A 72,089-nucleotide genomic window follows, 5' to 3' on the forward strand; every position below is an offset into this window, starting at 1 on the left:
AGAAAGGTTAATTCAGGGTTATACGATACTAAATAGTGCCAGATATTGAACAATTATGGGCAATAAGTAAGAGGAATACAGGAGCTGTTGAACAATTTTCGGATAGGTCAAGGATTAATTAATAGATGTACCTATTAATTAGGACAGTATGTTGTAATCAATGATATTAATTTGTAAGAAGCTGAGGAGAGGGCGCTTGATGCTGTTTTTAAGAAGATTGCATGCATAAATGTCAAGATAGGGCGTGATGGATTTATGCACAGCAGTGTGTTTAGCTATAGAGTGTGAGGAGATAGATTTGTAGACTGGAATGCATAGTAAATGGACAGTGTTTGCACCTAATATAAAATGTTTCAGGTGTGAACAAATGAGCCGTGTAAGAAAACAGTGTCACCAACCTCAAAGTGATGTGAATAAGGTAAGAGGAAGTAATAGTTTTAGAAGTAGAGCACCAGGGGAGAATAAGATGTTAGACGCCAACGGAAACTCCACGTCTCCAATGATCATTCCCAGTAACATATCAGTAAAACCGGACGCTGGAGAATCTTATGTATGGTGGTGAAATAAGAGGAATAGCAGGAGAAAAGGGTTGCAGAATATTATTGGACACAGGGGTGCATGTGTAGGCCGCCAGTATTGATCTGCTGGAACGTAAGCAATGGGACCCACCACAGTACCGCTTAGGTAGAGTGGGGAATAAATAAGTCACACCATTAAGATCAGCGAACATAGAATGTGGCCTGGAAATGGTTCAATTTAAAGAATGTGTAGAGCCTGTTCCACACTTGAGTGGGGGCTACAACATGATTCTAGCACTAGATTTATTTCATCAGGAGTGTGCCTTAATCGATCTTTGGCAACGCAGGGTGGAATATTCTAGAAAAATGTTTCAATTAGGTGAAGCTACTGCCAGTGTAGCGATGCCGCAAGGGGAATATGTCACGAAAGACGAACCGATTAAACCGTTAACATTCGCATTAGGACTTGATTTGCGCAATTGTGTGCTTGGGTCAGTGTTAAGTCTAGCTTGTGTGTGGGAGAACCGCTCTGGACGCCACTGAAGCTGCATTATGAGTTAAAGTGACGCACCTAGACAGAAGCAATGAGGGACAGACGGGAAAATTGCTTTTCAATTGAAGGATTTATTTTTCCCAAAACCGCCATTACCAGATGCGCATATTACACAGCACCACATACTAATGGGAAATGAATCAGCTGTCTACCCCAAACCATACAGAATATCTAATTACTTGCATCCAATTTGAGAGGAATTTATCGATCAACGGCTGGGAGATGGAATAATCGAAGGAAGTAATAGTCCATGGGGGGAGGGAGGGGGGGGGGGGTTGGGGCAGGAATAGTCGTCATGTTAAAAAAACCAACGGATGGAACTAAAAAATATAGCTTTTGTTGTGATTAAAGACATCCAGCTGTGAAAACAATAACAGGCTCCTACCCTTTGCCCAACATCACAGAAACCTTTGATCATTTAGACCAATGTAAATATTTTTCAACAATGTGTTTGAAGAGTGGTTATCACCAGATGTAGCACCACAGGATCGATCCAAAACAGCATGCTCAGCTCCACTGGGACACTACCAATTCAGATGAATGCCATCTGGGTTAAAAAATGCGCCCGCGGCGTTACAGAGGTTTTTGGACGGAGTAGTCAGACGTTTGAAACCATGGCAATTTTCAGTGTGTGTCGATGACATAATCGTCTATTGGAGTAATATGTAGCAGCATATGGAGAAATTAAGGGAAGTGTTCCTAAGGTTAAAACATTGAGTACAGAAAGATGTAATTTTGTGATGAAAGAGGTAGTATACTTAGGTGATATAAGTATAGATGGGGTTAAGGCAGACCCACGATTGGTAGAGCTGTAAATGAACTTCCTGTAGCAGCAAATGTAAAGTAGTTACTACCGTTCTTAGAAGCAGTGATCCATTACAGCAGGTTCGTAAAAGTATTTGTGGACATTTCCAGACCGTTGGTACAGCTGTTAAAAAAGGTACTGAATTTGTGCGGTCAGAAGAGTGCCAGCATGCTCTTAAGAAGCTAAAGGAAGCTTCAACATTGAGTCCGATATTCGTATTTCTGGATGTTAATACAGAACCGGTTTTATCATGTGATGCATCAGATCATGCACTTGGTTGTGTGTTGTCACAAGGGGTAGAAAGCGTAGAACATCTAGTACTTTACGCTTCAAGACCACTAAATTCTGTACAAAGAAATTATTCCACAATGGAGAAGGAGACGTTAAGGCTTATTTGTGCATTCACATATTCCACGTATTATCTGTGCGATAAAAAGTTTAGACTAATCACAGATGACGCAACATTAGAATGATATTTGGAGTAAGTTTATATGATGGGCAGTAAGACTAAGTGAATTTGATTTCGAAGTCATGCATAACTCTGGGAAGAAGCATGGAAATGCAGATCGCTTAAGTAGAAAAGCAGCAGTATTACGTATTTGGGGTAATGAGCATAAGGAATGGCAAACTGCATGGAGAGCGAATAACTAATGTAAGCAACATTTTAGAGATTCAGAGTTTGGTATTCAGTATGAATTGCTACACAGAGAAACCAAGTTGCGACTCTGGGTAGTGGTACCAGCGAAGCTAAGGAACAGAGTGCTACAGAGCTCGTGATTACATATTAGCGGATCATGGAGGTTGCAGATCTACCAGCAGAAGAGTAGAAGAAACGTGTTGGAGGAGGAATAAGCAGTGCGAAGTTGCATACAGTGGGCACACAGGGCGGATATGTGTCGAGCAAGAGTACCACTGTGGAGGTTACCTGAAGTATTAGCACCATTCGAATTTCTGGGAACTAGCCCAATCAATAAAATACCTGCAGGGAATAAGCACGTACATACAATTATAGATAATTTTTCAATCCGGCCGCTGTGGCCGAGCGGTTCTAGGGGCTTCATTCCGGAACCGCGCTGCTGCAACCGTCGCAGGTTCGAATCGTGCCTCGGGCATATATGTGTGTGATGTCCTTAGGTTAGTTAGTTTTAAGTAGTTCTAAGTTCTAGGGGACCGAAGACCATAGGAGTTAAGTCCCGTAGTGCTCAGAGCCATTCGAACCATTTGAAGAGCTAAAAGAGAGTAAAGTACAATCAGGAGGGTGTTTTGATACTACGTTGACTCACATCACAACAACTATAATGTTTATTTGAAGGACACCGTCTCCGCCTACAGTTCGAAACAGCATACGAACACAGAATTGTCGCCATATAAAGTCGTATATGGTCGTAAAATGCGATTGGAATTCGCCACATTGAAATAGAAGAAAGAGAAGACTTGAGAGACTGTTAAGGAATTTGCCAGAGTGAGTAGGGAAATTTAGAATAGAATACGGAGAGCAAATACAAGAGCACTGGAAAAACAGGAAGAAGCAGTGGTCCGTAAAGCAAGAATGCCAGGTTGGTCAGTGGGCGATGCTAACAACTTCGTACACTCCGAAGGGCAGAAGAAGTTTTTTGCAAAGTATCGGGGGTCATACCAAGTGGTAGCGACTACGCCACCAGTAAATGTCAAGATTCAGTTGCGGAGGAGAACAACAATTAATGGAGGGCGGATGAAACCTTTCAGGGGACGGAGGGGCGGACCAGAAACGCAGAGTGAGGGGAAAGGTATCGGAAGAAATATAAGAGGTTGCGAACGAAACGATAACGTGTATGAAATAAAGCCTAGGAGATGGTCATTTAATATTTTTTTAGGTTTAGTGTAGTTTCAGTGTAATTATTATAAGCAGCTGCCGAGCATTACTAAATTTAAGGGGGAATAAAGTAATAAATACTTCTGGGTGGCAGAGAAGGCGAGGTGATGCGGTTTGTAGCAGGACTACTGATCCTCGTCGAGGTAGAAGCGTTCGCCAGACAGGAAGACGTAGTGACCACTAGTCACCGCTGGATGACACAGGATACCCAAAGGAAGTGCAGGGATATATGAGAGAGTACATATAACAAAATAATGGAATAGATGATGATAAAATGTTAAAATGCGTGGCTTTTTGATATGTATTCAATTAATGAGATTAATTTTTTTGGTGTGAATGACAAGCAGAATAAGTTGAACTATACCTGGAAATAAGTTCGTATTAGTTCATATTATTTTGCAGGGAGAGGTAGTTTCTTTCTCCGCAGTAGATTTGCGCTTACCCTTCTTTATAATGTACGTTTGGTCGCCGTATTCACCTTCGAAGTCTTGACCGTGTTCCCATTGAGCTTGTCGGATCTTCGTAATTTTCCAAAGTACACAGGTGGGCTTCAGTTCTTGTAATTATCGTACTATTTAAAATAAAAACTCACACGACCTTTCTGTTAATAAAACAATACTGTATTTTTATAAACGGTGCACATATGAAATACGTACTCCTCACTTATTCATAGCGACCCCAAAATGGCGGTCTACAATTACTCGCTAAAAATGGCGCGCTTCTCACTCGTTCCTTCCTTCCTCCTACTGGTACCAGAAAAACTCCTCTCTTTTTTAACAACTGAAAATCAAAAATACCTGACGGTAGGCATAGGTTCTATGATGGGCTACCCCTTCACCTCTTCTCTTTGCCTTTAAAGAAGACGAAAACCTAAAAGAAATGCAAAAGGTTTTTCACAATAGAGCGCACACTAAATTAAGCAGTGAAATGACCCAGACAATGGAGCTTATTCCACACAAGCCAAGGAACAGGGATTACATCGACACAAAACAATATTTGGCACTGTTGGTGTGGAAAATTTTCGAAGGATGAACGCCACCGTGGAAGAGGTTAAGCAGTGGGCGAAAGGGAACAAAACTGTGAATGAATGCCTCACTACGCAGATTGCAAGTTTAGAGAAGGACATATTGAATAAAACATGACTACTACTACAACTGACCGGAGAAGTAATGCGGTATGCCAGAACTGCAGAATTACTTAATCAGAATATCAGAGAACTACAAACTGAAGTAGAAGTCTTAGATAGGGAAATAGTAATGACAAAATGGTTGCAGTCCATAGTTTGGGAAACACGAGAGAAAGTAACAGAACTACAGGAGGCTATGCACTACGCTGTAAGAGGTCATCTGGGGATAAACTTACTGTCACCAGAGCAGTATTTAGAGCGTCTGAGGATGGTACAGAAGGAACTACGGCCAGAGTGTAGGTTGGTTTTAGAACACGAGCACGAAAACTTACATTTTTGTTTCAAGGTAACTACAGTATCGGATCGAACTGATGGAACGAAAGTTTACCGTTCCGTTTCTGTACGAGTAGATGAGAAACAAGCATTTTACGATTGCTACATAGATCATGTGTATCCTGTCAAGTAAGAGTACAAACGCAGTGACTGTAATTAATTGCGAAAGACAAGAGAATTTATGTAAAAATTTAGGAAGCAAAGACGTAAAAATTTTACTACGGGAATATCGTAGTTTGTCCGAATATAGTAAAAAGATAGGAGCAGGATTCCTGCACAGCGAATTTGTTGTGGGACAAAAGGAGGTAAGAGAATACAATAAAGAAAAGATTGAGCCGGAGTTGTACTTTCAGCAAGTCGAGGTAAATTGGTTGTACTATAACCCTCACAAGACAGTAGCAGTGTCTAGATGTTTCCAGCGCGAGAGCTTACGTCAGCAAAGAGACAAGAATTAAATGGAAGTGGTTTCTTATTAAATGGAACAGCGAGTGAGATAATGGGCCTACTCTCCATTTACCCGGCGCGATTTCAGGGATCTCTCACATGAGTACTTCGTATCCTCGTTTGCATAGGCCAGAGGATCCCGTGGAAGTGCTACCTACTGCATATCTAACTAGCTTAAATCAAACTCTAGCGTCGGAATTAATGCAGTCTGATCTGAACCAGCAGGAGAGACGGGTATCCCTGGAAACCTCATTGCATCATGGAAAATTATATCGAGTAAATCAGACCAGAAGGGACAAGATTGACTGTGGTCATACTAACCACTGCAGTAGCCTAGTCCTTGTTTTGGTACGTAGAAAACGAAGCACAAGACTGAGTTCGAATCCAGCCACCATTCAGATTCCCAAGACTGGATACGCTGAACATAAAAGTAGCAGAAGGAGGATGAATGCACGAGGGGGCTGCATTAAGGATAATTGATTCATTTTAGCTTGTAAGTTTGGAATAGAGAGTTAGAAGTTATTGAACAAGAATCGTAGTGAGGAATTATGTTCCACGGTGTTTTCGTCGGGGAAGAGCGCAGGGGGTCCTGTGGAAACGTGTAAGACTGATAGGGTTAAGGAAACCGATTATTAGAATAATTCTTAAGAGACGATACAGGGCCAGAAGGGCCCATCGACATGAACCCTAGTGTATAGGATAATCTAGTTTGATCGACACGAGGGAACGGGTCATGATAAAAAGGAGGACGATGTAGTGTACCGACCGTATTCGATGAAAACGTATGCCTGAGTGGAAGTGAGTGCAATATAGCCAGCCGCAGGCAGCCTGTAGTGTTACACATTGCAAAGCAAAACACGGCCAACAGGTGTTGCAAAGCAGAGCCAGTTGGGTGCCGTATAGGAACAATCGAAAATGCCATACACTAGTGGAAGGACAGATGCCTTTCCTCACTTGCCACATGAAAGTGTTTAGAGCATGTGCATTAATGCCTAAATGAACATAATGGGGAGCGCATAAGTACTCAACAATTCGTGTACTAAAATTTTCTCATGTCACTATCATAGCCTACACAACGAGACTGTGACACGTGGAGCGACGTCCTGGAATACAACCTTGCGGGGTCCACTGTTCGATACGGGACACAGCAGCCTACCCTACGTCACAAAAGCAACTGCCGACGGAGCAGGGAGCCGCCCTCTGCCTGGAGGGAGGTCATGGCCACATCCGCCGTATTGTCAGTCCCTCTGCCGTGCTGTCAACACAGTCGCAGCTGAAGACGTTGGTGATAGTAGTATTCGAGTAATGCCAAGCTCGTTCCTGCTCCATGCACTGTCAGTAACGTCAGACGTCTATTGTTTTGCATCACGGGCAACTGTACACCTCCACCATGTTGTTCATGATGTACAGAGTAAAGAAGATAATTTAAAAAATCTACTGTCGACGTGGTGTCTCATTTCACTCTCTACAGGTGACGCTCCAGGGTCATCTAACACCACCTAAGCGTCCCCAAACCCAGGCGTCACTGGTCTCCCCGTGACTGCTTACAATCCCTAATCAAATGTCCTATTTGTTGGCACGGATAAGATGCCCTTTCCTGCTGGCCCTTGCAATCAGTTTTACGGGGTGACTGCAATCCACTCAAGGCCTAACGTCCGAGTACCACAAAGTTTTAACGAGCGTTAACTGCAAAATTAACATTCTCTATTATTGAAACCACAGAAAAGAGATCAGCAAAAGAGTTTGGTGTTTCACAGAGTTCTAGGCAGCTAAGATTCTGTTGGCACATTCCTTCTAAAATTGCATAAACCACATCATTTCCTGCCGTTGTGGCCGAGCGGTTCTAGGTGCTTCTGTCTGTAACCGCGCGACCGCTACGGTTGTAGGTTCGAACCCTGCCTCGGGCATGGATATGTGTGATGTCCTTAGGTTAGTTAGGTTTAAGTAGTTCTAGGGGACTGATGACCTCAGATGTCAATTCCCATAGTCTCAGAGCCATTTGTACCATTTTTGAACCACATCATCTTCCGATAAATCCAGTTCAAGGGCGTCGAAAGAAATGCGAACACTTTCAATATAAAAAATCGTCTTCACGCCCTCCTTGAACCCTGAAACAATAATCGATAACCAGTTTGTCTCTAACTAATCCCTAAGCTCTCTTTGATTACTAGTTTATGACTCTCAGAAAATGAATTTCGTTTCTGAATGGCCTCTTCTAATACCCTGTGCAACAGACCACTCGCCAGTGGAGAAATGAATTGCAACATAAATGCTTGTAGTAGGTGCAGGAGAAGAACCTGCTCTTCTAATCTCACAGTTAACCGTCATCACAGCCAGACCACTCCCTAGTGACAAAGACATATTTTCGCTTAAAGTAGCTAAGAATGGCAATGGCAATGGTAAGAAAACCGTTTCTGAAGAACAGAAATTTGTTAACATCGAGTATAGATTGAAGTGTCCGGAATCCTTTCTGAAAGTATTTTTATGGTCTGAAGCGATGTACGGAACTGAAACATAGGCGATAAACAGCTTAGACAAGAGCTTTCCAAATGTGGTTGTACAGAAAAATGCTGAAGACTTCATGGGTCGATCACGTGACTAATGAGGCGGTACTCAATAGAATTGGAGAGAAGAGAAATTTCTGGTACAACCTGACTAAAATCGGTAGGTAGGACACGTTCTGAGCCACCAACGGATTACCAATTTGATACTGGAGAGAAGCGTGGGGGTGGGGGGTAAAAATTACAGAGGGAGACCAAGACATGAATACAGTAAGTAGATTCAGAAAGATGTAGGTTGCAGTAGTTACTCGGAGATAATGAGGCTTGCACAGGATAGAGTAGCATGGAGAGCTGCATCAAACTTTGGGCTGAAGACCACAGTAACAACAGCTAACAAAGGATTCGGTAACTCAGCAAACATCTGCCAAAATCAGTTTCGATATCATCTAATCGCACACTCATATCCTCGTCCCCTTGTGAAGTCTGAGACTCACCATCAACCTCCCAACTTAAAAGGGTGACGCGCAGTTCCAAGGCACATGATGTGATTGAATTTGTAAAATCTGTGTACCATTGGCAGCTTCTGTAAATACTGAGAATAGGCCAGTATCTCTACCAAACAAATGCAGTCAGTATGCCTGCAGACGGACAAATTGCGAGCGAGCGCCACCACAACCCTGTCCCGTATCAGTAAGCAGTTCAGTACAAGAGGCGCAACCAGCCCTTACCTCGCCCGTCGTGTCCGCCGGCAGCTGTACCGGCAGACTGATCAGTCCCGCAACCATTGCACGAGGTCTACGACACTTACTTCAATCACGCGGATTTGTAACTCGTAAATTAGGGGAACTTTCTTAAAGTTGTGACTTTCATGACAGGCCTGGGTGCAGTTTTCATTTCTGTAACAAGCCTTCGCTACATACAAGTACCAATTCTTACGAATTTTATGGCCCCTAGGATTCATTTTTACTCTGTTACCAGTCACATTCCCCCCCCCCCCCCCTTCAGCCGCTATGATTACCGAGAAATACACTATAATATCCGTTAAAACTGAAAACATACGGGTAAAATTAATTAAGAACACCTTAACAGGTTAAAGATACTTGAGTAAACAAATGAAAAAAGAAAAACAAAGCGAAAGTACAAATCATGAAAATAAAGAGGTGCCAGGAGCACAACCCAGTGGCCATAATTTCAACAAATTACTATCTTTATCAAAAAGTAATAATACAATTAATAATCATTTAAAGAATTAAATTTCAAATTCAGTTTCTTATATTCTTTTTTTATAAACTGACGCAACTTGCCCCATTGCTAAAATGACGTCAACAAAGGTCGCCCCGGGGCAAAAGATGTTAAAAAGACTACACTAACCAGACGGCTGTCTAAAACAGAATTTTAACCCCCAAATAATTATAAAACACTTTCTTCGTTTTGCAGTTACATCATTTCATCTTTTTAATATAATTCTTTTTAAACGTTTAAATGTACAGTCTCTTCCCTATGCACTATGGATTAGTGAACCAGAACCAAATTTTCCTGTAATTTTGATACTACAGTGAGGTTTCTTTTATTGTGCTTACGGGCAAGCACGCTACATATGTTTCTGTTGTTGTATTTTACTGTTTTAACGCCCAGTAAACATTTTGACATATTGGTAGCCATAATAAAAAACAACAGGATGGGACAAATGTCTTAAGATTTTACGTTTGACGAATAGTCAAGAAGTGTAATTGCAAATCCAGACAAACTCTTTTGTAGACTTCGTAATTATGTCCTTCCAAACCAAAATATTTTTTCTACCAATTTTTAATGTAGTTTCTTGTACTTTGTACTACTGTGATGTGCGTTAAGTGCCTATCTGAATATCATGTACTTTTGGTTGTTATTGGTTCCTGTTTTAATTTTTAGTAAACATATTGGCATTTGCGCAGCCGCAATGCCGTAAGGTTTCGCCCTCTCGCATCCGGTGGCTTGCCAAGCAAGTGCGCGAACACTGAAGTAGCAGTTTTTCGTAGACCTTCTCATGACAATCATTCCTATTTTCCAAATTTAAATTATATGTCACAACTTTTGGTTCGTGATTGTGAGAGTAAGGAACAAGCTGTTAAAGTTATTTTGACTATTAAATGGTTTATATGGTTCTGAGAGTTCGATTTTACGCTTTCTTGTTAACATTTCGTGTTTTTAAATGTGTAAAGAATTATTTATATTGTTTGCCACCAGGAAATCTGATGATGAGCAGAGCGGAAATCATGTCATTTTTAATAAATGCACAAAAAAAAACTAGCTGTTTGTCGAGACCACTCAGCTTATACAAAATCCAGTCAATTACACTTACATCAAACCCACGACACGTGAGTGGTAACATTAAAACTTATTAAAAAAAGAAACTACAGAAACTTAATCAATTTTAAATAACCCCAGCAAGAGAGCTGGAAGATCAATCAACTCAATTAATGTTTCATGTTTTTATTGGTGCAGCAGAAATCAAATTTACGCAGTACAACAAACTGCAGATTAGTTTTACGTAACAGTAATTGATTTGAGAACTACAAAGGCTCGAAAAGTTTAAACAGTGTAAGCTCAGTGAAATCATTTCACGTTCGATATTTGTACTAACAGAACCGAAATCAGATTTGCGTAGTAAAGCAAACTGGTGATTACATTCAGGTAGCAAGTATTCACTTAACTGCTGCGAAGGCCGATGAAGCTTTAACACTAGAAGCTCAGTTAAATCACTTCGTGTTCCATGTTTATAATCGTGCAACCAAAATCAGATTTACGCAGTAGCGCATACTGGAGTTTTATTTGACTACCTGTTATCTAAATTTAAGTTATTAACTTAAAAACTGCAAAGGCTCACACTCTGCCTAAAATTTAAAAACACTTAAAAGCCTTAAAACTTCTAAATTAATACCATTAGCAGTCACCTAATATGACGACTCAAACGGGAGACACCAAAGCATTCTTGCGCCAACAAGTCTGTTGCTTGTATTCTATCAGTATGTAACGAGGGGCGATCACCATGATGAGTCATGCTGTGAAGCGTAACCTACATGACTCCATCAATCTCGTTCTTCTGAATTAGAGGTGAAATCAATACAGTGCCGTAACCTGAGCAGAGTAACAACTTTTCTGCCGCTTAACGGCAAGGCCACCCTAATTAAGCAGATTGCGACGTCTACATCTGTACAAATACTTGCGACTACCGACAGAGCTAAGCCAGTAACTGTTGTCGCCTGTCGTTACAAGAGGTACAGCGCAACAGGTTCATTAACTCCACTATCACTAGCACTGCTAGTCACGTATTCCGTCCCACATAGCCTCGTCGCCAGCATGTATCGCGGTGCATGAGTACTCTGCCAGAAAAAGCACCGGAAGTCTCGATTGGCGGTCCGGATACACACACAGCGTCGAGACGGCCTGTGAGCCCTCTTCAAACGTTTACGGCTACACCCTGCCCCCTATCGGCAACTCAAATCTCGCGCTTAAGGAAATTATCGCTGCGTCCGACCCGAGACAGCCTCAGTTATAAATGGGCTCGTCAACGAATGGTAACGATCCCCACGTTCTTTCCCAAGCAGCATTTTTCCGTTGAGTCTGCATTCAAAAACTGTAGTAGCGTTCACCGGCATTATGGCATCGACAGTTACGATACTGCAACGTAGATGCACTACGACAGAACACTAACTACGCCGACCACAGCGCCCTCAGGCCGAGCTATGGAGCTCAGTGAGTGCCGTCTTGATTTCGGCCCATTTCATCAAGAGCAGACGGCCTGAAAATATCGCTTCTACTACCGAGTGGGCTATCTTGCTATTGAGACTTTGTATTAGTTACGTTCAGTTAAAGTTTCAAATGGCTCTGAGCACTATGGGACTTAACATCAGTGGTCCTCAGTCCCCTAGAACTTAGAACTACTTAAACCTAACTAACCTAAGGACATCACACACACCCATGCCCGAAGCAGGATTCGAACCTGCGACCGTAGCAGTCAAGCGGTTCCGGACTGAGCGCCTATAACCGCTACACCACCGCGGCCGGCAGTTAAAGTTTGGACAGCAACGAGTATTTGGTAGTTTCGAGATTTTACAGAACAGCCATCCTAACTTCACAGGATTAGACAGAGACCACGGTTTGACACCTACATGTTCATCCTAGCCAAAGCTATGTATGCTTTAGATATTTACTTGTGTTTTTGACTCTATTGATAGTGTTAAAGTTACATGCAGTTCCGAAGTGCTTCATCAATCCTGCTCCTACTCGCTTCCTTCACTCTCGGCCTATGTTACAAATGCAGTTCACAGGAGCAGAGCCACGCGCCGCCTATCCAGGCGGGATACAAAAGGCATTACATGCACTACTGGAGGCATGTTGACCATCAACATCCTTGGTCGTTTAAAGTAAGGTTTGGCATCGTGGGGAACAAACTCCTTGGTCCAAATTTTATAGAAGGGTCGTTGAATGGATCGAAAAATCGAACGCTTTTCTAACGGGAGCTACGGACACTACTGCCGTATATTGCCCTGGACGTTCGACAATATATGTGGTCTCAGCATGACGGTTGCACAGCACAGTACACAACTGAAGCACGGGAGGCAGGAGACCAAGTTTACAATGGTCAGTAGAACTGCAGATGTGGCCCAATTAATTGGCCTGCTAGGTCGTCGGGTTTGACATCAACGGGTTGTTTTCTGTAGGGATATTTAAAGAGAAGGTGTACCAGCAAGCCGGCCGGGGTGGCCGAGTGGTTGTAGGCGCAACGTTCTGGAACTGCGCGACTGCTACGGTCGCAGGTTCGAATCCTGCCTCGGGCATGGATGTGTGTGATGTCCTTAGGTTAGTTAGTTTTAAGTAGTTCTAAGTTCTAGGGGACTGATGAACTCGGAAGTTAAGTCCCATAGTGTTCAGAGCCATTTTTTGTACCAGCAAGTTCCAACAGGCCGTGAAGACATGGTCGATCGCATCAAAACCTCCTTTGCTGAATTTCCGGCAGATACGTTTCTTTCCTGTGTATGGTCATTTGAAAAGCTGATCACTAAGTTTATGGAAGTTGAGGGAATTACATTTGAACACTTAGTCTAATTACAAAAGTGGAGTAGCGTTCGCCTCCAGCCACGGCCACAACGGCGGGTCGAGTAGGCCCTTGTTCGATATGTCGCAGGAACAGAACTTTTCCTATTAGGAGCTATAAAACACTAGCGTGTCTACCCTCGCAGCGTGCAGGGGACGCCACGTGCCGCTGGATATTCAAGGGACATTGAGTAGCGACTCGTAAATTACGACTGTGTACTCATTTCTATTCCTCCGTTTACAGCTCTATGTGTGATGAAACTAAGAAAATGCCTCAGACTAAACGTATGTAGATTTTTCCGTAAAAACGTAATCTGCAATAACAAAAGGGGTTTCCAGTTCAAAGTTGTCCCCCACCAACCACGCACAGACTGGGCGCGGGAAGCGGGGACGAATGTGGTCCCATTACATTTCCACCTCCGAGGCAAACGAACTGGAATTATTGTACTTTCAACACTGCAGCACTGTCAGCAATCGTGATAATCGAATACATAAGAAACTTACAGCCTCGACTGCGGTAATGAAACCAACGTTTACCTAGGTTTCAGCCCAAATAATTCAGCCATTTTCTTTCATTAATAACGATGGATGCGTTATGCAGCATTCGTTGTGAAAGGGCAGATCTATTCTAATAGTATAAGTCGGGGTAGTGTGTTCGAACTTACATAAATCCATGCTTAGTTTGTTACATTTTAGTCATAACGTGGTACAGAGACTTGATGTTTAAGATTTTCAACCTTTCTGTAAGTCATTTCTTTTAAGATATACCTTGCCGGTGTGGCCTTCCGGTTCTAGGCGCTTCAGTCTGGAACCGCGTAACCGAACCGCAGGTTCGAATCCTGCCTCGGGCATGGATGTGTGTGATGTCCTTAGGTTACTAGTTCTAAATTTTAGGGGACTGATGACCATAGATGTTAAGTCCTATAGTGCTCAGAGCCATTTTTTAAGATATAACTGCGTTGGTTTTTTTTATCTTTGGCAGTCATGGTCTCGGTTAGAGATGCGCAATGTTCCCCGCCGTATTGATATGCAGTGCGTCATCTAGTCCTGCTCAGTTTCACGTGAGCTCCCGAGGCCCACCGCACGGCGTCCATGGATTCGAGACGCACGCCAAGGCTTAAGTCTTGGTGTTGATATACTACTTCCGTCGCGCATTTTTAAAATTTGACCACGCCTATTCAGGCTATTTTAGTGTTATTTCTAGACCATACCCTCTTAGACAAACTACAGCTTCAGGTATATCTTCTGAAGAAGGCTCAGTTATTCAGGTTGAAACCTAGGTAAAGGTTGGTTTCACTAACGCAATCGAGGCTGATAGTTTCTTATATATTAAATTGGAAATATGCCTTCAGTTAAAATGAACACCCTGTGTGGATGCCATGTGCAGCAAGGGTGTTCGGTAGTATGTTGAAGAGCCTGTCTTGCGCGTTAACACGCTAGTGAGAAGCGGTGCTATGAACCACTGACAGTGTCATTTTTTATCCTCCTTATCGCCATACTTACGACATGGGGAGGCCATTTCAGATGTATTTTAAAGCATCGACGAATGAATGAAACAGTATACTCTCAGCGTACTGTTGAGACGTCGGAGAGAAGGTTCGAGTTGAAGCGTCAAACTGGCACCAGGGCAGACAGTCGCTTCGCTGAGAGCAGGCTGCAGTTCCGACAAGCCGGCCCTTGAATCAGGTGGGACGGCTGGGGAGGACGATTACGGCTAATGCGGCCGACAAGAAGCGCGCGGCGGGCCCGGCGTCGTTAAAAGCCATTCGTCTTCCGAGAAATTAGTCTGGAAACGGCGCGGGCCCCGCTAAGCCCTGAGAGAGCTGGCTGGCTGATTGATTAGAGGAGGATGCGGAGGCGCGTCTGCCAGCCTCGGAGCCAGCCGCCCCGACTGCGAATCCGCAGGGAGGCGCGCATTAATACCGCCGCAGAATAAAGGCCAGAGGTACTCTTCCGCATCTACATACACTCCGTGGCGGGGGGCACGTCGTAGCAACAATATAGATTCTACGTCCTGTTCTGTTTGCCTGTTGAGGGTAGGAGAAATTAATATTTACATGCATCTACGCGTGTCATGATCTATTCACGAGGGCTATTCGGAAGTGAAGTCCAATTGGGCGCGAAGTGGAAATCATAGTGAAAAGCCGATAAAGCTTAGCACATACGTGTTGGCCATTGTTTCTAGTATGCCCGTCGATCGAGTCACGTCGATCTTCTCAGTTCTGAGCACAAAGTAAGCACATTAAGATGCATAGAATGTAGTATCTCCCGCTGAGCCTAGGTAAAAATTGCTGTTTTCAAGAGCGCGCCGCAGCGCGTACTGTGAAGCAGTCGCCCTCCGTTTCTGCTGGTGGCGCCGCTGTGGCAATCGCAGCTCTGGTGTCTCCCTCTGGTGGGAAAGGGGAAAGGTTACCTGTTCACGTGCATTTAAGAGGCGCTATGAGATCGCCAGGGGGAGTCTGGGTCAATCTCTCGCCCGCAGCTTGCTAGTCTGTTTCTCGTCCGCATTTGTTAGCTAGTTAGTGTCTGTCTGTCGTTCGGAGTGCCAGTATGTCTGTCGTACGGATCAACCTTTAAAGCCGGCAAAATGAGACTCTTTCCACTCCGCCAGTAAGAGAACTGAGCGAGTGGTCGCCCGGTCGGGGCTTAGTTCCTGCATCTGAGTCTGCGCGTTAGGCCGCCACTCTGCTCGAGTTTGCTCAGGCAGTGGGCATTGACGGTTGGATCGGTCGGTTGGTCGGTCGCGCACTGAGACACAAGATGACTTGTCCGTCTTGAGCGTCGGTGGATGTGAGGTCGCCACGTGAGTCCAGTGGGCCGCGGCGTACAGCGAGGGGTAGTGACTTCTCAGTGGACACGAGAGCAAACAGGAGTCAACCCACGACATCAGTCTGGCCGGTGCGAGTTGCGACGCGGTGAGACGGGAGATCGGCGCACTTTCCTGGGTCCGTTGAAGCGGCTGGCAGCGGACGGTTCGGGAGAGCGATTTGGGGGTGCTGCGCCAGGTCTTCTCGAGAAATCGCAGTTTATTAGAAGTGATTGGTGATATCTTGTCTGATTTACTCTTGTTAAATTCTACTTGTTTTCTTGGTGAGGTCACCAGCCGTTTTGCTTTGGGGTCGACCCATCATTCTTCTCCGTTTGACCACCCGCGGGAAGGTGATTGTTTATAAATTGGGTGGTCCGTTTTTCCCTTGTGCAGTAGGGGCAGGTTAGAGCTACCTGCGGTTCGAGTTGTTTGGTAATCTCCCTATCAATCTACTGTACGTTACTAGCTGCCTCCGTCATGTTTGTCGGATTTGGTGTGTTAACGAAGTTATTGTTTGGAGTGTAACGACCTAATAGCTGAAATACGTTTTGATCTTTGGAAACTTTGATATTATTGCCTATGATATTGAGAGGCGGTATCTGTGTACTGTAAAGCATCTTAACTATTGTTTGGCCAACCTTGTAGAATTTTATATAAAATTGCATTTCATGAGCTTTTATTTAAATTATCTCTTTAGTATATAAAGTTGCCACCCTTTCACCGTAAGACTTTTCTTAGAAGTTAAAATCAAGTTGCACCTTCGGTGGCAAGGTTAATATTTTAATTGTTAGTGATTTGTACCATTTCCATCCCTCCTACGGCGGTGCATAGTTTGTGTGCTTGTGTAAATTGTTAAAACTCTTAGTTTAAAGTAATCTGGTTTGTTGCAGATCTGCACCAGTGTAGTCTTTCAGAGTGTGTTGTGAGCGGTCGTAACTAGGGCAGTGTCGAAAGGGAGCGGCAAGGTTCTCTAACCGAAAGCTCATACAGTCGAAACTTGTTTCTTTTTGCCTCTAAATAAATTGTAACTTTGATATTTAGAGAGTGCATTCTGATTATAATTTTAAATCTGTTTCTTTTCAAAAATGCTTTTAGTCACTATTAAAGTGAATAAAATTCCCATTTGTTAAAAGGAATTTGGTTATGGTTTCATCGGTTACTCCCTGACAACTACTTCCATGCTTACATAGTTAGATTAAATGTGTTAATGTTCTTGATGAACCGCTAGTAAATAAACAAATCCTTAAGAATATTCTTTGATAATAAATCACGGTTCACCTCGTTAGATATTTAGCCTGATATCATGCAACCCACATAACGTAACTGTTACGGGTTTGTTTCTTCATGACAATTCTCGGCCGCACTCTACTCTGCAGGGCCAGTGAAAACGTCCTGCAGCGTTTTCGATGAGAAGTGTTTGATCACCCACAATACATCCCGTAATTCACTGCCCTGTGTTTCATCCCTGCTCACATGAAGCGCTGGCTATGAAGACAACATTTCGGTACAGACAACGAGCAATAGAATAGTGTAGAGGATTGACGGAGCGCAGAGGCGGCTGCCTTCTATGATTAAGGTGCTGGAAAGTTAGTACAGAACTATGACGAATGTATGAGCCTGATCGGCAACTATGTAGTCAAGTGTCTGTAAGGTTTAGCTGACTGTTGAAAACAAAACATTTTTATTTTCTTAGTGGTTCCCATTCCGCGACAGATCGGACCTTACTTTCCCAATAGGCCTCATTCGTCTACACCTACTTTACACAGATAATTCGCAAGTTACGGTACGGTGCGTGGCAGATGGTACGTTGTGCCACTACAAGGCATTTCACTTCCTCTTCCGCTCGAAAATACAGCGACGGATAAACGATCTTCTATATGCCTCCGTACTAACGCTAATTTCTGCTCGTGGTCCTTATGCGAAGTGTAAGTTGCCGGAAGTAGGATTTTTCTACTGTCAGCTTCAAATGCCTGTTCCCAAAATAGCCTTCCTCGTAAAGAGCGTCGCCTTTCCTCCAGCTATCCCCATTTGAGTTCCCAAAGTATCTTGGCGCGCTGCTCGAACCTACCGGTAACAAATATAGCAGCCCGCCTCTGAATTGCTTCGATATCTATCCTTCAACGAGACCAGTGCGTTAATAAGCGTGAAATAAATGGTTTTTTTTCCCGAAAGATCTGTTAAACGATGGTAAGCGTTACATGGGCTTACAACTCCTATTTTGAGCTACACTGTTTAGGAAACTGACAAATTTTTGAAGATTTCCCCTTGTGTTCAGCAATCAGTCCGACCTTGTGTGGGTCCAAAACACTCGAGCAATACTCAAGAATTGATCACACCAGTGTTCTACGTGCGGTCTCCTTTCCAGATGACCACAGTTTCCTAGAATTCTCTCAATAAACCAATGTCGATCATTCATCTTCCCTATTACAATTCTCTCATCCTCGTACCATTTCATATCTTTTGCAACGTTATGTCTAGTTATTTAAACGACGTCGCTGTGTCAATCAGTAGACTACTTACGCTGTGTCAGAGCATTACTGGTTTGTTTTTGCTGCGCATCCCCATTGACTTACATTTTGCTACGTTTATAGCCAATTACTATTAAACACACCAAGTAGAGATGTTGTCTAAGGCATCTTGTATTCTTCTACCGTCACACAACTTCGGCACCCTGTACACCACAGCACCATCAGCAAACAGCCCTCGACTGCTGCCCAACCATTCTCCAGATAATTTGTGTATATCATTTATAACACCAGTCCTTTCACACTTCCCTGTTGATGTGCTGCCGAAACCCTTATCACTGATCAACATTCGTTGAGGAGAACAACGAGCCAGTTGATATTACTTAAGAAGTCTTCGAGACACTCTGGGAATCTACTCCGTATGCTCGTACCTCCGTTACCAGTCTCCAGCGTGGCATCACGTCAAACGTTTTCCGGAAATCTAGAGCTATGGAAACTGCTTGTTGCTCTTTATCAATAGGACTTAAAATATTATGTGACAAATAGGCGACACAAATTTCCCAAGCGCGATGCTTTCTGAAAATGTAAGTATGTGGACAGAAGCTATACCGTCCCATGGAAGTTCATGATATCTGAACTGAGGACATGTCTAGAAGCTCTGTTTTCTCATTCTCATGGTACCCACGTGGTTTGAAGTGTGGTTGGATCATAGCGGCCGCACAATTTTCTTACAATACGGTTTTTCTAATTTTCGTATCATTGTTGCACAAGAACTACCTCGCCTTTGTTCCACAGATTAGCACTTAAGTTCCCCGAGTTTCGTGTGTACTGCACCGACCAGTTACAGTACTAATAGCATGGCTCTGAACTACTCTCGTGTCTTTTTTCGTGGCCATTAGATTACGACTCCAACAGCTCTGTAGACTGGGTCGTAATAGTGTCATGCACTGAAGTGCCGAAGAAACTGGTACACGTGAGTAATATCGTATAGGGCCACCGCGAGCACGCATAATGCCACAACACGACGTGGCATGGACTTGACTAATGCTGGAGCGAACCGACACCATCAATCCTGCAGGGCTGTCCATAAATCGATAAGAGTACTACAGGATGGAGATATCCTCTGAATAGCGTGTTGCAAGTCAACCAACAGATGCTCAAAATTTTCAAGTCTGGAGAGTATGGTGGCAAGCGGAAGTGTTTAAACTCAGAAGAGTGTTCCTGGTCTCACTCTATAGCGATTCACGACGAGGGGGAGGGGGGGGGGGGGGGAGCGACTGCATTGTTCTGCTGGAGTTGGCCAAGTCCGTCGGAATGCACAATGGAGATGAATGGATGCAGGTGATCAGACAGGATGCTTACGTACGTGTCAACTGTCAGAGTCGTACGCCACACCCTGTTACAGAACCTCTACTAGCTTGGACAGTCCCCTATTGACATGAAGGCCGCATGGATTCATGAGGCTGTCTCCATACCTGCAAACGTCCATCCGCTCGATACAATTTGAAACGAGACTCGTCAGACCAGGCAACATGTTTCCAGTCATCAACAGTCCAATGTAGGTGTTGACAGTCCCAGGCGAGACGTAACGATTAGTGTCGTGCAGTGAGCCTTCGGGTCCGAGAGGCCATATCGATGATGTTTAGTTGAATAGTTCGCACGCTGACACATGTCGATGGCCCAACAGTGAAATCTGCAGCAATTTGCATTAGGGTTGCACTTCTGCCACATTGAACGAGTCTCTTCAGTCGTCGTTGGTCCCGTTCTTGCTGGATCTTTGTCCGTCCACAGCGATGTCTGAGGTTTTTTGATTTTTTACCGTATTCCTGATATTCACGGTATACTCGTGAAATGGTCGTACAGGAAAATCACCACTTCATCGCTACCTCGGAGATGGTGTGTCCCATCGCTTGTGCGCCAACTATAACACCACGTTCAAATTAAGTTTAACCTTGATAACCTGCCATCATAGCAGCAGTAATCGATCTAACAACCGCACCAGACACTTGTATTGTATAGGCGTTGCCGACCACAGCACAGTATTCTGCCTGTTTACATACCTCTGTATTTGAATACGCGTATCTATACAAGTTTCTTTTGCGCTTCAGTGTATACGCGATTTTCTTTGCACATGCATTGCTTTTATCCAGAATGCTGCAACATTTTCATAAACATAATTATCAATAATTTGTAATACGTAGCGATATGTTATAAGACGTACAGTTTGGGCAGAAGAACGTGGAGGTTGTAGGGTGGCACTTTGCTGACGTGGCATGTCGTCACCTACCTGACAAAAACGTTCTCGCTTGCTATTGGCCAAGCAAGGCTCCACTACACTCAGTAGCATAGAATTTACGTTGCTATAATTGACTGACACGTTAGAGACAGATTCTTCCTTGTGTCTGAAGAAACTTGGAGGTCGTGGCTGGTAGCGACTGTCTAGTAATAGTTCCAAATTAGAGGTCATATCGACGGTGGCTCTCGCCAAATTTTGTAAAATGGTCCTAACAGTTTATTAAAGAGAATGTGAGGGCGACAGACAAAGGAAACAATCCAATGGTGATGGCAAGAGTCAATTGTTATAAAAAATCATATTACTAAACTTGTCGTACTCGGACGCAAATGTGACGACGAAAATCACCTCCGCCCAGGAAAAGCTTTGGCTTTTATTTCCTTTCGTGTTTTAAAAAAAACATCCATGGTTTATTATGGCGATGACATTCTTCAAGGACTTTCGCATGAAAAATCACACAGGCTGGAACTGCCGATGTATGGTTATGCATAATAAATTTGTGACGTATGCTTCCTCGATCACATCTCACCAGTCTACGAACAATTATCACGGCTACTAGCCAAGAAGCGTAAAGATTATGTTTGCTCTATCGGATTCTCAGTCACTACTCTCCCTCTTATTCGTCGTCAACTCTTACATTACTGTCTGAAGAGAACAGAAATACTCATTTTCAATAAAGTAAAATTGCCTTTGTGCCATCACATAAGACTGCAGTGTTCTTTAAATAATTTTTTGTATCATGAACCAGACTTTGGAATAATCTTCCTCAAAGTTTTACAGAAATTAAATACCTTCCAAACTTCAAAAGACAGTTAATGGTTCACTTTTTATCTCAATAGCCATTCCTACCATACACTAGTCTAAGACTGACTCAGGAATCAGGGCATAGTGTTCGTTATTTTCTAATGGAACTATACATTTTTTCTGCACTCGCCCCCACCCTTTCCCACAGCTTTTCCCTCCTCATCTCGGGCCGCTATAAACGATAAAAAATTGCTTGTGAATGTCAGGAAATTTTCCGTATCGTCCGTTATTATTTGGAGACCGCATGTGTCCAGTCAAGGTCGTGCAATAGGCCGTTTGCAACGCGTCAGCTATACTAGTACACCACTATGTAATTTGGAGAAGTCCTGATTTTTTTAAAAAGATGTCTGATCATGACCTTGATCCTTACGCTCCACAGACATAACAAACGGACCTACTTTCTAAGCACTCTGTACAAAGTATTAGTCATCCCCCTTCCCCTCCCCCGGGAGATACCACACTAATACGATGTAACACAGCTTCAGTTCAGCGAGGGAGAGAATCTACAAAAATTTCCTCACATATTTCGTATCCAACTGCAGACGCTCATTGATGATTGCATACCGTAGAGCTAACAAGTTGCGGGGATGTTCATTTCTACGTTTCACCCGTTGCTCCACATAGTACCGGAAATTTTTATGGGATTTGGTCCGGGTAATTAAGAAGGAATAACAGAGTGGCTAACGAAAATATTGTCCAAATTCAGGATTTGTTTCCCTGTACTGGAATGTAGCGAACACTTGGAGTTCGCTGCAATGAATCAAGCATATATTGACGTTTCTATTGGTATTTCTTATTGAAAAGTTTTAATATCTTCATTGTGTAATCAGGATTTTCCTGAGGCAGCTCTGAAACGAGGCAGATCGAAAGTTGTTGTGGTTATCTGAAACATGAAATTAACATATCACCCCGATCCTTACAGATGCAATTTTAGTTCACCGTAGGTATTTACAAAAAGAAGGCGCAATTACAGGTATTTAGAAAAATGGTCATTTTTGGACTCCTCTTTTTTGGCCGAAAAAAAAACACTATCAACATAAACAAATCGGTTAAGTTGAATTGAAAAGAATTCAGTTTTTACCAAGGGAGACTAAAAATCATTAAAATAAGATGAAATTGCAACGTCGGCGACGACAACCGTGCCGAACAACTTGGTTCTGAGAAAAAGTAGTTTAAATTTTGAAAAGGTTTTATCATAAGAAAAGTGACAAAGCTTGAAACTTACGGTACGTCATCAATGCCTGGTCCATAGTAACTGTTGCCCGGCTAGTGGATGGCCGCTGATAAGCCTTCATTTTCTTCCTCAAAGCCCATTTCGTCGCTGAGCGCATCTGTCTTCACAGAATCGTCGCATTTCATCTTCGATTTTGCTTTTAAGGCCATTTTCTACTTGTATTAATGTAATATAGCTTACGTTGAATAGATATACGGTCAAATTTGAAGCAATGATAACGATTTGTCTTCGGCTGGATCTATTTTTGGAGCTTATCTCCAAAAGAGACTACTTAACTTTCGTTCACATTTTGATTAAAACCGCCCAAACAACACTCCAGAAAATCAGGTTTAGTCAAATCGGTATTAATAGGGGTTATGGCATCGATAACGACTTGTGCCAATGGCGTTTTGTACTTATAAGAGTCTAATTCACCGTTTTCTTCGACTTCAAACTCTCACAGAATCGTTACTTTTTGAAGCGAGTGCGTAATATTTTGGGGAATAATTCTTCAATGTATATACATTCGAATTAAATAATAAGAAAGTTCTTTGACAATCTTGTTGTACTTTAAGGTCAGTCCATGTGCAATAGGCTGCCCGATGTATCGTCAAAACGCAAAGGTCTTCTGAACACTGGTCCTGCCAGCTTGGAAGAAGCAGAAGGAAAGGCAACACTTTTCACTGAGAATGCTTCAACATTCACGTTCATACCGACGGTAACTTGATCGATACAACCTAAGCTATAGCACGGTAAGCATCTTCAGAACATTGCAGAAGTACTTCCATTCTGAACTAAACACTTCACACAGTGCTCCTTAAATGCCTCGTTTGGCCGACGGAGCACTCCGCTCCTCAAATCACTTGAAATGAGTCATCAGCCACGCCACATGCCTGCAGTCAGCATCCGTGTTAATTGTTTATTGAAGACTTGCAACTCTATGACCTTCGTCAGCAATAGCATTTCGCGAGACACTCGTCTCCAAATCATTTCATGCAGTTTCCACTTCAAAACCACCATTCTCTGACTGAGCGAAGTCTTGTCGGGGTTTTAGAAGACAGTTTCTGGCAAGTTGTGACAATCGTGTGCAGACCCTGCTTGATAAGACGTTTTCACTACCATTGCCGTTACGCCGTGTCCTGACAACAGGAAGGTCACAAACGCTGCCACCTGATTCGGCTTTTATTTGGCAGGTCGTTTCTGTGCAGCCTAAAAATTAAGACTCTAACTCTTTTGACTCAATAACCCCTCGTTTCTGGAAAAATCAACCCAAATGTTCGTAACACGCAATTGACTAAATTGACTGGATCGATAGCTTATTAAAAACTAATCATTTTTTTTATTATTACACATCGGGATACACAACTGCAGCATCGCTGGCGCAGCGATCATAGTATTTCGCGGCAAAGCAACGGACTTGTGAACGATTACCAAGTGGATTCGTTTTCTGTAATTTCTGTTGTTTTCCGGTACTAAATTAGTAACAGTATGATGGTTCATAAGTTAAGTTAATCAATAACGAACAGTAACAATATAGACAAATAAATATTTTAAATTACTTGTATTAGTAAGGAATTAAAATTTTCATCCTGGTCGGTGTATACTTCCTCTTTCATTCACTCTGCTACATTCTCAGGAAACATACTCGTACCACAAAGAACATCTAGCTCCTTGCAAAAACTCGACGCAAAACAGTCTTGATTTATATTTTAAACATTTCTTTTTCGGGAACTAATTTTGAGGCATACCACGCAGACGATAACACAACCTGAAAAATCGGTGCTGAAAGCTTATGATGAAGAGCGCCGTTAATCATTATTACATCAACACGATTTTGCAACTCCCACTGGGTGTGCAGAGGCGGACTGAAATTTTGTAGCAACGAAATATAGTTTTTAACTGGACGAGGGTAATAGCCATCGCAGGGCTGGTACACAGGTGCACAGTTTGATCATATTACTTCTGCCGTGCCAGTCGGTTGACCCTCGTCATCTACAACAGTGTTAGTTTGTACGTCCCAAGGATCCAATATCATATAAAGCTTGTTATCAGTAAAGTATGGTTTCTAAATATTCTCAAGATATCTTCTAAAAATTTCATTTATGAATTTCCCAGATTTGGAGCAACTGACAAGCATTTTTAACGAACTAGTTAAATTATGGACGTGTTCCCCGACGATCAAATTTCTGATACTCCCTTATAAACACATGGAAACGTAAGGTAACAGTTTCCAGACGCTCTGGACTATTTTGCCGTGAACGAATGCGTTTTTTTATATGTACTACCAATAGCGAGTGGGTTTCGTTTTTCATTCTTACGGCGCAACGTGCGTCGAATGGCCGCTTTCGCAACAGTCTCGTACGGATCTCTTGTATACATTCAGGCTACGAGTTTTAAAACATTTCTAGTGCAAGTCATTTGAAAAGTTAATTTGCCTACCTTATTATTGTTCTTTACTGATTTACGTATCTTATTAACTCTCCTGTTCACAAGAATTTCGAAACGGAAACAAATACAAATGAAGAAAAAGTAAACGTATTTGACAATCGAGCACAGTTTCTCTGCTCTCCAGCCCGATGCCTGGTTGCTACGCTGTCGGAGGTTTCGTTGAACAGCGTTTACCTTGTGGGCACGAAGTGTCAATCAAAACAGATCATTTCCTTGATTTCTAGGAAAATATGCGTTTGTGGTCCTTCTATGTGAAGATGAAAAATGGTCAGCTTTCTGCTATCTATCAATCTCGTCAAATGTCAGTTGATTGAGCGACGCGAATTTTAAGGGCGATTTTCTCAAAAACGAAGATGTTGAGCCAAAATATGTTAGTCTTTATTTATAGGTTGCACACAAGCGACCTGTCAAATAAGAATAGAACCTGTTGGCAGTGTCTGACACTTTCCACTAGTGAGAGACGTAGAGGTATAGTAATGCTTGTAGACACGTTCTTCAGCCCTCGTTGATATTAAAAGAAATTCTCGGTGTGGCCATTGATAAATCCAAATATAATCCGTCTTCTCTGTCATTCAGTAACTTTTCAAAAACGGCTCACCTTATGGCAGTGGTTCAGTGCACCCGTCTATCACACATATACTGCTTCACTCGCCTGGCAGCAGCTGCAGGCTACTGCAGCCCTAAGACACCGTTGTGCTCATTTAAGGGTGGGACTAACATTTTATCTGGTTACCCTATTAGTGTCCAGCAGCCCCGTTATGAGATGTTCCTTACAAAAAGAAATTTCTAGCAATGCTAAATAACACGTGTAAGTAATGAATCTTGAAGCAGCTTGCCCGGCAGCAGATGTTTAGGTAGATAAGGTGAGGGAGGGTGATGGCTGCTGAGGCTATCTTATCCTCACCGTCCCGGGGATATACGCTCACTGTTGCGCGCAATATTCTCCGGTCGAACTCAGCGATGGTCGCTCAAGCACGCGGAGCTTACGGAGTCCGGGTGATGGCGGAGTTGGCTCGCCACAATTTCAGCATGCACACCTTCCCTAAGCTCGTGCATTGCTGGCACTACTTGAGCCCTAACAGGGGAGGGGACTGACTTAATGTGCCGGGGAACGCTGGCTGCGCTTGTATATTAGGCACTGCGTACAGACTTTATAATATGATGCAACTCAGCTCCTTGTATTAATGGAGAGATGCCTACCTAGAAACCAACGCTTGGCAGATTCCAGAATTATTTTCATTTTCGAAAACTTCTAGGGTTACTGCTGTAGTAAAACGTGTAAAACTTGAGATTATGAAGAACAGATCAGCCGGAGACGTACTTAAACATCAGATTTTCCTTATGTGTATGAATGAGTACAAAGAATAAATTTCAGAGATTAAGGGGATCCTCGGTTACAGAATTTCATATACTGAGTTAATAGTGTCGGGAGAAAATAGACCACATGTTCAATGTTAATCTACAATGCAGCCTGGGATTATTATGATTATTATAATTATTTTGTAGTAATAATGATTCACACCTTTACTATACGCGAAAGCTTCACTAAATAATTAAAAATATAGCCACTTTGATGTGTAATCACAAATAGTTTTCCATCATCCAGCATGTCTTAATTTACTCAGATCGTGCTACATATTGTAAGGATATATATACGTGGTCATCCAACAGTTCGTATTCCAGTGGAAAGCCCTTCCGTCACTCTCTTGAATATGCTATTTGGTGGTATACTCTGTCCACATTACAATATTACGACTTTAGCTTTTGCTACTATACCTCATTCTTTATAAAAGTACAGAATTAGCCATTATGTTATGTTTTTCGGACATTATTGTTGCTATTCGTCGCGTGTCAAGATATTTTCAGAAAGATTCTGCTTTCAGATATCCACATTTCGGTTTTATATTTTCTTTGATGTTTCACGTTTTTACACCAGCCCGTTAAAACCGGTTTAATCAGTCATTTGCAATTCTGATATTTGAAATTCTACGAAGTAACCGTGATAAAGGCACAAGGAAATTAGTCTTTTGATGTGTATACGGTGTGTCCTTGTAGAAATTTGGATACCGTCTTCATTTGATTACGTAATAAACCGTCATGAATGAAAAGTATTTCGAATTTTGATTTCAACGAAGTCTTATCTCAGTTCGACCAGATTTAGCAGAAACTGTAGATAACTACTTCGGTATATTTCGTTATAATTCACGTAGTAAGAAGTCTGTCTGTAAAATCCGCAAAAAACCTTCAAATGGCTCTGAGCACTATGGGAATAAACTTCTGAGGTCATCAGTTCCCTAGAACTTAGAGCTACTTAAACCTAAGGACAACACACACATCCATGCCCGAGGCAGGATTCGAACCTGCGACCGAAGCTGTCGCGGGGTTGCAGACTGAATCGCCTAGAACCGCTCGGCCACACTGGTCGGCAGAAATGCCCACACAACATTTATAGCATGATGTGCATCTATGCTTTCAGGTATCTGTTTGTCAACATTAACCCACGCTTCCGAATAGCGCTAAAACGCAGCCGACTGACATTTCCGGGCAGTTATAGTCCGCCTTACACTTTGAACTTGACGTAAATAATTAAGAAGATATACAGTTTGTAAAGTGAACAGCAATTTCGTAATCTGTGATATCCGAGTCGGGAAGTTTTTCCTTCTTTATTCCATCTCCGTCTTACACACGGATCACGAAATAAAATCAAAATGTATCTCCCACTACTCTGAATTGCTCCCGTTTCATTGATGTGAAATGTGAACAGCCCAATCATTAAAAACCTTTGTAAACTGTATTTTTTTACGTCTTTCAGATTTATTTACTATCATTGGTGGTCCAACTCCCCGTTAAATAAACGGACAGTATCTTTTGCAAAATATTTTGAAATAAGTTGCACGTAACAATACATTATGTTGTCATTTATAAAGCAGCTAGTATATACTGGTTGCAATGTTCCCTGGCGACAGACGAACAGATCTGCAGTGCCCGATGTTCTGCACGTGTTCTTTCTAAGTAATAACTACAATTCAATTAGAACTAATTTATTTATTGCAGTTGGCCACTGAAACTATATTCCGTCTACTGGCCATTAAAATTGCTCCACCAAGAAGAAATGCAGATGATAAACGGGTATTCGTTGGAGAAAAATATTATACTAGAGCTGACATGTGATTACATTTACACGCAATTTGGGTGAATAGATCCAGCGAAAGCAGTGCCCAGAACAACCACCTCTGGGCGTAATAACGGCGTTGATACGCCTGGGCATTCAGTCAAACAGAGTTTGGATGGCGTGTACAGGTACAGCTGCCCATGCAGCTTCAAGACGATACCACAGCTCATCAAGTGTAGTGACTGGCGTATTGTGACGAGCCAGTTGCTCGCCCACCATTGACCAGACGTGTTCAATTGGTGAGAGATCTGGAGAATATGCTGGCCAGAGCAGCAGTCGAGCATTTTCTGTATCCAGAAAGGCCTGTACGGGACCTGCAACATGCAGTCGTGCATTATCTTGCCGAAATATAGGGTTTCGTAGTGTTTGAATGAATGGTAGAGGCACGAGTCGTAGCACATCTGAAATGTAATTACCGTCAATGCGAACAAGAGGTGACCGAGACGTGTAACCAATGGCACCCCATACCATCACGCCGGGTGATACGCCAGAATGGCGTTGACGAATACACGCTTCCAATGTGCGTTCACCGCGATGTGTCCAAACACGGATGCGACCTGGATTCATCCGAAAAAAGACGTTTTGCCATTCATGCACCCAGGTTAGTCCTGACTACACCATCGCAGGCGCTCATGTCTGTGATGGAGCGTCAAGGGTATCCGCAGCCATGGTCTCCGAGCTGAACGTCCATGCTGCTACAAACGTTGTCGAACTGTTCGTGCAGATGTTTGTTGTCTTCCAAACGTCCCCATCTGTTGACTCAGGTATCGAGACGTGGCTGCACGTTCCGTTACAGCGATGCGGATAAGATGCCTGTCATCTCGACTGCTAGTGATACGAGGGCGTTGGGATCCAGCACGGCGTTCCGTATTATCCTCCTGAATCCAGAGATTCCATATTCTGCTTACAGTCATTGGATGTCGACCAACGCGAGCAGTAATTTCGTGATACGATAAACCGCAATCCGGATAGGCTACAATCCGACCTTTATCAAAGTCGGAAACGAGATTGTACACATTTTTCCTCCTTGCACGAGACATCACAACAACGTTTCACAAGGCAACGCAGGTCAACTACTTTTTGTGTATGAGAAATCGGTTGGAAACTTTCATGTCAGCACGTTGTACGTGTCGCCACTGGCGCCAAACTTGTATGAATGCTCTGAAAAGCTAATCATTTGTATGTCACAGCATCTTCTTCCTGTCGGTTAAATTTCGCGTCTGTAGCACGTCTTCTTCGTGGTGTAGCAATTTTAATGGCCAGTAGTGTATTATAAATGAGAAATTCCATTAATTATTATAAAAAGGAATTAATTTAGTAAAAAGGGAGAGTGATAAGTTGGAAGGAATAATAGACCGAACAAAAAGGAATTAGAAGTACCAGGAGGAGACGGCAAGTTCTAATTGTAAGTGAGATAATGCAGTCTCAATAACTAGAGCATATCGTTTCTTTTTCCGTATTTTTCATTGGCCTTAGGAACATTATGGACCCGGAAGGTGTACTGAAATGTTTTGGTTTAGTATGAGTGTCGTAGGTGAGGTGTTAAAAATTCAGTCTCCATGCTGAAGAGGCACTGAGTGGAACAGATTGCAGCCAACTGCAAACTGTGGCCTATGTTGGAACAAATGACGCCTGTCGTCTGGGCTTTGACATCATACTTTTGTCGTTCAATCGAATAGCAGGGGCAGCTGGTGCAGAGTTTTGTTGAAGTTCACCATCTGCATGATCGTGGCCCCTGGTTTTGAATTAAATGGAAGGCTTAAAACAGAGAGTTCTAGGCTGTGTGATACGCTATTATTGTGACTTCCTAAATTTGCAGCTTTAAACCTTACTGATAAACTCACAACTTACTCTATATTAAGCAAGACGTAGTCTTAAGCATGGACGTGAGCAGAAATCTACGCAGGAGGGGGTGGAGTGCAAGTCTTGATGCATGAACACGTTAGTGGATTTGTTGAATCATTATCAAGCATTCTATTTTTTTAGGTTGACTGACATAATTAAAGTTACATAAAAGGCGATTTTAAAACAGCATATTTGGACCACTTGGCTAATGAGTAACCCAGGATAGCATTTGACGAGATGAACGTCGGAAACCTCTGAAAACAACCACAGATTCTGCAGAACGACCTAGGGCTGAACCAAGATGAACGTTGCCCCTATGGTCACTGACACACGGAAAATTATTATCAAACCATTCCAACTGTACTTCTGAATTCGTAATTATATGACAGCGTATTGTACCGTGTTGCATCCCATTGAGTATCAGAGGATCCCACTTCTTGAAGTGAAGCGCCTTACCACTTTAATTTTTCACGCATTTTTCCCTCCGTTCCACCGCAGAGTACGGTATTTCCCCCCTCCGGATGATGCTTGCGAGTCCACAGACAAAGTGGAGATGAATCCACTGACTGTATAGCAAGACGGTTCTTCAGACTACCAATATCTATCTGTGATTCTAAAACTGAAAATAGTCTCAGAAAGACAGACCAGTTGTGAAGTACTGGTGCGACTAAACTTTTCAGCACCAGGAGAAGGGACTGAGCATGTGCTAGATTGGGACGGTTGTTAAGGCAGGATTTCTGCATCCACGTTAATACGTGCTGGGTATAGGCGCAAGAATTCTCGCATCAGCATGTTGGAATGGTCCTTGTTTCGATAAGAAATATATGGGAACGACATTTTGGTAACGTTCTGAATATCTCCAAATCAGAAATGCAGGACATCTCCAAATTCACCTCTGCGCCAAAGAATAGGCACAATTTCTTGTGTTTCTTTCGAAAATCATGCGTGGTAATTCTGTAGTCTAGATTGCAGTAGGAGGTAAGTGATCCATCTTGCGCCTCGTTGCTTACGGCAATGGCTTCAAGTTCTTTCGAGACATGAACAAGAACATGGGAAGGTTTTTATAAGCTACTCCACCATGCTGGGGGTAACAATATGCCCTCTCCATTGCAGCAAGCGATTACAGATATGGTTTCACCCTTTTCACCGGATGTTAACGCTGGAACGCTCTTAGACCCCTTTGCTGCAAACACGTAACCTGGTCTATTATTCAGCTGAAGTTTGGACTCATCTACATTGAATATATTTCCTTACTTATCAAGGAGATCATGCTCTGCCAAGATGTTCTGCAGCAATGAAAAATAGTCTGAAATGTTTTTCGTACTTAAACCCCTTGACCGTGCTTGTGAAACTCCTTCCGATTTACGGATTGAGAGTTCTGGGTTTCTTTTAAGAATAAATGTATCCAGTCCATTCCTGAAATTTCCTTTTCTCGGTAAAATTTGTGATGTTGGTTATATTTCTCAGCTAGTTTGTATGCCATGGTACGTACTTCTTTCCTTGTCGGTGCAAATCCGAAGTTTTGTAATTGTATGATACGTTTTACCAACTTTTTCTCACATTCTTGTGTTAGTACAGGCAGCCCACCCAAAGGTTTTTTCGTAAAGTACCCGCTTGCTAATAGTCTCTTCAGCGTTGACCATGGAACTTGAAACTCCTTTGAGGCTTTATTCAGGCTCATTCCATTTTGCACCGCTTTTACGGCATCGTTAAGTTGCTCCTCTGTCCTATCAGCACGGCTGCATCCTTTTTGTCTTCTGTGAAATGCAGGCATCTTTGCCTGGAACAATGGCGCTAGTTAGAACTGACAAACAAAACTGTTCTTTCAAAAAATATATAAAAACTAATTCTTAAATTAACTATTGTATTGAGACGTCGGATAAAACAGAATATAGCTCTCGCATGGGATAGGAAACGCTAAAATTTCATGACTTGTCAAAAACCCTGACTGGGATGCACCTAAATAAAAGCTCTACACTTTACACATAAGAAAAGACCTTCACTGTACCACACCTGCCCGAGTTCACCAATTCTCCCATTTGCTATGGGTGAAACAGTGAATAGCACAGCAAGAAGTTCAAAACACTAGACGCAACGATTTCTAGGTTATGTAGTACATAAGCAGTATAAGAAGACAGAATATATCAAAAAATACCCCGAGGACTACGCTACCTGAAGTAACATCTACAAATGCATGCAGCAAAAAAAAATTCTTTAGCATCGACAACAGTTTTTTACAAAGTACTTACAGTTTTTAAAACGGAGCTGGTTTTCAACACATGCACACTGCACAGATGATCAGAGACTGTTGGCATGCAGACATACAGAGACATCTGTTTAACCAGTAAAGAATTAAAGCAGTTCACCATTTCACCTGAGTCACCGTATCACTCTGACTTACCTTACATACAAACAAATAGTTACAAAGTCAGAAAATTGTATGATTCACTGAAGAGAAAGAGCTTCACAAATTGAGCAAGTCAGTATCCCAGTGGTCCACCTCTGGCCTTTGTGGAAGCAGTTACTCGGCTTGGCATTGAAAATAGATTTGTTGGATGTTCCCATGACGGGTAACGTGGCAAATTCTGTCCAATTTGTGACTTAGATCGACAAATTCTCGAAATAAGTGGAGGGATCTGTCCATAGTGCCTTCATTGGAAAGAGATTCGGTGACCATGATGGACAAGGTAGCGCACTGCAAACGCGGGCGGGCGCTATCTTGCTGAATACAAGTCCCCGATGGCTTGCCATGAAGGGCAAGAAAACGGGGCATAGAATATCGTCGACATACCACTGTGCTGGTTGGGTGCTGCAGATGATAACCGAAGAGGTCCTGCTATGAAAAGAAATGGCACCTCCAACCATCACCTCTGGTTGTCGAACAGTATGACGGATGATAGTCGGGTTGTCATCCCACCACTGTACAGGGAGTCTCCAGATACCTCTTCGGCCTGGAGTCTCGTTGACTGTAGCAGAATTGTCTTCAGTTGTGAATGAAGAAGAGCCCCGATGACCAGAGAAGGTGTGCTGTGCTTGGAGACAGCCACGTGGCCCGACGTCCAGGAGGGATAGTCTGGGAGCCACTTCTTGATTCCCATACATTTCGCGCTAGAAAATGACAGTTCGCAGTTCCGTGAATAACAGGCCGACGTTCTTCACAACTTTCGACACTACTGCTCGCCCTGGGCGTTTCAACCGTATGCTAATTACATCGTGGAGCTACAATCGCGTTGAACGTTATTAGAACCTTTGAGCGTAGTGCAACCGCAATTTTTTCTCTGCTGTTCAGCTTGGAATCACTAGACACTATTAAATGGCACTAGACGAAATCTGAACGGGATCCGAAGCACCAAAGGGTTAATATGCTTTCTCATCCCTGCTGTTCAACGCCCTCCTATGCTGTGATTGTGGCGGGAGGAGGGGGTAGGGCAGCAATATTTAGATGTCCACGAATAAAAGGACAAAGTGTCCCTCTAGAACCGCCCAGTTCGGCTACACCTCGGTGCCAGCCACGCACCTTACTTTAACACCTTACAGATTTACTTCTCATAAACTTCGCTACACATTCTGCTCTGCTGCTCGTCTACCGCCTGAAGGCAGGCAAACACCACTTGAGAGTTATTCAAAATGGTTCAAATGGCTCTGAGCACTATGGGACTCAACTGCTGTGGTCATTAGTCCCCTAGAACTTAGAACTACTTAAACCTAACTAACCTAAGGACATCACACACATCCATGCCCGAGGCAGGATTCGAACCTGCGACCGTAGCAGTCGCACGGTTCCAGACTGCGCGCCTAGAACCGCGAGACCACCGCGGCCGGCTGAGAGTTATTGAAGGGGCTGATTAACCATAAGGTACTACAGCAACCACGAGGCTAAATGTGTATCGAAGTTTCTGACACGTACCTTTCCTATGTGCTCAACTAAGATGTATGAGTGGCACCAATTGTGTTCTCGACATGGAGGCGTTCAGAGGGACAGTTTGTCGTTTTATTGGCGCTGCTCGCCCACGTGGTCACGACATAGGAAGGTGCTAAAATGAGAGATGAGAAAGCACATAGCCCATTTTCTGATTCGGATCACGTTCAGACATCATCGGATGGTGTTTAACAGACCCCAGTGATTCCAAGCTGTACAGCAGAGCAAAAATTTGCGGTTGCGCTACAGTCTAAAGGACTCACGTTCGATGTGGTTGGAGCCCCTCGACATACTTAGGAGTGCTGTTGAAACGTCCAGGGGGCGGCAGCACTGTCGATCGTTGTCAAGAACTTTGTTGTTTATGGCACTGCGAGCTCTCCTTTCCGACCGCGAGAGGTGTGAGAATCAGCGCCCCAAACGAAGTGGTAGTTCCATCGTTGTCCCTTATACCACCGCCTAACGCCTTTTATTGTCGAATCCGAGCTGCGGTGTGTGAAATGTTTTCCCCGACCACTCTAAGAAAACCGTGTGGTTTCAACACTGGGTGTCGCAGTTCACACCTCTATCGCAGATTTGTCAAAAGAAGGGGTGAAAAGCCGGTAAGCATTAGCGTGACGACTTTCCCACCATGTGGCACTTGCATGATGGCGTTGGTCAGAATTATGGTGAAATTTGGTGCCAATGTGACGTCATTAACGTACTTTACAGCTCACATGAACTTCTGAGAGCTGTGGCCTTTTATTTATATATTTATTTTTCTCCCGATGGTGACGTCGAAGGGGCCACGCTTTTGCACAATTACAGAGGAAGGTTGTCGGGATCTTCTAGTCAAACTTCAAACTTACGCGTCATACTGGAAGACACTTACGGGACCTCGAAAAAGTGATGGTTTAATTTTTTACGCAGGATAGGTCCTCTGAGCCCCACAGCCGTCAGCATGTGCCGCCTGTTCTCACAAAGTCGTTACCTGCCGTTTCCGGAAAACACCCTGCAAAACTTCAACGAAAAGAACAACGTAAGGCACGCATGTCTCGGGCCTGTTTCAGGTATGTCGATAGCGTCATAGCATGAAAACTAAGTCTTTCACGACGGAACTGTTGTATAAAACATTGTCGGGCTTCAGGCCGCGTCATGTCAGGGTAAAATTTCGACATACACATGATTACCTCCATGACTGTCAAAACTGATACTGTGGTTACTTTATACGACCCGTGGGCAGCTTCTGATTGGTCAGCAATTACGTCATGCTGCCGTACATGGTGTGATTGAATGCGCTGGTGGGGCCCCAAATTCCGTAGTATTGCAAACATTGCGACATATATTTCTGCCTCCCCTCTCCATCGAGAGCTCCCTTCCATAATTACTAAGTTTATATCCGCTGTCATACATGAAGTTCTGCTCGCACATTCGTGTTTCTACAACCACTTTACTTACAGAATCACACTACATAGGAACCTGGGACAAAACTATTGTCTCTTGAAACAATATTTTGTTGTTTGTTTCCTAGCCAGTACTCAGCAACTGCAGATTTCTCCAGTTCTCGATTTTTAACATGCCGTTGATGTTCTGCACAGCGATCGGAAACGGTGCTGATGACTGACCATTATAATCGAAATGGTTCAAATGGCTCTGAGCACTATGGGACTTAACTTATAAGGTCATCAGTCCCCTAGAACTTAGAACTACTGAAACCTAACTAACCTAAGGACATCACACACATCCATGTCCGTGTCGGGATTCGAACTTGAGACCGTATCCATCCCGGTTGCCATTATAATTGAGTCCGCAGTCGTAAGTTATGTTATTATTCCCATGGATCTTAATGACGAGACTCTTAATATTACGTGAACCATAGTCATTCTTTCGGGACATGTACATCAGATAATTAATTTCGGATACAAAGTGGTCCTCGTCAGAAACAGCTTTTGTTCGGTATACCCGTGTATTTAAAAATGATGCATGATGAAAAGTCTGGGCGCTAAGATAGATACCAGTGTGTGTCCATACACTGAGCGGTCGAGACGTGCATCCGACTTTTGTTGTATACGAACAGTATGCATCCAAATATCCGTGTCACTGCTGAGACAGAGAAAGAAGGAAGGCTACCATTTTCAGATGTTTTGGTACAACCAAAGTCGGGTAGACGTCAGCCAAAGGTTGTGCATATTCAATACAAATTTTAAAATTTATAAATGGAGTTACCAATGATGTTCTTTCGAATAAAGTTTGATTGAGAGTTCTCATTATTTTTAAAAGTTTTCGGATGTTTTTGTATCACAGTTAAAATGTAATCACTGATGACAAAATTGCTGTTAAAGTATAACGGTGAAGCTGGTGATGCATGAGAATGATGGGGTGTCATGGAGTATATGGAGTAGCAAATAGTGACCAAACGTCACTGGACCCCGTGGGCGCGCGCGGGGTGGGGGGGGGGGGGGGGGGTGGGCGGGGGGCGGCAGAGTGAAAGGGAAGAAAGATGGTACGGCGTGAAGGTAGAAGGCTGCTAGAACGACATTTTTTCGTCGTGCATATGAGCGGTGATCGAAAAGTTTCCGTTCTAGGGCGCTGCTGCAAGACGTATGCAAAGTAGCGCGACTCGGGCGCGGGTATACAAGCACCGACTTGTAGGCAAGAGGCTAGTGCTGCATACGTGCATTTCCGAGATGCTTGTGGTAAACGCAGAAAAGTGACCTAAGAATAAATTATTACCAAATGCGTCCAAATAGAACCACCGTGCTTTAATTCTTCTCTTAACTGCCGAAGGAAAAACAGACACAGACGTCCATCGAAGAATGAAGAATGTTTATGGGGCAGTACGTCTGGCAAAACTACCGTCGTGGAATTGGGCGCCAAGTTTGTTATTTGGCTGCAATTCGACACAAGATGCAGAACAGTATGGGAGGCCAGCTTCAACTGAGAGACTCAAGTTGGGAACACTCAAGCACTCACCCTGCACGTATGCTCTCTTCGCATGCGAATATCACGACGTCTGTCAACCTTTTCGTGGTTGGTAGAACAGAGATGTTACCACTAACGTAAAACTCGGTTTTGGGAGTTGGAACGTCTTTATCTCACATCTGTCTAGTGCTAGCATGTAGCGAGATTCGTTTGGAACTTACAGAAAGATACTGCAGACCAGGGGTGCGGTATATAGAATACAGTGAGCGAAAAAATGAGGGGCGGGCGTTTATACGTGTCACAGTGAGTCTGCGTTACGAACATGAGATAAAATCACCTTCTTCTCTATTCCAAAAATGGCTGAAGTTAGTAAATGTGTTTTCTTACCCATTATTGACATTGTTTTCAAAAATTACTACATACCTTAAAAATTCTGCTGGTTGATACATGATTATTACTATACGATACGTATATGCCGAAGAAAACTTCACAGAGTGTAGAAGACATTGGTGTGTGGTATGTCAAAGCCATCTTCAAATGTTATGTTGAAAACTTGTATGCGATATTTCACGTGTTTCATAGTCAGGAGAGAAAATGTGGTACACTTTTTCTCTTCATTGCCATCCTTATAAAATCGTTCAAAAATTAAAAATTATAGTCAGAATATCCTAAGTTCACACGAGAACATGTATCTCATTAGGTTAATGGGACAGGTGTGTCTCACTTCACAGGTCTTCAAAATCGGTCAGCTTAAAATTTCTTGGTAGTGAAAGTCTATTGTTAATCACGAAAGGGTTTCAAAAATGTCTTGAAGAGCCTACGATTTCTGTCAGACGAAGATGTGAAGAATGCAGTCTTCACGCAGCACGACAAGGTGTTTTACCAAACGGGAATCTTCAACCTGGTGCGTCGGCAGGATGATTGCCTTAGTGCCCACGGCAAGTTTGCGGCATATTAGATTTCTTCTATAAATGCAACCATCTTTCAAGTGCTACTATTCGATAAACACATTGTCACAAAGAAGAAACTCGTATTGGATCGCATTAAACTAGTCACAGAGGACTAATGACAGCAGATGTAAACTTGAAGAAGGAACTGGAAAATGTATTCTGACCACAAGTATTCGGTATTCAGCTGTTTAATTCGAAATCTCGCTGCCAATATTCATAGGAGCCACAACGGCTACACGCAACTCGCCTTCATTGAGGGCGCTGGCTCATCGGCAGTGGTGGCTCAGCGACGGTAACGCCAGGAAGAGCCGGTGGCGCGCGCCGCCTCCGCCAGTTTCTGCCGGATCCCCTCCCACGGCGAGGCCCGGCACTGCACGCCCGATTGGGCGCGCCCTGGATAGCCGTATCGTCATAACTTCGTTACCGGGCCGCGTCCGCCGGAACGGAACCGAGCGCAGTCCAGGTCTGTATTAGGCGCAGCCCGGTCTGGTATACGGCTGCGGCTCTAAGCCCCGCTCCCCAGATGTTAATCCGCAGAGCAGCGCTGCCAACGACCCGACAACGCTGCACGGGGATGGTTGGGCGGCACTGCCTTACAAGAGACTCGTCTCCCGCAAGAGACACTACCCTCCCTGTTGCAGAAGATTGATATTTAGATTTTCGGGATTATACGAGAGGAGTTCACAAAGTGATGCAGCATTTTTCTTCCTCGAGTAAGTCCAACTAAAAAAAAAATGTTTTGCCATTTGTTGTGAGGCAACGCGAAATATTCGCGCTTCAGGCACTACAGTTTCACGAAGTTCCGATAAGTAGTCGTGCTATGCCAGGATGAGTCAAATGAAAACCTAAAATATTTTCTAAATATTATTTATTTTGCAGAAGTGGTGGCAACGCAGAGGATACGCGGATTCCCGTGAGGTCACCGAAGCTAAGCACTTTCGGGCGTGGTAGGCACTTGGATGGGTGACCATCCAGGCCACCGGGCGCTGTTGCCATTTTTCGGGGTGTACTCAGCCTCGCGATGCCAACTGAGGAGCTACTCGACCGAATAGTAGCGGCTTCGGTCAAGAATACCATCAAAACGACCGGAAGAGCACTGCGCTGACCCCACGCCCCTACTATCCACATCCTCCTCTGCGGATGACACGGCGGTCGGATGGTCCCGATGGGCCACTTTTATCCTGTAGACGGAGTGGTGCAGAAGTGGTACAAACCCGTCTCACTTTTCAACATAATCTCCCCCACGCTCAATGCAAATCCTCCAGCGCTTACAAAGTGAATAAATTCCTTTAGAAAAAAATTCTTTTGGTAGTCCTTGCAACCACTGATGCACCGCGTGGCGTACTTCTTCATCAGAATGGAACTTCTTTCCTCCCATTGCGTGTTTGGTGGAAATCACTTGAGGCAAGGTCTGGTGAGTATGGTGACCGAGAAAGACACTCAAAATGCAGATCTGTGATTGTTGCAACTGTTTTACAGGCAGTGTGGGGGTCTTGCATTGTCATGTTGGGAAAGGACACCTGATGAGAGCACTCCACGTCGCTTTGATTTGATTCCAGGCCGCAGATAATTTTTTAGGAGATCTGTGCATGATCTACTGGTGACAGTGGTACCTCTAGGCATGTAATACTCCAAAATGACGCCTTTTTCTTCCCAAAAGAGAGTCAGCATGACCTTCCCTGCTGATGGTTCTGTTCGAAACTACTGTGGTTTGGGTGATGAGGAATGGCACCATTCTTTGCTCACTCTCTTCTTTTCCGTTTGGTGGAAGTGAACCCAAGTTTCGTCCCCCGTAACGATCCTTGTAAAGAAGCCATCACCTTCTCGTTCAAAGCGCCAAAGAAGTTCTTCACAAGCATCAACACATCGTTCTCTCATTTCACCAGTCAGCTGCCGTGGCACCCATCTTGCAGACACTTTCTGAAACTGGAGAACATGATGCACAATGTGGTTTGCTGACCCACAATTAATCTGTGAACATGCTGCAATCAGTGTCACTCGGCGGTTTTCCTTCACTATGGCCTCAACTGTTGCAATGTTCTGTGGAGTCACAACTCGTTGTGCCCGACCTGGACAACGAGCATCCTCCACTAAAGTCACACCATTTGCGAACTTCCTACTCCATTCGTAGAAATGCATCACCGTACTGAACCTTCATTCGTCGATGAATTTCAATAGCTTACACACCTTCACTACGCAAAAACCGAATAACAGAACGCTGTTCTTTCCTGGTGCAAGTCGCAAGTGGGGCGGCCATCTTTATACTGATACTTCGAAGGTATGTATGCATCTGCACTATGCTGCCACCTACAGGCCATTCTTCACGCCGTTTGTAGCACACTTATCAACCTACAGAATAACGGGGCGAAATTTCGATTTGTTACTACAAATTTAAGATTTTCATTTGATTCGCCCTCGTATATAGCCTTCAAAGTCCGTCCATTACGGAGATGCGTTCCAAAGAGAGAGCTGACACTGAGTTTCTTATGAAAGAAAATCGGAGTATCGCAAATATTCATAGTTTCCTGCAGAATGTCTAGGGAGATCTGACAGAGAGAAAAAGCACGGGAGTTGCTGGGGTGAGATGTCTGTCATCGACGCGAGAAGGTCGCGCAAACCTGTTCAACCCCCGGGCGCCAGTCGAACGCACACTGCTGTGAGTCCTATATGTTCGAACGTGCGGACACTCTCACTGGATGTGACCGACGGATCGTAATCAAACACCTCGCTGCTCAACTGGCGTCTCCGTTACTAGTGGTGACACACTCACCCACCAGCTGGGGTATTTCGTACATTCCGACCTGCATCTAATTGGCCCAATGAAGGATGCACTCCACAGCAAGCAGTAAATGGATGATGTGGCGGTTGTTCAGTAGAGTTGAACCACCCAGGCATACAGGCCTTCGCACTGAGGAGACGTAAGGCTGTGGCAGTCGAATGACGAAAATATGCTTTGGGAGCCAAACGGCTGCTGACTGATATGGTGAATAGGAATACTGAACAAAACCAACTTGATGTCAGAGAAAAACATGTCTTGCGCTACTTATTGAATGTTAAATATCCAAATGTGTCTCTTTTCCTAAGGGACTAAACTGATCAGGTCATCGGTCTCTAGACTTACACACTACTTAAACTAACTTACGCTAAGGATAACACACACACACACATGCCCGAGGGAGGACTCGAACCTCAGGCGGAAGGGGCGACGCAATTCATGACACGGCGCCTCTAACAGCGCGGCCACTCCTCGCGGCTATTGAATGCTCCTCGTACATAAGTACGACTGGCGTTTCAGAAGATGGCTATACAAAAGCTACCACACACACTGAAAATACACAAGTATCAGTGGATACGGTACCTCTCCGAGTTTTTAACTGATATTAAAGGTGCTGTACAGCGTCATTCAGAAAACCTATTATACCGTTATGAATGTTGCAGGTAATAATAACTGGTAATAAGCTCATGTCCGGAAATGCTCATGCATCAGTCAACTGCCACCTGTGTGAACTACAACATATGCTCGAAGTGGCAACCACGAGAGTCGCCGCTCAAATTGTGTCAGTGACCAATATTCACATACCTACGGCCCAGAACTCCTGAAGTGTCCTGAATGACTTCCGCCGTAGGTATTACGAAGGCAAGGAGATCGTTCTGTGACTGCGTATCAGTCTTGTAAACAGTACTCTTCATGTAGCCCCGGAGGAGAAGGTACAGAGGTGTTAAATCGAGCGATCTTGATAGCCAACGAATTGATCCACAGTGACCTAACCACCTGTCTGTCAATAACTGATGAATGCGGCCATGGATATCTTGTGAAACGTGGGCTGGCATGCCATCATGCTAGAACTACATCGTCAAAGGAATATGCACGGAGACATCCTACAAACGCTGTACAAGCATATCTTGCAGGAGAGCTAAGTATCTGTGGCCTTGTTAGACAGGGTGGAAGAATACTTGGGTCAATAAGAAGAGCATGGATAATACCAGCTCCCACATTAATTGCGAAACTATGTTGAATCCCATGAGGATGTGTGGTCATGAGAGCTTATCTCATCCAAAATGTGGCCGTTTCGACGGACGAGCAGACCTCCGTGTGTGAAATGCGCTTCATTTGTGGAAAGAATGATCCGAGGAAACATTGACACGATGGTGTCGAAACCAGGCGCAATTATCGTCACTTAGCGCTAAATCAGCTGGACGGAATGTCTGCACCTTCTCGAGGTGATATGGTTGAAATCGCCAGACGCTGCTCTCGGGTACATGCACGGAACCAACGGTGTACCGGGTAATCGTCAACGAATTCTAGTCAACCAGTTGAAGGACGTCCACGTCAACAGTGTGGCGCCGGCAGCCACGACAACAGTCGGACCCATTAGCCTTGAAGGTGCCGGTTACCCTAAGCCTTTGTTATAATCTCGTAAAAATGGCATGTGATGGATTCTCACGACCCAGAAACCGTTCGTGATACAGGCGTTATGGCAGTTGAGCATTTCGTCCACTTTCACCGTAGATGAGCAACATATTGGTGCATTCAGAAAACGTATAATCTCCCATTCTGCAATTCTCCGTCTTCCTCGACCACCCAGTAGCAACTGTCGTACAGGCTTTTCAGTTCATTGGGTTGTGTTTCCTTGCACATCAAAAAATGGTTCAAATGGCTGTAAGCACTATGGGACTTAACATATGAGGTCATCAGTCACCAAGACTTATAATTACTTAAACCTAACTAATCTAAGGACAACACACACATCCATGCCCGGAGCAGAATTCGAACTTGCTACCGTAGCAGTAGCGCGGTTCTGGACTGAAGCGCCTAGAACCCCTCGGCCACAGCGAACGGTCCCTTGCATATCCATTGGACGATGTCGTTCTATCATGATGCCATGCCATCCCACATTTCACAAGACATCCATAGGCGCATCCACCAAATATTCGGAGACAGGTGGTTACGTCGCGGTGGCTCGATTCGTTGGCCAGCAAGATCGCTCGATTTAACACCTCTGTACCTTTGCCCCCGGGGCTATATGTAGAATATTGTTTACGAGACTCTCATGCAGTCACAGGACGATATCCTCGCCCGCGTAATACGTACAGCGGAAGTCATTCAGGACAGTCCAATACTTCTGGACCGTGGGTATGTGAATATTGGTCACAAATACATTTTGAGCGACGGCACTCGTGTTTGACACTTCGAGCGCATGTTGTAGTTGACACAGCTGGCAGTTGATTGATGCATGTGTATTTCCGGTCCGCAATGGCGGTGTCCGAGAGACAATCTGCCCCATACATATTCTTCATTCTTCGATGGATGTCTACTGGAGTTTCTTCTTCAGCAGCCAAAAGAAGAATAACAGCTTGTTGGTCCTGTTTGGATACATTTGGTAATATTGTCATCATACTTCACGTTTACACATTTACCACGTGAACCTTGGAGAGACGCAAATGCCACAGTAATCCCTTGCCTATGTGTTGGTGCTTACGGTATATACCCACACTACTGTGATGCTACGTTACGTATATGCTGCAGAATCGCTCTTAAACGGAGTCCTTTTGTTCGTACCTGGTATAAATAGAGACATCATGTACGACCATCTTATATACGGGTTTTACAGTATTTTTTGGTATTTTTTACCGTCTTTTCCATTGTTTGTTTTCTAGTGAATTCGACTTGATAAATTCCTGCTGCAAGGGAAAACTCTGTTGTCATTAGTAGTATGTTATTACTGGTATTATACTCGTTATTTATGGAGGCGTATACTAAGATAACATTTTTAGAGGTCTTTATGGCTGCCTACGTTGAACGTCCACTGGTTGCAGAGCCCTTTCCGAAAGCTTGCGCATTGGCCACCTTATCAAGCACTGGCTTCTTGCCTCTGCAGACGTCGCCAGTGTGTGGGAATTCCTCGAATTCCGTTTCTTTGCTAATCAGAGCGGTTTCTCTGTTCTGGATGTGGCATCGGCGTTGCTGGCTGCGGAGAGTGGGGGGATAAATTTGGCCACTATCACTAGCGACACACAGGGCGGCGTTCTCTGATGAATAGCATATTTTTCGGCGATTCATGTCAACCAATGTTCGTATCTTGAGGCCGTGGTGGATCTTCGCCGGTCTAGACGTTTCATTTATGCAAGAAGCGCTACTGCAGAGGTACTGGGTGGCCTGGTCAGCATCTCCAGTGCTGGCTGGAGGCTGGAAGCGGCTATATCGATGCGCTAGAGGCGGCAGCCAGCGGTGGCATCGGCTGGAACTACTGGAGAGACATGCGTGGCCCCAGTTTCTGGTACATAACTGTTCTGTCCACTCATAAGCGCTAATTTTGAAAGTTGGATGGTAGGGGTGTTTCTTTCTCGTGGGTCTAGAGAGAGAGAGGGGAGTGGCTTGCGCTTATTTTCAATGTAGACTACCTATTTCCACCGAGGTGTTCGAACCCGTTTGCGTTATTACCGTGGGTCGGAGGTCTCTCGCAGAATGTTTGATATAGCATCAGTGTCTTTAGTGCAAACAGCCAGATCGCTCAAGTCGGAGAGGATTTGATCCAAGATAATGCTAGTTTCTCAGCCACTGCTAACATGGTGTCAGCGCTCGCATCTGTACCCTACATGTCAGTGTTCGAGGTCTGCTCTTCCTTGCGGGCGACTTATGTTTCAGTGGGGGTGGTTGGTGATACTGGTTAGCTCTCTAGCTGCGTATTTCGTTGTATTGTGCTAATTGGTATACACACAAAAGGTATCTTTGGTCTGATATCGCAAACCTCAGAATTTCGCAATGACGTCATAAATTGTCCGTGATATTATTACTATTTCTAACATTGCGCTCATTGTGATACATAAAATATGACGTCACAAAATCTAGTAAGGCAGTGGTGACTTAGCAAGGATTTGTCTATCGCTGTGAGATATTTTTTATACATAGAGTATCTTACACTGTAAATTGGTAAAAACTGAAGATCGTATAAATTTCGCTATGATGTTTCATCTACTAAGAGCAAGGAACAATTCATTTCCAACACTTGCACACAGATGCACTAGTGATGTAGTGGTTGCTTAACAATGAAAAAAACTTGGGATACTTTTGGTTAAATGATGGAGCATTGTGATTGACTGAGAGCACCATGACGTCAATGATAGATGACACTGACGTGAAGCCACGGCACTATGTAAAAAGAAACATCGATACAACTTGACGTAATATGATGCAACTTGATGTTGACGTGATGTCAAGAGCAGAGGGTTGGAATTCTGGCAGTTTTATAAAATTCTTAAGATTGTGGAAAAATATGTAAAATCTGGAAAATAAGGAAAAACACGAATGAGGAAGAAACATAAAACTATTGAAAATATATAAAAATTGAGGCGCTCACATGTCACCCAGGATGTGTTCTCTTCTGGTGTCTCGAATGACGAAAATCACGTAATACTAAACTATTAACAAATGGGCATCGAGTGACATTACACTGTAACTACAATAACATGAATTTGTTATTAACAAATAGCCACAACCTGATCCTCTTCCTATTTTGCACTCTTCCAAAACGAAGACACCCACTCAAGTGCCCAAGTTATAAAGGGTTTAAAGAGGAAGGGAAATAAATTTTATTAGTCCAGAGGGCAGCCGTGGGGGATGGAGAGGGTGTGCAAGATCCCTTAGATGACGTTGACCATTTTTCAGTGGTTACCTTGGTTGAAGGGAGTGTGTTAGTGACCTCGAATACAAGTCACCCACGTGTGCAATCTGACGCAGGATGACCTTATCTTATCTCTAAAGGACGTATGGTATGCCCACTGGTAACTTACTACTCATAATATTCGAACACAGGGCAGCACGTTTTGTCACGAACAAGATACAGGATTTTGGGTGGAAGCGTCTGCAGGACAAAAGCGGTTTTCATTGCAGCGGGATCCTCTCAAGAAACTTTAATCACCAATCCAAAAGTGGACGTAATTTTTGACGCCGACCTACATCATAAAAAAATAACGGAAATCACAGCTCGCAAGCAAAGATAAAGGCGTTCGTTTTTTCCACACGCTACTCGAGAGTGGAACAATAATTGCTTTGAACGTGGTTCGATAAACCCTCTGCCTGTCGCTTAAGTGTGATTTGCGGAGTAGCGAAGTAGATGTGGGTGTACCAAAATCCTACAGGAAATAGACATCAGTGATATAGGTCTGCAAATCATGGCATTAGTATTGTCCAGCTTTACAGCCTTTACATAGTGATCTTTCGTTGAGCGAGTGCTCGTATATGATGGTTAAGCGTGAAGCCATCGTATCAGCATTGTCTGAAATTAATACAATTAGTCTACTATCTAGGCCGGAGTACCTACCTTTTTAAAGTGATTTGAGCTGCTTGGCTACGCCATAGATGTCTACTTATAAGTTACTAATGTTGGCAGCTCTTGATCAAATTCTGGGATGTTCACTTATTTTGTGAAGGAATTTCGGAAACCCGTAGCTAGTAACTCCGCTGTGGGAGCACTGTCACTGGTAACTTTACCGTCGCTGTTGCGTGGTATTGATTGTGTCTTGCCACTGCTGTGCTTCACATGCGACCAGAATCTCTCTGGATTTTCTGTTACATTTCGAGACAAAGTTTCGTTGTGGAAAGCTTGTTTAAAACTTTCCCAGACTTGGGAATTCAGCGCACTGGAACAGTTTTCAGACTTATTATGTGTACCACTGGGGGTTGGATATGTCTCTTTTTGATTTATTTAGCATACATTATTATTATTATTATTATTATTATTATTATTATTATTATTATTATTATTACTACTATCATCAGTATTAGTGGCAGCAGCAGCTGTAATACAAGTACTGCCGTTACTATTTTTTTCATTTCTTAATCAGTATTATTTACTCAAATTGTTGCTATAGAGCCTCAAATCATTTTAATAGTGTTGGTCATATTGAAATTGTTATTTCTTAATTGAAAATGATATAAAAAAGATAGTGTATTAGCAAAATCCTAGTCCAATGCAAGTGAGGACCTCATGGCCCCAATCAAACCAGATTAACTAGATAAATAAATATCTTCATTGCTACAAAAACTATTTCTTTGAATTTAAACCAGATACGACCTATGCTTACAGGGTTAAACTGGAAGGAATGGAGAATTTTTCTTAGGAAGGCATCAAGTGAATTTTTCTAAACTACATTCACTTTGAGTTTATTCATTGTAGGCTTGGATGTCAACCGTATCCATATGGCTACAACGACCTTGTAGTAACTTATCCCTGTATCCGTTATAATGTTCCTTAATTTGTCGGGACTATTTGTTTACAATTTGATTGGGTTACTGAGCTACGTTTTCAGAATAACTTTCGGAGAAATTGCCTACCAACGATTTTAAATCCGTTTCTTGCCAAACAATGAAAGGTGATTGAAGTCACCAGCAATTATAATTGTATGAGCGATTTACCTATTTGAAATTAGACTCAAGTCGTCTTTGCACTGTTCAGAAACTGTATCAACCGAAACGAGGTTGGTAAGATTTATTCAGGTTGGCAAGTATAACCTGTACCCATACTAACTCAAAGGAAGTATTTACCTCAATTTCGCTACGAGTCACTTTTTCTTACAACAAATGGGTCGCCACAATCTGTATTTAATCTAACCTACGTGACCACCATCTGGACCTTTGTAACAATGTCGGCTGAAACTGTCTCCCGTTTTGGACAGCTTTCATTACCTACAACGATTTATTCTTCAGTGGCTTCTATAAGCGCCTAAATGTCAGGTTATTTCCCAAGATATCCATGATAAGTTGCTACTATGATGCCTAGGTCAAACGCTGTACTATCATCCACCTGCACCCCTCGAGATTGAAACCCTTTTTGTTCTTCCAGATACTCTAACCCAAAACTAAGTCCAGTTTACTCCACATAGCCACCGATAACCTCGAAGATGATTCCTGTATATTGCGGACCCCTGACCTATTAAGCAGGAGTTGATACCCCTCCGCCCTATGAAGAAAATAAAGAATTCTGCAGCCTAGACTGTCGCAGAATCGTCTGAGCTTCTGTTTCAAAAAAATGGCTCTGAGCACTATGCGACTAAACATCTGTGGTCATCAGTCGCCTAGAACTTAGAACTAATTAAACCTAACTAACCTAAGGACATCACACACATCCATGCCCGAGGCAGGATTCGAACCTGCGACCGTAGCAGTCGCGCGGTTCCGGACTGAGCGCCTAGAACCGCGAGACCACCGCGGCCGGCGAGCCTCTGTTTCGCACCAGTCCCTTAGCTCCAGACCAAAAGTACGCAAACAGTCCTGTCGATGATGATACAGAAGATGGCGCTGTCTGTCTTCATCTCGCAAGGTTGGTTGGTTGGTTGTTTGGAAGAAGAGACCAAAAAGCGAGGTTATCGGTCTCATAGGATTAGGGAAGGAATGGGAAGGAAGTCGGCCGTGCCATTTCAAAGGAACCATCCCGGCATTTGCCTGGAGCGATTTAGGGAAATCACGGAAAACCTAAATCGGGATGGCCGGAAGCGGGATTGAACCGTCGTCCTTCCGATTGCGAGTCCAGTGTGCTAACCACAGCGCCACCTCGCTCGGTCATCTCGCAAGCAGGACTGGAAGTCTTCCCTAGTTCAGATAGCCGTCACGAACTGAAGATAGTCTCTTCCAATCCAAAGTGGCACACATTAGTACTGACGTCATTCACGAACCGCAGTTGGCTGCACCGCGTGGTGTTCGTGGCGGTCGGAAGGACCCGTTTCCGGTCCTACAAGCGGGACGAACTGTCTGGTGACGTGACAGAATAAGAAAGGGGAATTGATGTGGCAGACACAGCCGATCCAGTATAAGACAGAGTTTAACTGAGCTTTGGAAGATTTGTGATTAAATAAGATACAAGTGAAAGACAAAACTCTTTAGGATTTTCTAAAATCATTGGGGTAAGTGGCAAACAAATAACTACTGCAGTTGGTGTGTAGGATCTGTGAGACTGGAGACAGAACTTCGGTAGAATACCTTACACACAGACCCGAAGACGACGAGGCCATTTTATGCGAGAAGTATCGAACATTCAGCTTAAGGTTCAAATGGCTCTGAGCACTATGGGACTTAACTTCTGAGGTCATCAGTACCCTAGAACTTAGAACTACTTAAACCTAACTAACCTAAGGACAACACACACATCCATGCCCGAGGCAGGATTCGAACCTGCTACCGTAGCGGTCGCGCGGTCCCGGAATGTAGCGCCTAGAACCGCTCGGCAACCCTGGCCGGCAAAGTTTCATCAGAGTAAGTTCCTGACAAGAATAATACAGGTTGTTTTGCAATACCTATTACAGGATTGTAATAAATGTAGATAAGACTTAGTAGATAAAGTTTTGATAATGAATGCGTGTCCCGAAATGTATAGTTTGGATATAAAATAATTTTGAAGATAGGATCGCATTCAAATACCCCATTTCGCCGTACAGTATAGAAGGGGGCGCCCTGATCAGTTTACTGAAGTAGTGTGCACTATTTTTACAGCTTACTGTTCCTGAGTTCTGTACACTATATATTCAGTCCGTCATTAAGCCTTGGGCCGTAAGAAGCACCTAGACAACACATTATAGTCGAATACGCTTTTCAATACACAGAGCTTGTTGTAATGTACGATGAAACAGGACGCAAAGGAGGCAGCACAACACATATATCGAGGAAATATTCCTGGTCGCCTCAGTCCATGACGCCACATTAGTCAGAATACAACGACCGCTGCGAGGGATGACTGTAATGCTTCACGGACGTGTCACACTCTCAACTTCGAAGATGACATTCTTCGTCACGTAGAACATAACGACGAGTAGCTGAAATTTTGTCCATGCCATGGTCGTGCCCCATGCCAGAGTCTGGGCTGTTCTGCAAGACCAGAAGTCCCCACTCTCCACTCACAGAACGTGCACCAATTGGCTCCGCCAGATATGCCTCGAATTTCCATGCCGCAGTAGTCGAAGCAGCCGTATTCGAGATGACTGAGATGACGAAAACTTCGCTCCGCATGCATGCGGCTCCCAGAAACGGATCGGTGTCAGTGTATGGGCTGGTGTCACCGACTGTCGTCTTATTACCCGTACATTCTCCCATACCGCCTAACTGATCCCAGATACTTGACATCCCTGGAACAGGAATTGGCGGAGATATTGGAAAATATGCCATTGTCATTGTGTCAGGAAATACGGTTCCAACCCGACAGCGTACCGGGGCATTTCAGACGTGTCGTCCACGAATACCCGAAAAAAACGTACAGTGAAACGTGGATATTTCAAGGTGGACCAATATTTTGGGTACCACTGTAGCTAGGTGCCGCGTCTCTCGACTTTATCTTGTAAGACTATATGAAGAGTCTTGTGTACGAGACTCCTGTACAGACGGAAGTAGTTCTCCTCGCAGGAGTTACGGTGGTAACATAAGTTATTCAACATCCACCATGGTTTATTGACCATGTGTATTCGTTGCAGATACTCCTTGTTCAATACACAGCAAATTTGCCTTGTGGAGCAGTTCATATAGGGTACATAGGCCAGAGCCCAGTTTCTTCACCATGTGTGCGTAGGTAGTGTAAAGTAGAGGATTCAAAACTGATCCGATTTTGAAACCTCATTTACTTGGAAACGGTAGATTTCCGGACTAAAGTCAAGATGAAGAAAATAAGTAATTCGAAAATCAGTTTAGCTCCCTGAAATATTAAGGCACCAGAGAGGTAGATCTGAAGTTATGACTGGTAATGGAATCAAGATGAATAAGAAAAGAAATTCCGAAATCGCATTAGCTCTCTGAAACATTAAGGCACCGAAGAGGTAGGTCTGAAGTTATGACTGGTAATGGAAGCGAGGTAAGAAGAATCAAAAATCATTCAAATGACTTGTCAGGTGTAAGCTTTACGGAAAGAGTGGTAATATACAATACGTGCAAGAACCAAGAGGGAACAACAACAGGAGGACAGGAACGAAGTGTTAGAATTAAAAACGGTATAAGACATGGGTTCTGGCTTTCGCTCCTTCTGTTCATTCTAAGCATCGGAAAACCCATAAGGTAAAAAAAAAGTAAAGTTGAAGAGCAGGCTCGAACTTCAAAGTGAAGGAATATCAATTATAAGTTGACATTGCTATCCTCCTCAACGAATCGGAAGAACAATAGCGGGCCCTGTTCAACTGAATAACTGTGTAACGAGGAGTAGCACAAAAGAAATTTGCGATAAACGTAACGTCAGATTTGGTGATTGCGAAATAGGTGAAGTAAATGAATTTTGCTGTGTTGGAATCAAAATCACATTGACACACGAAACAAGAAAAGACTGAAAATCATAATAGCACCGAGAGAGGTGGCGCTGTGGCTAGACACTGGACTCGCATTCGGGAGGACGACGGTTCAATCTCGCATCCGGCCATCCTGATTTAGTTTTTCCGTGATTTCCCTAAATGACTCCAGGCAAATACCGGGATGGTTGATCTGAAAAGGCACGGCCGATTTCTTTCCCCATCCTTTCCTAATCCGATGAGACCGATGACTACGCTGTCTGGTCTCCTTCCCCAAAACAACCAACCAATCAGAATAGCATAGATGAAGTGGGCGTTCCTGGCCAAAAGAAGACTACCTGCATCAGTAATAATTTTTCATATCACGAAGGAAATCCTGACAATGTACGTTTGGAGCACAGCATTGCAAGGAAGTGGCTCATGGACTGTCGAAAAATGATGAAAAAAGAGAATCAAACCATTTGAAATATGGTGTTATTGAAGGACATTGGAAATTAGGTGGACTGAATCGGTAAGAAATGAGGAGGTTCTCCACATAATTGGCGAAGAAGAGAACGTATGCAGAGATAAACAACAAGAAGGGACACGATAACAGGACAAATGTCAAGACATTAGGGAACAGTTTCAACAGTGCTAAAGAGAGCAGTAGAGGGTAAAAACTATACATGCAGACAGGGACCGGAACATATCCAACAAATAATTGAGGACGACAGTAGTAAATGCTACTCTGAGATGAGGCTAGCACAACAGAGAAATTCGCTGTGCGTAACATCAAACAAGATAAAGGATTTGTGACCCAATAAAAAGAAGGAAGTGTACATCGCATCCTGGGATTCTGCACTTACCTTTTTTTGTGCCAACATCTCCTCCTCAGAGGAACACTTGCTTAAGTCATTACAAGTAGGCGGGGGGTGGGGGTCCAAGCCACAATGGTGAAGATATTTTGTTGTAACTGGAGGTATTGAGGTGTGATTAATAGTTTTAGGTGAATTTAACAGTTCCTGTTAGCATCTATAAGTAGTTAATTTTTTATTAGATACTAATTGAAATTTCTTGTACGGTGTGATCAGCAGTGATTTGCATGCAATAAATCTTGTCAACATTTAGCGGCAATCCTTCTGTGTTCCATCATATATCGATACCATTAAGTCTTTCGTTAGTTATCCATTGTGACAGTCATTCTTACACTTACATTCTCTCTAAACAGAACGTCTTACTTTGGAAAGTTAAAAGTAGAAATTCATTAAACCGAATATCGTACGACATAAGTAAAAACACTGTGGCAGAGCATGACACATTGTTACACGAGAGGCTGTACTCACTTCAGTTCACTGAAGCACAACCAACTTCGACATTTTCGTCATTATCAAATATCAGAATGAAGAAAAATACACAAGAATAAGAAAATGCATTTGCCGATTGGGTGATAAAAGTAACAAATATACAAGATTATCAGAGTGGAACACCAGAAAGAAATTCGCAAGTGTTACATTCTTGCATCTGGTAGATTTGAACTTCATTTTCACATAATAGCCTCATACACTGATCAGCGAGAACATTATGATCACCTACCTAATAGCAGTTATGTCGACAATTGGCATGGATAAAGTCGGAGAAGCATAACGGCATGGAAGCAATGAGGCCTTGACAGGTCGCAGGAGGGGATTGGCAACCTGCACACACAACTCACCTAATTCCCGTAAATTCCGGGGAGGGGAGTAATGAGATGGTACCACGTTCAGTGACATCCCATATATGTTCGGTAGGGTTCAGATGTGGCGAGCTGGGGGGCGAGCACATCAACTGGAATTCGCCACACTGCTCCTCGAACAACTCCATCCTTCTCCTGGCCTTGTGGTAGCGTGCACTATCTCGTTGAAAACGTCACTGCCGTCGCGGAACATGATCGCTTGAAGGGCTGTACGTGCTCTGCAACCAGGGTACGATACTATTTGCCTGTCTGGTGCCTGGCAAGAGCTGCACTGAACCCGTGAATGCCCGCGTTAATGTTGTCCAGAGCATAATTAAGGCGCCGCCAGCTTGTCTCCCTCTCGCAATACCCGTGTAAATCAGCTGTTCGTCTGGAAGACAAGCGGATGGCGCGCTCTAGTCGCTTTGGTGGCGAAAGTATCGGGTTTCATCAGACCATCCAACGCTCTGCCACTACACCAACGTCCAGTGCCAATTTCAGTGGTAGTTCCCGACGTCGCGGTGTTGAGGTCCATCGTTAGGAGTGTTCGGTGCACTGTGTTCAGACACGCTTTTACTCTGCCCAGGATTAAAGTCTGGTGTTGGTCCCGCCAACTTAGCCTTCTGTCCTGTTTTACCAGTCTGTTACCAGTCTGCCCCGACTACGACATCTGACATCTCTGATGAGCGGTAGCAGGCAAACCACGCGAAGTCTCGACGTGGTTTCAACTTGCCTTTGCCACGTGTTGGCAGTCACTACAGCAGTCCTCGAACACCCGACACGTCCTGCAGTTTCCGAAAAGCTTGTGCCGGGCCATCGCAATCTGCCCTCGGTCAAACTCAAACAGATCACGCTCCTCCCCCATTGTACACGAGGACTGCACGCTCACTGATCTGCGTCGAGCGTGTGTCTGACAAGGAGTTATTCCTTGCCAGGTGACGCTGCTGTCACCTTGACGGGTTTATGTGGAGAGTATGTCGGTGGTCATAATGGTCAGATGGCTCTAAGCACTATGGGACTTAACATCTGAGGTCATCTGTCCGCTAGACTTAGAACTACTTAAACCTAACTAACCTAAGGACGGCACACACACCATGCCCGAGGCAGGATGCGAACCTGCGACCGTAGCAGTAGCGCGGTTCCGGACTGAAGCGCCTAGAACCACCCGGTCCCAGTGGCCGGCGTGGTCATAATGTGACTGATGAGCGTACAGATCTTACGAATTACGACGTGTATTTTCATGTTACTTTTTTATGTATTGTTTGTGATTTATGATTTAACAGTGACAGTTGCTCAGGTGTGTGACCTCATGGAAAGCATAAGGCAGTACGTAATGTAACTGTCTACCCTATGAGTAATCAGCGTATTTGTTACGTTTCTCATACAATAGCTGAAATGAACTTACGTATTCATGCACTTTTTTCTGTATGCAGACACGTGATAACGACGAAGAAGGTTTAAACTGGACGTACTTCAATGAAATAAAGGTTTATGTGAATTGTCTGTCAGTTAATTGTGTGGCTTTAGTTTTTCATGGTGATAATTAAACCCGTATGACGTCTCCTCGTACGTTACGACGTAGTCTGGCAGGAGTGCTTCACTTACAGCTGAAGGGTACTGACGACAACAAAGAAGTCTTTCACGAACTTGATTTGTGTTTGCAACAGTTCGAATATATAGTCTTTGTATGTCGTCTTTTCTGTGTGTGTGTGTGTGTGTGTGTGTGTACTGTTCGTTTGAGTCCCAGCTAATTGTAATTGTGCACTTATCTGAGGCTGCTAGAGCACATACGTCCGGGCATACATCCAGCCTTCATGTCGGTGACCACTGAATATACTTGCAGAGGCGCCCACAATGCCTGCACGCACTTTGATACAGACGTCGTCTTTGTTTGAGCACTCATGGGCATGCAAGTTCGTACCGCGAAGTACACTGTTCGACAAATATTTGCCGCATCGTGCTTAGGACATTGGTCCACACAGCATGGACCGTGTCGGGTTCTGAAAGCTTGTCTGATGAGCTATGCCATCCCTGTACCGTATTTTCAAAGAATGGATATTCTGAATGGTAGATTCGCAGTGGCTTACGCCCGGCGCGTTCAAGGTAAGTGACGAGCTGGAAGAAAGTGACAAACAAAAAGGAATGGTCGTCGGCGGTACCCATTTGGAAACAGGAAGATTATTGGGAAAACATAAAGTTTAATGCGCCGTTCGTCCGCAAATAAAACTCACAGCTATTATAGGCTCTGTGAAAAATGATACTGGTTTACGAATGCTTGGTGTCTGTGAGAGACCCTATATCTGTGGGATGCCGTGCATTGGGCGAACTTGTGGCACAGTCGAGGACAGACGTGTCGAACATCGGCGACACACAGCTCTGGACCAGCCAGAGAAATCTACAGTGGCCGAGCATTGTCTCGGTGCAGGACATTGTGTGGAATACAAAAACGCCGAAATTCTGTCGTCGAGTCTTTGTACAGTTACAGCATTATTAAAGAAGCAGTGGAAATTCGCAGTTCTACTAATTTGCTGAACCGGGCACGGGATACCAATTCAGCAGGCATGAAATCCAACGCTGGCCATGTTAGTGATCACAAAAAAGAGGCACGACGCCGCAGTAGTGACGTAGATATTTGGTTGACAACTGCGAGGACGGGCAAACGGCAGCGAAACACGTATTTCGGCCGGCGGCTCCCGACAGAGTGCGCTGGGGCGGCCGACGGCAGCGCACAGTATGACCGACAACCACTGCGCGTGCTTTCATCATCCGACAGGTGGCGTAGCTGTCACTCTCGCTACCGATCTCCGTATCTGGGCTATTGATTACCGAAATTAGACGCGTTCTCGTCTGCCCTGTTTCTTCTCTGATTGTCATAAATAGGAGGCTTCAGTCACAGCCTGAGAGGCGCCCAATCCTCCTCCGGAACATCACCACTGCAGGCGTCCATGTCCCAAGCCCACGTATACTAAATATCTAGATGTCCGGATGAATAAAAAAAACTGATCCTTAATCTACATGCAGAATACGTCACACAAAAAGAGAAGAGTCTGATAAAAGCATTTTTCTCGAGGGCATCCTCTCTCCCTTCTCTCCCTCCTCCCCGAGTTTCCCCAAACCGCTACCTTCCTTCCTCCCGCTCCCACCTCCTCTGCCACTGGCATCTACACACTCCCCTCTCCCTCCTCCACACTTTTTTCTCCTTTTGGCAGGTCCCCGGACTCGCACAAATATCGTGAACTTTCGCGCGCCGGAGATCATCGTCTAGTGTTTGTGAGTGTCGTCGTGTTCGTGTTCAAGTGTTCCAGTGTTACGCGTTTGCGCTCCAGCGTTCACGTGTGCCATCTGTCATCTCTGTGCGTGTCCACGTGTCTGAACATTTTTATTTTGGAATCTGCGCCCGTGAACGGCTCCATGTGTTTTAATTTTTTATGTCTACGTTTGCCACCCTGTGTGTTCTGCGACTGTCTTCTTTTGTATCATTAGTTTTGTCTGTGGCCGAAGAGCGGCGTAATGTGCCACTGCTGGCCTACCTGTATCAGGTGTGAAATTAACAATAAAGAAAAAAAAAGTAAAAGCATTGTACTCGATCTTCAACAGCAGGTAACTGCACTTAGAAGTCAAGCTCCGACTGTAGCAGACGGTTGTCCATCCTTCCCTCACCTATGGCTCCTCCGCGTGGGCCACGATTAGTGCCTCCCCGATGCAAACCCTCCAACGCCTTCAATGCTTCGGTGGAAACTGCAAGCCCCTCCACTCAAGAGGATTGTTATCCTCCACGAGGGGACAAACATGACGTCCATTCAAGAGAAGGCAATGCGTCTCTATGAGAAAGTGGATAACCTGCGCGACAAATTCATTGCCTTACACTACATTGGCACCACGAGTGCGTGGCATTGGTAGCGCCACCTTGTTCCTCTTACCATCCTCGAGGATTCAGATTTGGACCATGGCTAACGATAGCCCTGTTACGTCCACTAATAATGTGTCAGTCTTGATACAGTCACTCGATATGTGACTTCCATGGTACGACAACCAGTATCACTACCTACGTAGTTGTGTTCCCTCTTGCCCACAACCTTGAACTTCCAACATCGGAGGGTGGTACGGGACTTCAAGTCCCACCGCCATTCCTTTAACGTGCACTGCAATGATGTCATTGCAATAAAGTCACCAAGACAGACCGCCACCCACCAGGGACGCTGGATCACTACTTACGTCGAAGGTCATTAAGGGAAAGCGATGGATGAAAATCGAGTGAGGGAAGTTCGAATTCTGTCCTTTTTGTCTGTATATTGAGAGAACACTATACGCAATCAAGGAGAAATGTGGAAAAGGTATTAACGTTCAGGGAGTTGAAATAAAATCTATGAAGTTTGTTGATGACACAGTAATGCTCTCAGGGACAACAAAAGACTTCGTGGAACAGTTGCATGAAATGGATAAAGCGATGAAAAGACATTATAACATGAACGTCAACAAAAGTGAAACGAGGATAATAGAATCGGACGGTTCGAAACACGATAAGTAGTAGATGAATATTGGTATTAGGTAGCTAAATAACTGTTGGCGACCAAAGTAGGAATGATATAAAATGCAGATTTGTTTAACAAAGAAGCATATCTGAAAAAGAGGAATTTCTTAACGCCTAAAAGAAATTTAAGTCTTAGGATGTCTTTTCTGAAGGTTTTACTCTGGAGCAGAGCCCTGCACGAAACTGAAACGCGGAAAATGATCTGTTCAGGCAAGAGGGGAACAAAAGCCTTTGAAATGTGGTTCTAAAGAGGTATACTGATATTTTATTGGCGCGTCGGCTAACATGGTTCTGCAGATGATGCAGTGATTGAGGAAATATATGACGCGATAATAGAAATTATTGAAATAGTTAGGGGGGACAAAAAATTAGTTTTGATGGGGAACTGGAATGCGATAGCAGGAAAATGAAGAGAAGAAAAAATGATCGATAGCACTTGGTTTAAGAACACGAAAGAAGGTTGTATACGTGGAAGAGACCTGGAGACACTGAAAGGTTTCATATTGCTTATATAGTAATAAGATTTAAAGTTCGGAACCGAATGTTAACTTGTAAGACATTTCCAGGGGAATATTGGTTATGAACTGTAGAGTAAGACAGAGGAAATTGCCAAAGGTGGAAAATGAAGTAGACCGCACCTGGACTAGTTGATAGAACGGGAGGTTGTTGACAGTTTCAGAGAGAGCATTAGGCAACGATTCACCAAAATGAGGGAAGTGGATACATTAGAAGATAAATGGGTAGCGTTGAGAGATGAAATAGTGTATGCAGCAGAGTATCAGATAAGTAAAACACGTAGCCCAGTAAAAATCCTTGAATATCACAGGCAGCATTGAATTTAATTGACGAAATTAGAAGGGTACAAACGTCTAAAAGTGAGATTGATTAGTATTAGAAGATAGCTAAGCCGTAACGTCTAGGGGACAAATGTAACGATTTAGAAGCATATTCCACTAGAAAAGACCTAAAAGCTGAAAGACGGAAGGCATGTAGAGAGGGTCTAAACGAGGGAGATACATTAAGTGATCAAGAGTATCCGGACACCCAAAAAGTATACGTTTTTCATACTACGTGCATTGTGCTTCCTCCTACTGCCAGCTACTCCATATCAGCGACCGCAATAGTCATTAGACATCGTGAGACAGCGTGAGAGAGCAGATACGTTTGTACGCGAGATTTCCACACTCCTAAACATCCCTAGGTCCACTGTTTCCGATGTTATAGTGAATTAGAAACGTGAAGCGACACGTACAGCACAAAATCGTAATGGCCGACATCGTCTATTGACTGACAGAGACCGCCGACGGTTGAAGAGGGTCATAATGTGTAATACGCAGACATCTATCCAGAACATCACACAGGAATTCCAAACTGCATCAGGGTTCACTGCAAGTACTGTGACAATTAGGCGATAGGTGAGAAAACTTGGATTTCATGGTAGAGCGGCTGCTCATAAGTCACACACCACACCGGTAAATGCCAAACGACGCCTCGCTTGCTGTAAGGAGCGTAAACATTAGGCGATTGAACAGTGGAAAAACATTGTGTGAATTGGCGAATCACAGTACACAACGAGACGATCAGATGGCAGTGTGTGTGTATGGTGAATGTGCGGTGAAAGTCATCTGCCAGCGTGTGTAACGCCAAAAGTAAAATTTGAAGGTGGTGGTGTAACGTTGTGGTCGTGTTTTTCAAGGAGGGGGCTTGCACCCCTTGTTGTTTAGCGTGGCACAGGCCTTCATTTATGTTTTAAGTACCTTCTAGCTTTCCCCTGTTAAAGAGCAATTCAGAGATGGCGATCGAATCTTTCAACACGCTCGAGCAGCTGTTCATAATGCACGGCCTGTGGCGAAGTGGTTACACGCCAATAACATCCGTGTAATTGCTGGCCTGACCAGAGTCCTCACCTGAATCCTGTAAAACACCTTTGGAAAGCTTTGGAACGCCGACTTCGTACCAAGCCTCACTGAGGGACATCGCTACCTCTCCTTAGTGCAGCGCTCCGTAAAGAATGGGCTGCGATTCCCCAAGAAACCTTCCAGCACCTGAGAGGAAGCTGTCAGCAAGGCTAAGGGCGGGCCAATGCCATATTGAATTCCATCATTACCGATAGAAAGCCCCATCAATATGCAAGTCATTTTCAGCCAGGTGTCCGGATTCTTTTGACCACATAGTGCAAACTTGGAGGCAATATTAAACAAAGGGAAGAGGACGTACAAGAAGATGAGATCGGAGATTTGACACTGCAGGAATAATTTGACAGAGCACTGAAAGATCGAAACAAGGCCCCCCTAGTAGACGACATTCTGTCAGAACCACTGATAGACTTGGGGGAGACAACGATGACAAACCTATTCCATCTGGTGAACAAGATGTATGAGACAGGTGAAGTGTCCTCAGACGTGAAGAAGAATGCAGTAATTACGATTCCGAAGAAAGCAGGTGATGACAGATGTGAATTACACCGAATTATCATTTTCATAAGTCACTGTTGCAAAATGCTAACACAAATTCTGTACAGAAGATAGTTAAAACTGGTAGAAGCCGACCTCGTGGAGTATCAAGTTGGATTTCGGAGAAAAGTAGAAACACCCAATGGAGTACCAACCCTATGACTTCTCTCAGAAGATAGGTTAAGTATAGGCGAACCACCATTTATAACATTTGTAGACTTACAGCTTTTGTCTGTGTTGTTGCCTGGAATACTTTCTTCTTTCTTTGAAATTCTGAGGGCAAGGGTAAAATATAAGAAGCGAAAGTTTGTTTACAACATGTAAACCACACGACAATTATGCGAGTCGAGTAGTATGAAAGGGAAGCACTGTTTGAGAAATGAGAAAGACGGAATTGGTGCTTGTTTACAGTGTTATTCAATCCGTACCATGAACAAGGAGTAAGCGAAAACAAAGAAAAAATGGAGTAGGAGTTACAATTTAGCTACAGGGAACCCTTGAGGTTGTAAGTCTCTCAGAGAAGAGCTGTTTAATGGAATCGACAGTGCGTTGAAAGAATGACATAAGATGAACATCAAGAAAAACAAAACAGTGTTAATGGAATGTAGTCAAATTAAATCATGTTATGTTGAGGCAGTTTGATTAGCAATCAAGACACTTGAAGTAGTAGATGATTGCAGAAGTAGAGAGGATATAAAATGTATACTGGGAATGGCTACAAAAGTGTTTCTGAAGGAAAGAAGTTTGTTAGTATCGAAGAATTTTCTGAAGGTATTTTCCGGGAGTATAGCCATGTATGGAAGTGAAACGCGTACGATAAACAGTTTAGGCAAGAAGAGAGAAGAAAATTTGGAACTGTGTTGCTACAGAAGAATACTGAAGATTAGATGGGTTGATCCCGTTATTAAGGAAGAGCTACTGAATAGAATTGGAGAGATTTCTGGCACAACTTGCCTAAAAGAAGGTGATCGGTTGACAGCACATATTTTGAGACATCAATGAATCACCAACTTAGTACTGCATGACGGTGTGGACGGGAGGTAGAGGGGGGAGAGATAAGGTAGTAGAGTGAGACTGGACCGTGTGGGTGGGATTGGACGGGTGGCAGACGTAAAGTCGTAGAGGGAGACTGAGAAACGACTACAGAAAGCAGATTCAGAAGGATGTAAGTTACAATAGTTAGTCGGGGATGAAGAGCCTTGCACAAAATAGGTTAGCATGGAAAGCTGCATAGGGGCAATATTCGGACTGAAGACAACAACGAGAGACAAGTTTCTTCCACTCTGCCTCTGCTGTGCGGTTATTCACCATACTTATATGTCGCCATCTACCGCGCTCTCAGTCTTCCTGTCTATTTCCAGCAGACCTCCAATACTAAATTTTTGTCGTTCTTCGAGCATCAAAAAATGGTTCAAATGGCTCTGAGCACTATGGAACTTAACATCTGAGGTCATCTGTTCCATAGAACGTAGAACTACTTAAACCTAACTAACCCAAGGACTTCACACACATCCATGACCGAGGCAGGATTCGAACCTGCGACCGTAGCGGTCGCGCGGTTCCAGACTGAAGCGCCTAGAACCGCTCGGCCACTCTGGCCGTCTCTCCGAGCATCCATACTAAGGACATGTCCAGACCAGACTTATTAATATTACAAGGCAGTGCTGCCTAGCACTTTTCCTTGATCTCCGTAAAAAACAATTGATTATTCTAAAACTCACTATACTTATTGCACAACCGCTACTCGTCAGTCACGTCTGCAAATTATGATAGGACTGGCAGTTATTCTGTCCGTTAAATATCCTGGAAGTCAGCAAGTTCTCAAACGTGTGGAGGCATCTATGACGACTTCGGAGACTTGTTACCCTTTCAGTTGACGTGGGTTTTGCCCTGTTAATAATACTAGATTCCAGATATTAAAATTAGTGGACTTGTTGAAAATTGAAGCCTCCTGCTGAGAATCGCCTCAGGCTGGTATTTCCCGCCCTGGTGAGCATCATGTGCTTGGTCTTAATTCCACTGATAGCAAGGCTGGTAGGTGGTCTGGCTTTCTTTAGCTCAATCACTGTGTGGGGAAGCAAATAAAGCTGTCTCGCAGCTATTACACAGGCAAGTGCTGCACCTGTTGTCTGTACCGATGTCTAAGAAGTGACATTACAATCTGTTGTGTAACGATTTTAGAGCCGCTAAGGGAATCTTGTGGGGTAAATATACTGTCAATGTGTGGGAGGTACTCAGTAAATACAAAGTTGTTACAAATTACTGAAGCGATTTCATAAATTCTCTCTAGTTACTCAACACTCATGTAAAAAATCTAAAAAAAAATTGTACTGTAGCTGCAGCAATGCAGGTATCTGCCACGAGAGCGCAGTAGCGAGCAGTTAGGTGAGATGGTGGCTGCCGCCGAGAAAGCGTTTGTTGTACTTCACTCATATCAGTCTACCGTAACAGCGCACCGACGCTTCACAACGAAGTTCAACAAAGATTCACCAACTGCCGAATCCAATCGCTAATGTTACGTGGAGTTTATAGTTTTGCAAGGGGGAATCAACGCGGTGGCCTGCAGTGAGTGAAGAAACGGTTGACGACTAGCAAGCGAGTTTCGCCCGTAGCCCACAAGAGTCTTTCAATAAAACTACCAGAGAGCTGCATGTGCCGTAAACGTTATGAAGATCCTGAGGAAACGACTGAAGCTAATACTTTACCGCTTGCAACTGCTACAAGCTGTGACTCCCAATGACAAAGTCAGACGGTTTGAATTTTCGGCACAACTCCAACAGCTTATGAAAAAGAATGGTTTTTGTGAGCAACACGTTTTCAGCGATGGAACAACGTTTTTTTGTGAATCTACATCTACATCTACATGAATACTCTGAAAATCACACTTAAGTGCCTGGCAGAGGTTTCATCGAACCACCTTCAAAATTCTCTATTAATCCAATCTCGTATAGCATGCGGAAAGAACGAACACCTATATGTTCCCGTACGAGCTCTAATTTCCCTTATTTTATCGTGGTGATCGTTTCTCCCTATGTAGGTCAGTGTAAACAAAATATTTTCGCATTCGGAGGAGAAAGTTGGTGATTTGAATTTCGTGAGAAGATACCGTCATAACGAGAAACGCCTCTCTTTTAATGATGTCCAGTCCAAATCATGTATCATTTCTGTGACACTCTCTCCCATATTTCGCGGTAATACAAAACGATCTGCCCTACTTTGAACTTTTTAAATGTACTCCGAGAGTCCTATCTGGTAAGGATCCCAATCCACGCTGCTATATTCTAAAAGAGGACGGACAAGCGTAGTGCAGGGAATCTTCTTAAAAGATCTGTTACATTTTCAGAGTGTCCTGCCAATAAAACGCAGTCTCTGGTTAGCCTTCCCCACAACATTTTCTATGTGTTCCTTCCAGTTTAAGTTGTTCGTAATTGTAATGCCTAGGTATTTAATTGAATTTACGGCTTTTAGATTAGACTGATTTATAGTGTCACCGATGTTTGAAGAGTTCCTTTCAGCACTCATGTGGATGACCTCACACTTTTCGTTATTTAGGGTCAACTGCCAATTTTCGCACCATTCAAATATCTTTCCTAAATCGTCACGGTCGTGAACGAAACAGTGAACAAATGTTCGAGACTCGCCAAAAGTTAACGTGTTCCATTCTGTCTCTCAGTTTAAAGTTTATAGTCCTTTTTTCTTGTGCGCACAGTCCGTTACAGGAGAAAAGAATTTGGACATGCTGGAAAGTTGCCTCATGATATAACTGGAGATCGGCAGTGTGGACTTCGTCTATCAACAGTATTGTGCTCTACCCCAATTCCATCATGATGTTTGTAACTTCTTAAACAAGAAATACAGAAACCGACGGATCACTGGGATTGGGTTGATGACCAGCAATATATGCCACGGCCTCCAGTATCTCCCGACCTTACCCATGGCAATATGTTACGTGGAGATGTGGGGAAGGTTCAGTATTTACATCTCCTCTACCGTCCGTCCCCGGTAGCTGAGTGGTAGCCGGCACGTAGCTCAACGTGTTCGGTCAGAAGGTTTAACTGACCTCGGTAATAAAAAACAACGAACTCAAACGGATGTCTTACGACGTCCTCCCCGAGCATACGCAACGAACATAACCGAACATAACGGGAAATATAAAAAAAGAAAAAGTGGTCAGCGCGTCAGACTGTGAATCCTAAGGTCCCGGGTTCGATTCCCGGCTGGGCCGGAAATTTTCTCCGTACAGTGACTGGGTGTTGTGTTGATCTAATCATCATCATTTCATCCCCATCGACGCGCAAGTCGCCGAAGCGGCGTCAAATCGAAAGACTTGCACCAGGCGAACGGTCTACCCGACAGGAGGCCCTCCTCACACGACATTATTATTATTTCCTCTACCATGAGACCTACCAGAAGTGCGAGCTAGCATCATTGTACGACAAACGTGGGAAGTACTTGATTATCTACTTGATATCTGCCGACAAACTAGGGAGCCACATATGAAGCACTAGTAACATGAGAAAAAAGCCGCCCGGGTAGCCGTGCGGTCTAACGCACTGCTTTCCGGCAGATTAGTGTTTAGGGAAGGTGTGCCGGCCAGTCTGTGGATGGTTTTTAAGGCGATTTTCCATCTGCCTCGGCGAATACGGGCTGTTTCCCCTTATTCCGCCTCAGTTATACTATGTCGGCGATTACTGCGCTAACTCTTTCTCTACCTAAGGTTACACTCGTCTGGTATGAAACTTTCCCGGGAGGGGAAATACAATACAACAGTACAATACAACAATACAATACAACAGTACAATACAATATGACAACACGACGTTTTGAGTTTTTCTATGTATGTGTGCGAAGCGCTGAAACAATATGTCAAATCATATAGCTACAATACATCTGTGAAATCTTTCCAGTCATTTGTAACAACCTTGTATTTTATGCAAATTTTGCATATCGTTTTGGAGATATTACGTTTCCTATTGATATGTTTATTGCATATTGGAAATGGCGTTAGAGAACTCTGTCTCAGCAGTATCGTTTATTTCCTGCGCAGTAAGCTTTCCCTGTATCCATTTAGAAATGTCATTCACTTTTGGGGAAATTATTCCAACATTATTTGTCTTAATTAAGAATTGTAAAAACCTGTTTAGATAAGTTATCTTTAGAGTTAAAACCTGCATTTGTAGCTTTTAATATGTTTTATGTGGAATTTCGTAGGTATGTGTGATTTCTGAGCGGTGTCAAATCAAAGCTCCAGCCAAAATGACGTTTTGTCTTCCCGACAATTAGCAGTTTGCATTTGCTCAGGAACAGAACTCCGAATGATAAAAAAAGTTATCAATCCGAAACAGAAATTCAAATGGCAACGGTATGAGTTATTTAATTGGTGTGATGGTCCACATTTGCTCGAGGTGAAACAAACTGCTGGCAGTGATCTGGGGTAGATGTCCTGTCCGCCATCTACAGAGCTAAATACAGCCTGATACTCTCGCCTGTCAGAGGGCAGTCGGGGTGAACGACGACGCTATCTCTGCGTTACTCTGTGCTGTGCCTTGGAAAAGAGTTGTTGGATGTGGGCTTCATTATCACGCTATACGGCCATCTTTGGAAGAATCTACTCAAGTTCGGACTCTAGCTTTTGTCGAAACGTTGAAGCAAATTAACATTGTAAGCTGTATCTCCTCTAATGTCGGTATATAGTACCATGTTCCGAGTAGATTATAACTGAATCTTGTGATTTAAAAGCTTACGTTTTGGCTTGAACCATTAAATTAATTTACCCAGCAGTACTGCAGTTTAATTCCTCTGACAGGCTACAAACCAATGGCGAGTGCAGGCTCTGCAAGTAAACAGTGTTGAAAGAAGAAAGATTTATTAGGGAATACACAGGCTCCGTAAGATTTTAATTTCTATAAATGAAACTGAAGCGTTTCTCAGATTATGTCCAATATTCTACAGCGTGTCTTTCATTATATATAGTTTGTATCCACCCCAATAAAGGTATTTCAGTAACTGACGTGCAATAATGGAACTGTATTTCAGGGAAAATCAAACATAGTGTATTGGGCCTGTTGTGTTACCGCATCGCGTGACAGGGCCCCGATGTAAAATCTCACAGACGAGTTTAAATGGCTCAAATGGTCCTGAGCACTATGGGACTTATCAGCTGGGGTCATCAGTCCCCTAGAACATAGAACTACTTAAACCTAACTAACCTAATGACATCACACACATTCATGCCCGAGGCTGGATTCGAACCTGCGACTGTAGTGGTGGCTCGGTTCCATTCTGGAGCGCCTAGAACCGCTCTGCCACACCGGCCGGCCACAAAACCAGCTAGCAGTATTATTATAAAACTTTAATTTGGCTGCAATGTTGGTTATTCTTCCAGCATAACGGGACTTCTGAACATTCTAAATCAAGAGCAGCCAAAATATCGTACGTGTAGTGTGCTCTCGCTCGTGTGCGTAGTTCCGTCACTTGGCTGCACACTTCCACCACCATCAACTGCTCGCTATCTGAGTGGGAAGAGGGCGAAGGTTGGGAAACTGCGGACGTGTTTCATTCAGATGGCATTGCAATAGTGCAAGGAATACTGAACATCTTGCATGCAGGTTGGTCTCATACTTCAAACACAATATAGATATCAGCGTTATTTAATTATTTATGGCGCACTGCTGTAAGAAAATATTTGTATGGTACAACCTGTCGTCATGCGGAGAAATGGATAAAACTTGGCAGGTTTTTGTCACTCGCGTTGCCCACATATGTTGATCGAGTCATGGATGACGTTCTCATGCCCACTAAGTAGACGTGGAAACAGTTCATCAGGAATACAAAGTACAACAGCTGGACGGTTTAAACATAAAAGGATTTGGGTTTTGAACGGGAATTGCGTTGCACATTGATAAGTTTCATCTGCACAAGCTTTCAGCGGAAACGGCAAACAATCTCGAAAAGAACTCAAAAACTGATGTAAGACTGGTAGTGTCCCTCAAACATTCAGAGTACTAATCCTGTAATTCTCATCAAGCCACAATCAACTCTTCAAAATTCGCGTTTTGATTAACGCCAGTGAGCTCTTGGAAACGGATGATTCTTTTGTCAGACGTCTTCCACAATGCAGTTTTCTTTTTAAGTGCATCCCTGCTAAATAAGAAATAAGTTCTTTCTCTCGTTGCAGCATCATATTATTTGAGATGTGCAGTAAAGTCCACTTAATATGAGAGGTCTGCTGTCCTTTCTGGATGTTCAAATTTTCGCTCTTGCTTTCCTTTTTTCCTTCAGAAGGTCAAAAATAGAGGCTCTTAAATCGAAAAATTGGTCTAGGTAATATGTAACGTCTCCATAGCATTCATTCAGTTCAATAAAAAATTGCTGCAACCGCCCATGTATTAACTCATGCCACTGAAGAAAATTTACTCTTCGCAACATCATTTTGATCACGTGATCAATGCCTGCTAATGTAGCATAAGTGCTTCTTGATATACAGGACAATGACTGATGTACAAATCGTCCTTCGATCGTTGTAACTTTTCGTTCTCTGATCTTCAACTATATATTTAAACTGTTTCTGCGTGCTGTCGGAAAGCTGGTCCACAGCAATCTGCGGTACCCGTTGATTATTGGTCTGCATAATAGATACTAAGAGTACTCATCCTTCCTTTCTGTGATTACCATTCAGGACGATAGAGCGCTATGCCGCAACTTTTTGTGCAAACAACTACTGGAACTATGAACTCCCTTAGTACCATGAATAAATAGCGAAGTATGAATAGCGCCAACACCACGATTCTTTGGAACTGGTGAAAGTCGTGACAACCGCAAAATGCCACACAACATTCTGGAAGAAAGTGTCTCACATAGCGGTGCTAAATGAAATATCACACTCAACCAAGTAAGTATGGTAAGGATAAAGCAACACCGAGACATACCTAGACCGGTGGATCATCATACTGCATGCATGATATACATTGCGCACACATGGCACTGCCAGATGAAGTGTCTTGCTCAACCGGGTAGGTACGCTAAAGACCGAGAAAAGCCGAGACTTGCCGAGACAGACCAACCATAGGACTCCATGGAAGCTGCGCATTATCCTCTGGCTGAACCTGTAATAAATGGCAGCATTTAGTGACCTCCAAGGTCCCCAACCGTATACCTTTAGCTTTTTGCCTATACAGATGGATGAAAGACCAGTTCTAGAACGAAAAAGTAAACTTAGTTGACGAACTGATGATTTGCATTGTGGATAGTGCTGCTTCCATAAAAGACCAACATCAGAAGAGATACATCTGATGTCATTTTGTAAAATTGAGAAACAACATAACAGCTGCTGAATATACAATAGTTTATTATATATACGACTGGTTTCAAGAAACTTTAAGTGTCATCATCTGTTGTAAAAAATTAAATCACTTATCCATCTGACGTCATCCTCACCTCAGTGTTGTCATGGAATAAAAGAGTAAAATGTAGTGGAGGTGGTGGGGGGGGGGGGGGGTGGAGGGTGGACATAAATTCCACTAGAATGCATTTTTGTCATTTTTCTGTCGGAACCGATATGGGAGAACGGTTGTCATGAAATTTATGTCCCGCCCCCTTTTTACTCGTTTGACACGGGACTTTTGTGCCATGACAACATTGATGTGAGGATGACCTCAGATGTTAAGCGATTTTATTTTTTGTACCACACGATGGAGCCTAATGTGTTCCGAAACCGGTGACGTGTGCAATAAGAAATTGTTGATTCAGCAACTGTTGTGTGGTTTCTCCATTTTATAAAATACACTTGTACAGTTGCGGCTGTCTCACATGGAGAACCTATTTTGATTTTAATCATTGAGTTACTTTTTAACAGCTTGTCTCTGTAACGGATAAAATTAGATACAAGTTGTATGAAATACTTTATACAAAACATTCCTAAATCTTTACTATTACACCAGAAATACTCTGCACAACAATAGAAAAATGATTTCCAAGAGCCGGCCGCTGTGGCCGAGCAATTCTAGGTGCTTCAGTCTGAAACCGCGAGACAGCTACGGTGGCAGGTTCGAATCCTGCCTCGGGCATGGATGTGTGTGATGTCCTTAGGTTAGTCAGGTTTAAGTAGTTCTAAGTTCTAGCGGACTGATGACCTAAGGTGTTAAGTCTCATAGTGCTCAGAGCCATTTGAACCATTTGATTTTCAGTAACTTTTCATTTTCAAATTGTTTCGGGATTAACATTTTATGAATCTTATTGTATATGTCATTTCAAAGGACCTAAATGAGCAGCAAATGCAGCATGCTTTTTACATAAAGAGACGCGATGGTATGTCACATTCTAGAATTTTTTGTGGTGCATTATTACAGAAAATTCAGTTGCCAGGACAACTACCAAACCATCTAACATCTGTAATCCCGCTTGAGATGTGCTGTGGGGACTGCAAGGTGTCCCAGCATAATTTTCCTTCTCTCTATTCAATTCGGGCACAGTACGCCATGAGGAAGAGTATTGGTATCCCTCTGCGTGGGGGCAAAAATTTCCCCTTGTTAGCGTCATGGTCATTAAGCGAGATACATGATGCAAGAACTACCACAGTATATTGTGCTACGTTAAACATAATTAGCGTTCTCTAACAGCGTCACACACAAGATCGGAACCATATTTATACCACTTAAGCTTAATATCATTTTCCGTTTACGGGACGTATGTACATAATTGTTAACTGACGAGTATATCATCCGTCAGTGTGAACCACTGCCTGGACGTATTTTAGTTGTGAAACGACTGCCTGAAATAAAGTTCCATGCTGGTATGCTGGTTGCATAACTGATTAATTAGTCTGTTAGACTGAATTATTAACAGCCAGCGCTGCGGACGCATTGGACGCGTTATGTTCCACGCTTCGTTTCTGGCGACAACATTCTTGCTCCACTATTGCGTACAACGCGAAACACATTACGCTATATTGGCTCACAGCTTTTCAGTTGTGCGAAACTAGGCATTACTGTTAACGAGGAACGTAGGTAGCAACGGAAGTATCACTGTCGTACAGATTAAGAACACAGTAATTAGGTCGTTACTGCCAGTAGGAACAATCAGACGAGTCCATGTCCATAGCAAAAAATCCAGCACCAATGAAGAACGATCGACCTACTGAATAAACTACATGAACCACCAAAACGTGCGTACCTCTTTCGCCATGAAATACACCCTTTCTGCCAGATACCTGCCAATTACAGTAAGGTTACTGTACATTTTGCCGTTTCCTTTCTGAATGATATCTCTGATTACTTCCGAATTTGAAAGATTTTATTCCAGTGCACACTGTTAAATGCTTTTTCTGAATCAACAACTGGTAAAAATGTAAGTTTGCCTTTCTTCACCCTGTCTTTCATGATGAGACGTAGGATTAGGACTGTTCCGCATACTCCTACGTTTCTTCAGAACTGATGCCGATCTTCCTCCAGTTCGGTTTTGAGTCGTTCCATTCTTCTGTAGATAATCGCTGTTAGGATTTGCAATCCTAGATTACTGCCTCGATGGTTCGATGATTGTCACACCGTTCATCGCCTGCTTCTTTGAAATTGGAATTGCGTTATTTATGCAGCGTGAACACCAATAAAACCGAACAACTTCCACTTTACCGTTTAAGCATGCTACACCTACGATAATGTGTTGAGAAGAAATGCCTCCGAATTTTTGTTGTGAAAACTCTCACTGCATTTTAAATGAAGCAAATGTCTACATCTTCATTCTTCATGTCTACATCGTTAGGTCACTATGCCACAAAGGGACTGAGGACTTTGGCTGTGCCATGCCAGTACGTGATGTAACTATATCGGTGAGAGAAAAAATAAGATTGCTGTAATCGAGTTTCGAATTCGGAGAGTTGGTCCACGCATGGAGCACTCTCTCCTTCCGCATGTCAATGGCAGATCACACACGAGCGCTAAGACATATGCACAATCCTACACCTCGGGTTCACTGTTGTCCCTCATTGTCTATACTGTCCCCGACTTGGCCCCATCCGATTTTGATCGTTTCCAAAACTTAATTAACACCTTCGAGAACTTCAATCTTACAGTGCTGAATCTGCGCAAGCAGAGGTGAGGTTGTGGCTCTGTCAACAAAGTCAAACATTTTACAAGTACGGCATCAACAACCTGGTCCCTCGTTGGGAGAAATGTGTTCGTCGCCATAGCGATTATGTTGAGAAATATATATGTAGACTTGGAAAATAAAGGTGTAGAATGGTAAGTATGGTTGTTTTATTTAAAAAGTCTAAAGATTTTTCATGTAAAAAATTCCCCTTTTTCGTACCAAACAATGTGAGATATCCATTAGGGTTAGAGGCGAATTAAAGGTAGACATAGAAGTTTTCTGTGTATGGTACCGCGTCATAATCTATAAAACTACTGCTGCTGAAGAAAAACCAATGTTTCGGCCACGGTTGCAGTTGCCTCCCTCTGGGCCTATTGGTGCGTTCTAGCTACGCATTGTCCTTTATATTTTGTTGTTACTGTTCACTGCACATGCCATTAAGCCATAATTTTAAAAACATAGTTCGTATTGGTTAAAAATTGTCTTGGTAGCAATTTTAGTTTTTTATTTTTCAACGACGCGTTTCGCCTTATTTAGGCACCTTCGGGTTATCTTACTTTGTTATCTCTTAGAAGAATCCTTTAGTCAGTGTAGCCAAAGGGCATCGTCGAATATATCAGGCCAACATCGCCTTCGTTAAACTCAGTAAAAACTTTTCTAGATGAACGCGAGTGACACCAAGATCTGCATAACGCGTTCTCGTTCGCAGGAGCGCCAGTTTAACGAAGGCGATATTGGCCTGATATATTCGACGATGCCCCTTGGCTACACTGCCTAAAGGATTCTTCTAAGACATACCAAATTAAGATAACCCGAAGATGCTTAAATAAGGCGAAACGCGTCGTTGAAAAATAAAAAAATAAAATTCCAACCAAGACTGTTTTTAACCAATACTGATTTGCTGTATGCCACATATGGATTGAAAGAATTTCTAAACAGAGTTCGTTTCACTGGTCACTTAAGGGTGAAGGAGAGGAAACTTTATTTTGATAGGTTGTTACGGTGGAGGGAGAACGTAACCTCTGTTGTCTATTGACTCCTGTGTTATGTGCCGCAAC

Source organism: Schistocerca gregaria, chromosome 8 (assembly GCF_023897955.1).
Source record: "Schistocerca gregaria isolate iqSchGreg1 chromosome 8, iqSchGreg1.2, whole genome shotgun sequence".
NCBI classification, from domain to species: Eukaryota; Metazoa; Arthropoda; class Insecta; order Orthoptera; family Acrididae; genus Schistocerca; species Schistocerca gregaria.